Raw genomic sequence first — 72,089 nt, forward strand, 5'->3', positions numbered from 1 at the left:
AACAGTTGAAACTGGAGCAGCAGCACGACCAGGTAGACTGGGGACAGCAAGGAGTCATCAGGCCAGGTAGTCCTGAGGCATGGTCCTCCGGGACCTGCGTCTTGTGACCATAGCGTACGTGTAGGTATGTACGTCAGGACCAAATCAGAGAGATAGATAGGAGCAAGCCCATGTAATGCTTTGTAGGTTAGCAGTAAAACCTTGAAATCAGCCCTAGCCTTAACAACACGAAGTGTAGATTTGTCCCAAATGCTTTTAGGTGTTGATGATTTGATTACTGATTTGTCCCATTAAATATTAACTTACTAACCTATTCCACCCATTCTGAAACTGCAGCGCTTTGTTAAACTGTCATTACAGTCGCTGTCGTTACTGTGGTAGCTGACGTGTATAGTGTTGCGTCATCCGCATACATAGACACACTGGCTTTACTCAAAAACAGTAAGGGGCCTAGAAAGCTGCCCTGGGGAATTCCTGATTCTTTATGGATTATGTTGGAGAGGCTTCCATTTTAGAAAAATAGGTATAAAGTGATGTGTGTTTATCAGAGGGTTAAAGTGGACGTCAGATTTCTCTTTGACCTTGTGTACAATTGGAAATCACCTAGAATCTTTTTTCTGAGGCTTTCCTTTCACACCCCTCCTGAGGCGGATAGCGTGACAGGTCTGTCACCTCAGCACCTGGTCGTATGCAAGTGTTAATGTCCCCACCTCAGCTGATCTACTGACCCGAACGTGTGTGTGTGTGTGTGTGTGTGTGTGTGTGTGTGTGTGTGTGTGTGTGTGTGTGTGTGTGTGTGTGTGTGTGTGTGTGTGTGTGTGTGTGTGTGTGTGTGTGTGTGTGTGTGTGTGTGTGTGTGTGTGTGTGTGTGTGTGTGGTGTCACCTGTCACTCAGAAAAAGCACATTCCTGCCTTCTAAAATAACCCCCTCTTCCTTGCCTCCCCTCTCCTCCCCCTACTCTCCTTCTCCTCTCCTCTCAATTCAATTTCAGTTCAATTTAAGGGGCTTTATTGGCATGGGAAACATATGTTTACATTGCCAAAGCAAGTGAAGTAGATAATATACAAAAGTGAAATAAACAATAAAAATTAACAGTAAACATTACACTCACAGAAGTTCCAAAAGAATAAAGACATTAAATGTCATTGTCTATATACAGTGTTGTAACGATGTACAAATATTTAAAGTACAAAAGGGAAAATAAATAAACATAAATATGGGTTGTATTTACAATGGTGTTTGTTCTTCACTGGTTGCCCTTTTCTTGTTGCAACAGGTCACAAATCGTGCTGCTGTGATGGAACACTGTGGTATTTCACCCAGTAGATATGGGAGTTTATCAAAATTGGGTTTGTTTTCTAATTCTTTGTGAGTCTATGTAATCTGAGGGAAATATGTGTCTCTAATATGGTCATACATTTGGCAGGAGGTTAGGAAGTTCAGCTCAGTTTCCACCTCATTTTGTGGGCAGTGTGCACATAGCCTGTCTTCTCTTGAGAGCCAGGTCTGCCTACGGCGGCCTTTCTCAATAGCATGGCTATGCTCACTGAGTCTGTACATAGTCAAAGCTTTCCTTAACATTGGGTCAGTCACAGTGGTCATGTATTCTGCCACTGTGTACTCTCTGTTTAGGGCCAAATAGCATTCTAGTTTGCTCTATTTTCTTAGAAAATTCTTTCCAATGTGTCAAGTAATTATCTTTTTGTTTTCTCATGATTTGGTTGGGTCTAATTGTGTTGCTGTCCTGGGGCGGTGTGTTTGTGTTTGTGTTTGTGAACAGAGTCCCAGGACCAGCTTGCTTAGGGGACTCTTCTCCAGGTTCATCTCTATGTAGGTGATGGCTTTGTTATGGAAGATTTTGGAATTACTACTCTACTCTCCCTCCCCTCCCCCTCTCCTCTCCCTCCTCTCCCTCCCCCTCTCCCCCTACTTTCCCACTTCTCCCTCTCCTCTCCCTCTCCTCCCACTCTCCTCCCCCTCTGCTCTCTTACCCTACTCTCCTCCCCCTCTCCTCTCCCTCTCCTCTCCTACCCTACTCTCCTCCCACTCTCCTCTCCCTCTCCTCTCTTACCCTACTCTCCTCCCCCTCTCCTCTCCCTCTCCTCTCCTACCCTACTCTCCTCCCACTCTCCTCTCCCTCTCCTCTCTTACCCTACTCTCCTCCCCCTCTCCTCTCTTACCCTACTCTCCTCCCCCTCTCCTCTCTTACCCTACTCTCCTCCCACTCTCCTCTCCCTCTCCTCTCTTACCCTACTCTCCTCCCCCTCTCCTCTCCCTCTCCTCCTCCTCTCCTCTCCCTCTCCTACCCTACTCTCCTCCCACTCTCCTCTCCTCTCCCTCTCCCTCTCCTACCCTACTCTCCTCCCACTCTCCTCTCCCTCTCCTACCCTACTCTCCTCCCACTCTCCTCTCCCTCTCCTCTCTTACCCTACTCTCCTCCCCCTCTCCTCTCCCTCTCCTCCTCCTCTCCTCTCCCTCTCCTACCCTACTCTACTCTCCTTCTTTTCCTCCCTCATCCATGTGCTCTGCTCTAGTCAGGACCTCCCCTTCAACACACACACACACTGGCCACAACACACACAGATCCGCTGTGCTAGCTGTGACCCGTCTGGGTTGAGAGTACAGCAGCATGACTCGGTCAGTCATGTCTGTTAGTGTTCTCAGGGATCCCAAGTTTGTAAAATCAGTCATAAGCTATGACAAACACACAGCGTAGGGTCCGTCACGTCCGTCCACATGTACTAACCACACACACCACAGGACCAAGTCCTATCTTCGTCCCTACCCTCTGACACCACAGGACCAAGTCCTATCTTCGTCCCTACCCTCTGACACCACAGGACCAAGTCCTATCTTCGTCCCTACCCTCTGACACCACAGGACCAAGTCCTATCTTCGTCCCTACCCTCTGACACCACAGGACCAAGTCCTATCTTCGTCCCTACCCTCTGACAGCACAGAACCAAGTCCTATCGTCGTCCCTACCCTCTGACACCACAGGACCAAGTCCTAACTTCGTCCCTACCCTCTGACACCACAGGACCAAGTCCTATCTTCGTCCCTACCCTCTGACACCACAGGACCAAGTCCTATCTTCGTCCCTACCCTCTGACAGCACAGAACCAAGTCCTATCGTCGTCCCTACCCTCTGACACCACAGGACCAAGTCCTATCTTCGTCCCTACCCTCTGACACCACAGGACCAAGTCCTATCTTCGTCCCTACCCTCTGACAGCACAGGACCAAGTCCTATCTTCGTCCCTACCCTCTGACAGCACAGGACCAAGTCCTATCTTCATCCCTACCCTCTGACAGTACAGAACCAAGTCCTATCGTCGTCCCTACCCTCTGACAGCACAGAACCAAGTCCTATCTTCGTCCCTACCCTCTAACACCACAGGACCAAGTCCTATCTTCGTCCCTACCCTCTGACCGCACAGCCAAGTCACTCAAGATCTTCTGTGAAATTAGACGTCCATCCAGGTCAGGCAAAGCCATTAAAACCGGCCATGCGATAAACGGTGAGCGTTACTACCATCAAGTAGGATCTGTTATCAGGGTTTTTTAAACCAGGCAGGACACTTTTTTTTTTAGTTGAAGTCATATACTGCGTTTCAATACAATTAAAACTCGTTCAAATGCTATTTGGAGAAGAGAAAAAAAACAGTCTAAAATGACTCCAGCCATTATCACCTTGGCTGCTGTAGGTTCATTCACCTCAGTCCATCTACCAACGCCTAGTCTATTAGCTACACAGCTGTAATGTTATAAAGAGGTGGAGATATGAGACGTGATTCTCACAGCATCAGGACTGTTCAGTCAGCTGTAATCAGGACATAAAATCATCAACTCGCTTTTCTCAAATTACAACACATTCACATTTGTATTCCTAGGCATTACTAATTAAGCTCCGCACAATCAGACATCAACGTAGCACACAGATTATCATATTATCACGATCACATGACGTATTAGAATATTACTTACGATTCTGTATTAATATCAGCGATCTACTGGTAAAAAAAAAGGTGGGTAACGGGTAAACTAGAAACTGTATTGTTTGGATGTTGATAGGTCCTGTGGAGATGTTCATATTGAAACATTCAGTGGTTGTATTTTAATGTAGGTCTGTAGGGAGGATAGGTCCTGTGGAGATGTTATATTGAAACATATCTTCTCTTTTTAAGTTGCTAACCTGTTTGATAAGATTAGTACATATTTTCTCATGGGACCGCACATCGGACCCCGACCCCAAGTTTGGGAACCACTGTACTAGCTTCTCTCTTTGCTTGCTTCCTCTCTCACTCTCTGTCTCCTCTGTCTCCTGCTGAGATTGGCTTCTTACTTCATCCCTCTAGCTGGCTAAGTAATACTACCATTATCAGAGAGTGGGTTTTTAGTTGTTTGGGGGATACCTGTAGATATGGCAGGAGTCACTGTATGGCTTTTAAATGTGGCAAACACACAGCAGCGTCTCTAGTTTTGCCTATTTCTCTAGTGAGCACGTTTTCACAAAGCGACACGAGTAGAACTCAGTCATATCAAGAAGATAAGCGTGAGTGCTCTATAAAGTGATAAAAATAATAAAATAAAATGTTGGGATCCATATTTAGATGATCCGTAATTGATTTTCTTTATTGTGTACAAAATCTATATTTGTATTATTTCTGTATTTTTTTCAAATTTGAAAAAATGACAAAGGTCCGGACCTCACTGTCCTCATATGTCTTATGAACAACAATATAAATGCAACATGTAAAGTGTTGGTCCCATGTTTCATGAGCTGAAATAAAAGATCCCAGAATGTTTCCATAAGCACTGTACAGAAAGCCAATTTCTCTCAAATGTTGTGCAAAAATGTGTTTACATCCCTGTTTACATCCCTATCTTTGCCAAGACGATTCATCCACCTGACAGGTGTAGCATATCAAGAAGCTGATTAAACAGCATGGTCATTACACAGGTGCACCTTGTGCTGGGACATTAAAAGGCCACTCTAAAATGTGCAATTTTGTCTCACAACAGAATGCCACAGATGTCTCAAGATTTTAGGGTGTCTGTAATTGGAACGCTGACTGCAGGAATGTCCACCAGAGCTGTTGCCAGATAAATGTATATTCATTTCTCTACCATAAGCCGCCTTCAAAGTCTTTTTAGGGAATTTGGCAGTACATCCAACCGACCTCACAACCACAGACCACGTGTAACCACGTCAGCCCCGGATCTCCACATCAGGCATCTTCACCTGCGGGTTCTTCTGAGACCCGGACAGCTGATGAAACTGAGGAGGATTTCTCTCTTTAATGAAGCCCTTTTGTGGGAAAAAATAAATCTGGTTGGCTGAGCCTGGCTCCCCAGTGGGTGGCTCCTATGCCCTCCCAGGCACACCCATGGCTGAGCTCTTGCCCAGTATTCAAATCCATAGATTAGGGCCTAAGGAATTTATTTCAATTGACTGATTTCCTTAAATTAACTGAATACCATTTATTAATTGTTGCATGTTGTGTTTACGTTTTAGTTCAGTATAGTTCCAGGCTGTTTGGGTTAGGGCTCCGCGTGTTCAGCACATAGACACTCGTTTTTCATTTGTTGGCTTTTTGTTTTAAGCCTTCCCAAACCTTAACCTTTAACCTTTGAAATGTTCTGTTTACAAGGGTTTCGACTTCTGATTCTGAGATTCTGTAAGAGCTTGATCATTGATCCAAACATACACACACACACACACACACACACACATCTTTCTCTCTCACTCACTCACACACACACACACACACACACACACACACACACACACACACACACACACACACACACACACACACACACACACACACACACACACACACACACACACACACACACACACACACACACACACACACACACACACACACACACACACACACACACACATTTGATGCTTGATATATTACAAAAGGATCTGTGTGAAACAGGTTCTCTGATGGTTAGTGTGTAATAATATTATACTTTTTATTGTTTTTTTTGGCTCATGAAGCTGCTTGTCCGTCATAGACAGAGGCCAGGCAGAACGCTGTGTGTTGGCAGTGTGTGTGTGTGTGTGTGTGTGTGTGTGTGTGTGTATCGGCAGTAAGTGCGTTAGGTCACATGACCCACCATTAACACAGTTCATTATGTATAAAGGTTATAAGCAGTTATGACACCTTTAAGTCAAATAGTTAAAACATGCCACACACACACAACGTGTGATGTAAGTCCTATTCCTTATATAGTGCACTACTTTAGGCCAGAGCTTCATAGGGCTGCTTTATAGGTTTCCATCCAGGAGAAATGCACTACATAAGGAATAGGGAAACATTGCAGATTGCCTGATACTGTATCTTTGGCATGGGAATACAGCCATCCATCCTTTATAACACCATTCATATATCTCAGTATGCCTCTCACTATGTCAACTCTGTTCCTAGGAGCTGTGTGAGGTTATAACTGTTCACAGACGCTGTATAGGAGACCACAGGTGCTGAAGCGTTCCTGGTGTTTATTTCCCGATTCTTCTCGATGTTGAATCTCCAGCTCCGCGGCTGGTTGGTTCTGTAGGGTGTGTTTATTCTCTCGGGTCTCCAGTCTTGTACCGGACCCCCAGATCCCCTCCAACGCAGCTGTTTCAGTCTCTCTGAAGCTTCTGTTAATTTAGTCTTTTAATAACATACTTAGGAACAACAACAACAACGTCCCTTTAGTCAGCGGAGTTTGCCGTTCTCTCTTTATCTTTCTTAGCGCTCAAACAAACGTCACTAAAGCTGTCTCGCTCTGTTTCCTCCATCTCTCTCCATCTCTCCATCTCTATCTGTCTCCCCATAGGTCCGTGAGATGTCTCATCAATCCTCATTGGCTGGTGGTTTATTCCAGAGTTCCAAACCCATGCCCTACCCGGAGCAGCAGCTATTTGCCATAGCAACCCTGGGGGTCAGGGTCGGAGTATTTCTCAGCCCATGTGGGTAGTGACCTGTGAAGCCCCTCCCCCTGACTGGCTGCCAGCCATTCCCAGCGTCCGAGAGTCAAACAGGAAGTTGGCCTGCTGGCCTCCACTGAGCATGCCCAGACTGTCCGCCAGGGTTCCGCTGGGTGAGGAGCCGAGAAAAGCGTTCTGATTGGCTGCAGTGGCAGAAGGAGCCGCCATCTTGTCTGGGCTGGCAACGAGGCGGGGGGAGGGGGGGAAGGCGTAACCGTAGAGACCGTAAGGGGGGGAGTGGAGGCGGAGACTTCCGTAACCCTGGTGGGCGGGGTTTTGTAGATAGCCAATCTGAGAGGGAGGGAGGGACATAGAGCAAAATCCTTCGGTGTCATAGGCTGACGGTCCTCGCGACGTAGGAGAGGGGAAGGGCTCGGGGAGGTTACTGTAGCGATGTAGGGGTGTGTGTGTCGGCCTGCTGCAGGTGTAGTCCGGGGGGGAGAGAGGCCACACCTGGAAGGGGGAGGAGCAAGGAGAGGAGGAGAGCAGGTGAGGCGATCCAACACCTCCGTGGGGCCCTGGGGCTCCTGCAGAGTGACAGACACAGAGTAACATCAGAAAACTAAACTAATCAGTTACATTTTACATTGACCTTTTATTCATCTAACAGACACTCTAATCCAGACCAACTTCCAGTCAACTAAGGTAGATACAAGGACCACATTTCACAGTCACAGTCAGTTCAACTAAAACCACATATCACAGTCAGTTCAACTAAAACCACATATCACAGTCACAGTCAGTACAACTAAAACCACATATCACAGTCACAGTCAGTTCAACTAAAACCACATATCACAGTCACAGTCAGTACAACTAAAACCACATATCACAGTCACAGTCATTACAACTAAAACCACATATCACAGTCACAGCCAGTACAACTAAAACCACATATCACAGTCACAGTCAGTTCAACTAAAACCACATATCACAGTCACAGTCAGTTCAACTAAAACCACATATCACAGTCAGTACAACTAAAACCACATATCACAGTCACAGTCAGTTCAACTAAGACCACATATCACAGTCACAGTCAGTACAACTAAAACCACATATCACAGTCACAGTCAGTTCACCTAAAACCACATGTCACAGTCATTACAACTAAAACCACATATCACAGTCAGTTCAACTAAAACCACATATCACAGTCAGTTCAACTAAAACCAAATATCACAGTCAGTTCAACTAAAACCACATATCACAGTCACAGTCAGTTCAACTAAAACCACATATCACAGTCACAGTCAGTTCAACTAAAACCACATATCACAGTCACAGTCAGTACAACTAAAACCACATATCACAGTCACAGTCAGTACAACTAAAACCACATACCACAGTCACAGTCAGTTCAACTAAAACCATATATCACAGTCACAGTCATTACAACTAAAATCACATATCACAGTCAGTTCAACTAAAACCACATATCACAGTCACAATCAGTACAACTAAAACCACATATCACAGTCAGTTCAACTAAAACCACATATCACAGTCACAATCAGTACAACTAAAACCACATATCACAGTCACAGTCAGTACAACTAAAACCACATACCACAGTCACAGTCAGTTCAACTAAAACCATATATCACAGTCACATTCAGTACAACTAAAACCACATATCACAGTCAGTTGAACTAAAACCACATATCACAGTCAGTTCAACTAAAACCACATATCACATTCACAGTCAGTACAACTAAAACCACATATCACAGTCAGTTCAACTAAAACCACATATCACAGTCAGTTCAACTAAAACCACATATCACAGTCACAGTCAGTTCAACTAAAACCACATATCACAGTCAGTTCAACTAAAACCACATATCACAGTCACAGTCATTACAACTAAAACCACATATCACAGTCACAGTCAGGACAACTAAGACCACATATCACAGTCACAGTCAGTACAACTAAAACCACATATCACAGTCACAGTCAGTACAACTAAAACCACATATCACAGTCATTTCAACTAAGACCACATATCACAGTCACAGTCAGTACAACTTAAACCACATATCACATTCACAGTCATTACAACTAAAACCACATATCACAGTCAGTTGAACTAAAACCACATATCACAGTCAGTTCAACTAAAACCACATATCACATTCACAGTCAGTACAACTAAAACCACATATCACAGTCAGTTCAACTAAAACCACATATCACAGTCAGTTCAACTAAAACCACATATCACAGTCACAGTCAGTTCAACTAAAACCACATATCACAGTCAGTTCAACTAAAACCACATATCACAGTCACAGTCATTACAACTAAAACCACATATCACAGTCACAGTCAGGACAACTAAGACCACATATCACAGTCACAGTCAGTACAACTAAAACCACATATCACAGTCACAGTCAGTACAACTAAAACCACATATCACAGTCATTTCAACTAAGACCACATATCACAGTCACAGTCAGTACAACTTAAACCACATATCACATTCACAGTCATTACAACTAAAACCACATATCACAGTCAGTTCAACTAAAACCACATATCACAGTCAGTTCAACTAAAACCACATATCACAGTCAGTTCAACTAAAACCACATATCACAGTCAGTTCAACTAAAACCACATATCACAGTCACAGTCAGTTCAACTAAGACCACATATCACAGTCACAGTCAGTACAACTAAAACCACACAGTCACAGCCATTACAACTAAAACCACATATCACAGTCAGTACAACTAAAACCACATATCACAGTCAGTACAACTAAAACCACATATCACAGTCACAGTCAATACAACTAAAACCACATATCACAGTCACAGTCAGTACAACTAAAACCACATATCACAGTCACAGTCATTACAACTAAAACCACATATCACAGTCACAGCCAGTACAACTAAAACCACATATCACAGTCACAGTCAGTACAACTAAAACCACATATCACAGTCACAGTCAGTGCAACTAAAACCACATATCACAGTCAGTACAACTAAAACCACATATCACAGTCACAGTCAGTTCAACTAAGACCACATATCACAGTCACAGTCAGTACAACTAAAACCACATATCACAGTCACAGTCAGTTCACCTAAAACCACATATCACAGTCACAGTCATTACAACTAAAACCACATATCACAGTCAGTTCAACTAAAACCACATATCACAGTCAGTTCAACTAAAACCAAATATCACAGTCAGTTCAACTAAAACCACATATCACAGTCACAGTCAGTTCAACTAAAACCACATATCACAGTCACAGTCAGTTCAACTAAAACCACATATCACAGTCACAGTCAGTTCAACTAAAACCACATATCACAGTCACAGTCAGTTCAACTAAAACCACATATCACAGTCACAGTCAGTTCAACTAAAATCACATATCACAGTCAGTTCAACTAAAACCACATATCACAGTCACAATCAGTACAACTAAAACCACATATCACAGTCACAGTCAGTACAACTAAAACCACATACCACAGTCACAGTCAGTTCAACTAAAACCATATATCACAGTCACAGTCAGTACAACTAAAACCACATATCACAGTCATTTCAACTAAGACCACATATCACAGTCACAGTCAGTACAACTTAAACCACATATCACATTCACAGTCATTACAACTAAAACCACATATCACAGTCAGTTGAACTAAAACCACATATCACAGTCAGTTCAACTAAAACCACATATCACATTCACAGTCAGTACAACTAAAACCACATATCACAGTCAGTTCAACTAAAACCACATATCACAGTCAGTTCAACTAAAACCACATATCACAGTCACAGTCAGTTCAACTAAAACCACATATCACAGTCAGTTCAACTAAAACCACATATCACAGTCACAGTCATTACAACTAAAACCACATATCACAGTCACAGTCAGGACAACTAAGACCACATATCACAGTCACAGTCAGTACAACTAAAACCACATATCACAGTCACAGTCAGTACAACTAAAACCACATATCACAGTCATTTCAACTAAGACCACATATCACAGTCACAGTCAGTACAACTTAAACCACATATCACATTCACAGTCATTACAACTAAAACCACATATCACAGTCAGTTCAACTAAAACCACATATCACAGTCAGTTCAACTAAAACCACATATCACAGTCAGTTCAACTAAAACCACATATCACAGTCAGTTCAACTAAAACCACATATCACAGTCACAGTCAGTTCAACTAAAACCACATATCACAGTCAGTTAAACTAAAACCACATATCACAGTCACAGTCAGTTCAACTAAGACCACATATCACAGTCACAGTCAGTACAACTAAAACCACACAGTCACAGTCATTACAACTAAAACCACATATCACAGTCACAGTCAGTACAACTAAAACCACATATCACAGTCACAGTCAGTACAACTAAAACCACATACCACAGTCACAGTCAGTTCAACTAAAACCATATATCACAGTCACATTCAGTACAACTAAAACCACATATCACAGTCAGTTGAACTAAAACCACATATCACAGTCAGTTCAACTAAAACCACATATCACATTCACAGTCAGTAAACTAAAACCACATATCACAGTCAGTTCAACTAAAACCACATATCACAGTCAGTTCAACTAAAACCACATATCACAGTCACAGTCAGTTCAACTAAAACCACATATCACAGTCAGTTCAACTAAAACCACATATCACAGTCACAGTCATTACAACTAAAACCACATATCACAGTCACAGTCAGGACAACTAAGACCACATATCACAGTCACAGTCAGTACAACTAAAACCACATATCACAGTCACAGTCAGTACAACTAAAACCACATATCACAGTCATTTCAACTAAGACCACATATCACAGTCACAGTCAGTACAACTTAAACCACATATCACATTCACAGTCATTACAACTAAAACCACATATCACAGTCAGTTGAACTAAAACCACATATCACAGTCAGTTCAACTAAAACCACATATCACATTCACAGTCAGTACAACTAAAACCACATATCACAGTCAGTTCAACTAAAACCACATATCACAGTCAGTTCAACTAAAACCACATATCACAGTCACAGTCAGTTCAACTAAAACCACATATCACAGTCAGTTCAACTAAAACCACATATCACAGTCACAGTCATTACAACTAAAACCACATATCACAGTCACAGTCAGGACAACTAAGACCACATATCACAGTCACAGTCAGTACAACTAAAACCACATATCACAGTCACAGTCAGTACAACTAAAACCACATATCACAGTCATTTCAACTAAGACCACATATCACAGTCACAGTCAGTACAACTTAAACCACATATCACATTCACAGTCATTACAACTAAAACCACATATCACAGTCAGTTCAACTAAAACCACATATCACAGTCAGTTCAACTAAAACCACATATCACAGTCAGTTCAACTAAAACCACATATCACAGTCAGTTCAACTAAAACCACATATCACAGTCACAGTCAGTTCAACTAAGACCCCATATCACAGTCACAGTCAGTACAACTAAAACCACACAGTCACAGTCATTACAACTAAAACCACATATCACAGTCAGTACAACTAAAACCACATATCACAGTCAGTACAACTAAAACCACATATCACAGTCACAGTCAATACAACTAAAACCACATATCACAGTCACAGTCAGTACAACTAAAACCACATATCACAGTCACAGTCATTACAACTAAAACCACATATCACAGTCACAGCCAGTACAACTAAAACCACATATCACAGTCACAGTCAGTACAACTAAAACCACATATCACAGTCACAGTCAGTTCAACTAAAACCACATATCACAGTCAGTACAACTAAAACCACATATCACAGTCACAGTCAGTTCAACTAAGACCACATATCACAGTCACAGTCAGTACAACTAAAACCACATATCACAGTCACAGTCAGTTCACCTAAAACCACATATCACAGTCACAGTCATTACAACTAAAACCACATATCACAGTCAGTTCAACTAAAACCACATATCACAGTCAGTTCAACTAAAACCAAATATCACAGTCAGTTCAACTAAAACCACATATCACAGTCACAGTCAGTTCAACTAAAACCACATATCACAGTCACAGTCAGTTCAACTAAAACCACATATCACAGTCACAGTCAGTTCAACTAAAACCACATATCACAGTCACAGTCAGTTCAACTAAAACCACATATCACAGTCACAGTCAGTTCAACTAAAATCACATATCACAGTCAGTTCAACTAAAACCACATATCACAGTCACAATCAGTACAACTAAAACCACATATCACAGTCACAGTCAGTACAACTAAAACCACATACCACAGTCACAGTCAGTTCAACTAAAACCATATATCACAGTCACAGTCAGTACAACTAAAACCACATATCACAGTCATTTCAACTAAGACCACATATCACAGTCACAGTCAGTACAACTTAAACCACATATCACATTCACAGTCATTACAACTAAAACCACATATCACAGTCAGTTGAACTAAAACCACATATCACAGTCAGTTCAACTAAAACCACATATCACATTCACAGTCAGTACAACTAAAACCACATATCACAGTCAGTTCAACTAAAACCACATATCACAGTCAGTTCAACTAAAACCACATATCACAGTCACAGTCAGTTCAACTAAAACCACATATCACAGTCAGTTCAACTAAAACCACATATCACAGTCACAGTCATTACAACTAAAACCACATATCACAGTCACAGTCAGGACAACTAAGACCACATATCACAGTCACAGTCAGTACAACTAAAACCACATATCACAGTCACAGTCAGTACAACTAAAACCACATATCACAGTCATTTCAACTAAGACCACATATCACAGTCACAGTCAGTACAACTTAAACCACATATCACATTCACAGTCATTACAACTAAAACCACATATCACAGTCAGTTCAACTAAAACCACATATCACAGTCAGTTCAACTAAAACCACATATCACAGTCAGTTCAACTAAAACCACATATCACAGTCAGTTCAACTAAAACCACATATCACAGTCACAGTCAGTTCAACTAAAACCACATATCACAGTCAGTTAAACTAAAACCACATATCACAGTCACAGTCAGTTCAACTAAGACCACATATCACAGTCACAGTCAGTACAACTAAAACCACACAGTCACAGTCATTACAACTAAAACCACATATCACAGTCACAGTCAGTACAACTAAAACCACATATCACAGTCACAGTCAGTACAACTAAAACCACATATCACAGTCAGTACAACTAAAACCACATATCACAGTCACAGTCAATACAACTAAAACCACATATCACAGTCAAAGGTCAGTACAACTAAAACCACATATCACAGTCACAGTCGTTACAACTAAAACCACATATCACAGTCACAGTCAGTAAAACTAAAACCACATATCACAGTCACAGTCAGTACAAAAAAACACATATCACAGTCACAGTCAGTACAACTAAAACCACATATCACAGTCAGTACAACTAAAACCACATATCACAGTCACAGTCAGTTCAACTAAAACCACATATCACAGTCACAGTCAGTTCAACTAAAACCACATATCACAGTCACAGTCAGTACAACTAAAATCACATATCACAGTCAGTACAACTAAAACCACATATCACAGTCACAGTCAGTACAACTAAATCCACATATCACAGTCACAGTCAGTACAACTAAAACCACATATCACAGTCACAGTCAGTACAACTAAAACCACATACCACAGTCACAGTCATTTCACTTAAAACCACATATCACAGTCAGTTCAACTAAAACCACATATCACAGTCACAGTCAGTTCAACTAAAACCACATATCACAGTCACAGTCAGTTCAACTAAAACCACATATCACAGTCGCAGTCAGTTCAACTAAAACCACATATCACAGTCAGTTCAACTAAAACCACATATCACAGTCACAGTCATTACAACTAAAACCATATATCACAGTCACAGTCAGGACAACTAAGACCACATATCACAGTCACAGTCAGTACAACTAAAACCACATATCACAGTCACAGTCAGTACAACTAAAACCACATATCACAGTCATTTCAACTAAGACCACATATCACATTCACAGTCATTACAACTAAAACCACATATCACAGTCAGTTCAACTAAAACCACATATCACAGTCACAGTCAGTTCAACTAAAACCACATATCACAGTCAGTTCAACTAAAACCACATATCACAGTCACAGTCATTACAACTAAAACCATATATCACAGTCACAGTCAGGACAACTAAGACCACATATCACAGTCACAGTAAGTACAACTAAAACCACATATCACAGTCACAGTCAGTACAACTAAAACCACATATCACAGTCATTTCAACTAAGACCACATATCACATTCACAGTCATTACAACTAAAACCACATATCACAGTCAGTTCAACTAAAACCACATATCACAGTCAGTTCAACTAAAACCACATATCACATTCACAGTCAGTACAACTAAAACCACATATCACAGTCAGTTCAACTAAAACCACATATCACAGTCACAGTCAGTACAACTAAAACCACATATCACAGTCAGTTCAACTAAAACCACATATCACAGTCACAGTCAGTACAACTAAAACCACATATAACAGTCACAGTCAGTTCAACTAAAACCACATATCACAGTCAGTACAACTAAAACCACATATCACAGTCAGTACAACTAAAACCACACATCACAGTCACAGTCAGTACAACTAAAACCACATATCACAGTCAGTAAGACCAGTACAACAGTAAGACCAGTACAACAGTAAGACCAGTACAACAGTAAGACCAGTACAACAGTAAGACCAGTACAGCAGTAAGACAACAGTCAGACCAGTACAACAGTCAGACAACAGTCAGACCAGTACAACATTAAGACAACAGTAAGACCAGTACAACAGTATGACCAGTACAACAGTAAGACCAGTACAACAGGAAGACCAGTACAACAATGAGACCAGTACAACAGTAAGACCAGTACAACAGTAAGACCAGTACAACAGTAAGACCAGTACAACAGTAAGACAACAGTCAGACCAGTACAACAGTAAGACAACAGTAAGACCAGTACAACAGTACGACCAGTACAACAGGAAGACCAGTACAACAGTAAGACCAGTACAACATTAAGACCAGTACAACAGTCAGACCAGTACAACATTAAGACCAGTACAACAGTCAGACCAGTACAACAGTAAGACAACATTAAGACCAGTACAACATTAAGACCAGTACAACAGTAAGACCAGTACAACATTAAGACCAGTACAACAGTCAGACCAGTACATAGGTAAGTTGTTAATACATTTTTTTTAAAGTTAGGTTGGAGGATTGTTGTTTCAATAGAGGCTTTCAGAAATGATGTCTTACCGTGCTTAATTCCAGAGATGTCTTCAAATGTCAGGGATCTTAGAGACGGACGCCAGAAAGCGTAGGATTCTACTAGAGCCTCCAGACCCATCCTGGAACACACAGTTATATAGTTATATAGTGTTATATACTGTATATTAAACACACAGTTATATAGTTATATAGTGTTATATACTGTATATTAAACACACAGTTATACTGTATATTAAACACACAGTTATACTGTATATTAAACACACAGTTATACTGTATATTAAACACACAGTTATACTGTATATTAAACACACAGTTATACTGTATATTAAACACACAGTTATACTGTATATTAAACACACAGTTATACTGTATATTAAACACACAGTCATATACTGTATATTATACACACAGTTATATAGTGTATATTATACACACAGTTATATAGTGTATATTATACACACAGTTATGCTGTATATTATACACACAGTTACATACTGTAAATTATACATACAGTTATGCTGTATATTATACACACAGTTATATAGTGTTATATAGTGTTATATAGTGTTATATAGTGTATATTATACACACAGTTATACTGTATATTAAACACACAGTCATATACTGTATATTATACACACAGTTATATAGTGTATATTATACACACAGTTACATACTGTATATTATACACACAGTTAGTGTATATTATACACACAGTTATGCTCTATATTATACACACAGTTACATACTGTAAATTATACATACAGTTATGCTGTATATTATACACACAGTTACATAGTGTATATTATACACACAGTTATATAGTGTATATTATACACACAGTTATGCTGTATATTATACACACAGTTACATACTGTATATTATACATACAGTTATGCTGTATATTATACACACAGTTACATACTGTATATTATACACACAGTTACATACTGTAAATTATACATACAGTTATGCTGTATATTATACACACAGTTATGCTGTATATTATACACACAGTTACATACTGTAAATTATACATACAGTTATGCTGTATATTATACACACAGTTATATAGTGTTATATAGTGTTATATAGTGTATATTATACACACAGTTATACTGTATATTAAACACACAGTCATATACTGTATATTATACACACAGTTATATAGTGTATATTATACACACAGTTACATACTGTATATTATACACACAGTTAGTGTATATTATACACACAGTTATGCTCTATATTATACACACAGTTACATACTGTAAATTATACATACAGTTATGCTGTATATTATACACACAGTTACATAGTGTATATTATACACACAGTTATATAGTGTATATTATACACACAGTTATGCTGTATATTATACACACAGTTACATACTGTAAATTATACATACAGTTATGCTGTATATTAAACACACAGTTATGCTGTATATTATACAATAAGTTATACTGTATATTATACACACAGTCATACTGTAAATTATACATACAGTTATATACTGTATATTATAAACACAGTTATACTGTATATTAAACACACAGTTATATACTGTATATTATACACACAGTTACACTGTATATTAAACACACAGTCATATACTGTATATTATACAATAAATTATACTGTATATTATACACACAGTCATATACTGTATATTATACAATAAATTATACTGTATATTATACACACATTCATATACTGTATATTATACAATAAATTATACTGTATATTAAACACACAGTCATATACTGTATATTATACAATCAATTATACTGTATATTATACACACATTCATATACTGTATATTATACAATAAGTTATACTGTATATTATAAACACAGTTATGCTGTACATTATACACCCAGTTATATACTGTATATTATACACACAGTTACACTGTATATTAAACACACAGTCATATACTGTATATTATACAATAAATTATACTGTATATTATACACACAGTCATATACTGTATATTATACAATCAATTATACTGTATATTATACACACATTCATATACTGTATATTATACAATCAATTATACTGTATATTATACACACATTCATATACTGTATATTATACACACAGTTATACTGTATATTATATACACAGTTATACTGTATATTAAACACACAGTTATACTGTATATTAAACACACAGTTATACTGTATATTAAACACACAGTCATATACTGTATATTATACACACAGTTATATAGTGTATATTATACACACAGTTATATAGTGTATATTATACACACAGTTATGCTGTATATTATACACACAGTTACATACTGTAAATTATACATACAGTTATGCTGTATATTATACACACAGTTACATACTGTATATTATACACACAGTCATATACTGTATATTATACAATAAGTTATACTGTATATTATACACACAGTCATACTGTAAATTATACATACAGTTATATACTGTATATTATAAACACAGTTATACTGTATATTAAACACACAGTTATACTGTACATTATACACACAGTTATATACTGTATATTATACACAAGGTTACACTGTATATTAAACACACAGTCATATACTGTATATTATACAATAAATTATACTGTATATTATACACACAGTCATATACTGTATATTATACAATAAATTATACTGTATATTAAACACACAGTCATATACTGTATATTATACAATCAATTATACTGTATATTATACACATATTCATATACTGTATATTATACACACAGTTATACTGTATATTATATACACAGTTATATACTGTATATTATACACACAGTTATACTGTATATTATATACACAGTTATATACTGTATATAATATGCCACACCTGTCAGGTGGGTGGATTATCTGTCAAATGGTGGATTATCTGTCAGGTGATGGATTATCTGTCAGGTGGGTGGATTATCTGTCAAGTGGGTGGATTATCTGTCAGGTGGGTGGATTATCTGTCAAGTGGATGGATTATCTGTCAGGTGGGGGAATTATCTATCAAGTGGGGGGATTATCTGTCAAGTGGGGGGATTATCTGTCAGGTGGGTGGATTATCTGTCAGGTGGGTGGATTATCTGTCAAGTGGGGGGATTATCTGTCAGGTGGGGGGATTCTGTCAAGTGGGGGGATTATCTGTCAGGTGGGTGGATTATCTGTCAGGTGGGTGGATTATCTGTCAAGTGGGTGGATTTTTCTGTCAGGTGGGTGGATTATCTGTCAAGTGGGGGGATTATCTGTCAAGTGGGGGGATTATCTGTCAAGTGGGGGGATTATCTGTCAGGTGGGTGGATTATCTGTCAGGTGGGTGGATTATCTGTCAAGTGGGTGGATTTTTCTGTCAGGTGGGTGGATTAGCTGTCAAGTGGGGGGATTATCTGTCAAGTGGATGGATTATCTGTCAAGTGGGTGGATTATCTGTCAAGTGGGGGGATTATCTGTCAAGTGGGGGGATTATCTGTCAAGTGGGTGGATTATCTGTCAGGTGGGTGGATTATCTGTCAGGTGGGTGGATTATCTGTCAAGTGGGGGGATTATCTGTCAAGTGGGTGGATTATCTGTCACGTTGGTGGATTATCTGTCAAGTGGGTGGATTATCTGTCAAGTGGGGGGATTATCTGTCAGGTGGGTGGATTATCTTGGCAAATGAGAAATGCTCTCTAACAGGGATGTAACATCTGTGCACAAAATGTGATGCTTTGAGAGAAATAAGCTTTTTTTGTGTATGGAACATTTCTGGTATCTTTTATTTCAGCTCATGAAACATGAGACCAACACTTTACATGTTGCGTTTATATTTTAGTTCATTATATATTATACACACACAAAAACACGGTTATATTATTACACACACACACACACACACACACACACACACACACACACACACACACACACACACACACACACACACACACACACACACACACACACACACACACACACACACACACACACACACACACACACACACACACACACACACACTACATGACCAAAAGTATGTAGACATCTGCTTGTCGATAATCTCATTCCAAAATCATTGGCATTAATATGGAGTTGGTCCCTCCTTTGCTGCTATAACAGCCTCCACTCTTCTGGGAAGGCTTTCCACTAGATGTTGGGACATTGCTGCTATAACAGCCTCCACTCTTCTGGGAAGGCTTTCCACTAGATGTTGGAACATTGCTGCTATAACAGCCTCCACTCTTCTGGGAAGGCTTTCCACTAGATGTTGGAACATTGCTGCGGGGACTTGCTTCCATTCAGCCACAAGAGCATTAGTGAGGTCGGGCACTGATGCTGGCTTGCAGTTGGTGTTCCAATTCATCCCAAATGTGTTCGATGGGGTTGAGGTCAGGGCTCTGTGCAGACCAGGCAAGTTCTTCCACACCGATCTTGAAAAAACATTTCTGTATGGTCCTCGCTTTGTACACTGGGGCATTGTCATGATGAAAGAGGAAAGGGTCTTCCCCAAACTTTTGCAACAGATTTGGAAGCATAGAATCATCTAGAATGTAATTGTAAACTGTAGCGTTAAGATTTTCCTGGAACTAAGGGGCCTGAACCATGAAAAACAGCCCCAGACCATGATTCCTCCTCCACCAAACTTCAGGCAGGGTGCTCTTGGCATCCGCCAAAACCAGATTTGTCCGTTGGACTCCCAGATGGTGAAGCGTGATTCCTCTCTCTAGAGAACGCGTTTCCACTGCTCCAGAGTCCAATGGCGGTGAGCTTTACACCACTCCAGCCGATGCTTGGCATTGCGAATGGTGATCTTAGGCTTGTGTGCGGCTTCTCGGCCACAGAAACCCATTTCATGAAGCTCCCAACAAACAGTTATTGTGCTGATGTTGTTTCCAGAGGCAGTTTGGAACTCGGTAGTGAGTGTTGCAACCGAGGACAGATCATTTGTACGTGCTACGTGCTTCAGCACTCGGCGGTCCCGTTCTGTGAGCTTGTGTGGCCTACCACTTCGCGTATAAGCCGTTGTTGCTCCTAGACGTTTCCACTTCACAAAAACAGCGCTTACAGTTGACTGAGGCCGGTCTAGAAGGGCAGAAATTTGACGAACTGATTTGCTGGAAAGGTGGCATCCCATGACGGTTGCGTCGTGCTTTAGAACAGCCATTAACCGTGGTATATATACAGTATCTTGACAAACTAAGTGGTTTTCCTATTTTTTTGACACTCATTTCAAATGAAATATTCCTAAAAATTAAAATATGTTTAATATGAAATATGTTTTGATATGTTAGATGTGTTTTTATGTAAACATATTTTCCTCAGAACAGTTGTTGTTTTAATGCTGCTAATGTTTTTGGTATTAATATTCCTGTATCTTTATGGGAATGTGATGTTAAATTATGATGTTATAAATATAATGGTTTAAATATGATTTTGTTGGGAGCGGGGGGGGGGCAATTATTATTATGGATTTAAAAAACGTCTCTCTCTCTGAACGTCTCTGAACGTCTCTGAACGTCTCTGAACGTCTCTGAACGTCTAAAACCTGATAGAAAGTACAATGAAAGCCTACTGTTAGAGAAAACCAGGTTTTTGTTTAAAATCTCCTGTTAAAGATCTTGGTGCCGTTTAAATTAAGAAGGGCACCTGGACCAGTGGAAGCAAAACGATAACAAAAACATAACACCTTGTATTCAGGACAAAAAGTTACTAATTGCTTTGCCACATTTTTTTTTGCAGTATTACTTTAATGCCTTGTTGCGAACAGAATGCATGTTTGGAAATATTTTTTATATTACATGAAATATCTACCACCATATCCTACAGTGGGTATGGGGTTCTTTTCTGCTCATGCATTCACTTTGCGATGCCAAACCCACGACTGGTGTGCGTGGCAAAATAACTCTATTTTCATGTCATCCAACCAATGTAAACGCCTGTAGTTTGCTCAACGACGTTGGCACTTGGATTGGACCCGGTGCTTTGGTCAGATGACAGGAAAATAGAGCTCTTTGGCCACGCACACCAGTGGTGGGTTTGGCATCGAAATGAGAAGGCATGAGCAGAAAATAACCCAATACCTACTGTAAAATGTGGACCTGTGATGTTATGCGGCTATTCCACTGGTCCCGGGGCCCTTGTTAAGGTCAACGACTCCAAGAACTTTACCCAGTAACAGGAGATTTTAACCAAAAACCAGGTTTCCTCTGCCAGGAGGCTGAAACTTGGACGCAAGTGGATCTTCCTGCAAGACAATAACCCCAAGCACACATCAACATCCATAAGGAAATTGTTAATTGGCCAATAAAATCAACATTTTGCAGAGTCTCCGGACTTGAAACCCATTGAAAACCTGTGGTTTGAATTGAAAAGGTCAGTCCATAAGCACAGACAAAGGATATCAAGGATCTGGAAGGAGGCTATATGGAGGAATGGTCTAAGATCCCTCCCAAGGTGTTCTCCAACTCATAAAACATTTTATAAAAAGGCTCAGTGCCGATATCCTCGCAAGGTGAGGTATTGAAAGGTATTGAAAGGTATTGAAAGGTATTGAACGAAAACAGTCGTGTCAATCATTTTAACCCATACCTTTTTTTAGGATTTTTTTTATTACTTTGTCTCTTTCTCTGAGCATTTGTTTTAGTATAAAATGATATAATTTCACAATTTTTTGGGTCATACAACACAGCTCAATATTTGTGTTATTTATTTTATACGCTTATTTTGCTCATCTTTATCAAGGGCGTCAATAATTATGGACCGCACTGTATATATACATTACCATTCAAAAGTTTGGACCATACTCATTCAAGGGTTTTGCTATATTTTTACTATTTTCTACATTGTAGAATAATAGTGAAGACATCAAAACTATGAAATAACACATAATGAATCATGTAGAAACCCAAAAAGTGTTAAACAAACCTAAATATATTTTATAGTTGAGATTCTTCAAAGTAGCCACCCTTTTCCTTGATGAAAGCTTTGTACACTATTGACATTCTCTCAACCAGCTTCACCTTGAATGCTTTTCCAACCCTCTTGAAGGAGTTCCCACATATGCTGAACACTTGTTGGCTGCTTTTTCTTCACTCTGCAGTCCAACTTATTGCAAACCATCTCAATTGGGTTGAGGTCAGATGATTGTGGAGGCCAGGTCATCTGATGCAGCACTCCATCACTCTCCTTCTTGATCAAATAGCCCTTACACAGCCTGGAGGTGTGTTGGGTCATTGTCCTGTTGAAAAACAAATGATAGTCCCACTAAGCGCGAACCAGATGGGATGGCGTGTCGCTGCAGAATGCTGTGGTAGCCATGCTGGTTAAGTGTACCTTGAATTCTAAATAAATCACTGACAGTGTCACCAGCAAAGCACCATCACACCACCACCTCCATGCTTCACAGTGGGAACCACACATGCGGAGACCATGTGTGGTCAAAAAGACACGGCGGTTGGAACCAAATATCTCAAATTTGGATTCATCAGACCAAAGGACAGATTTCTAATGCTCTAATGTCCATTGCTCGTATTTCTTGCCCCAAGCAAGTCTCTTCTTCTTATTGGTGTCTTTTAGTAGTGGTTTCTTTGCAGCAATTCGGCCATGAAGACACAGTCTCCTCTAAACAGTTGTAGTTGAGATGTGTCTGTTACTTGAACTCTGTGAAGCATTTTGTTTGGGCTGCAATTTCTGAGGCTGGTAACTCAAATTAACTTATCCTCTGCATCAGAGGTAACTCTGGGTCTTCCTTTCCTGTGGCGGTCCTCATGAGAGACATTTACATCATAGCGCTTGATGTTTCTTGCGACTGCATTTGAAGAAACTTTCAAAGTTCTTGAAATGTTCTGTATTGACTGACCTTCATGTCTTAAAGTAATGATGGACTGTCGTTTCTCTTTGCTTATTTGAGCTGTTCTTGCCATAATATGGACTTGGTCTTTTACCAAATAGGGCTATCTTCTGTATACCACCCCTACCTTGTCACAACACAACTGATTGGCTCAAACACATTAAGAAGGAAATAAATTCCACAAATTAACTTTTAACAAGGCACACCTGTTAATTGAAATTCATTCCAGGTGACTACCTCATCAAGCTGGTTGAGAGAATGCCAAGAGTGTGCAAAGCTGTCCTCAAGGCAAAGGGTGGCTACTTTGAAGACTCTCAAATATAAAATATATTCTGATTTGTTTACAATGTAAAAAACAGTAATAAGAAAGAAAGAAGAACAACCCTGGAATGATGGGTCCAAACGTTTGACTGGTACTGGTACTGGTACTGGTACTGGTACTGGTACTGGTACTGATACTGGTACTGGTATCAAATCAAATCAAATCAAATCAAATTTTATTAGTCACATACACATGGTTAGCAGATGTTAATGCGAGTGTAGCGAAATGCTTGTGCTTCTAGTTCCGACAATGCAGTAATAACCAACAGTAATCTAACCTAACAATTCCACACTACTACCTTACACACACACACAAGTGTAAGGTGTGTGTGTAAGGTAGTAGTGTGGAATTGTTAGGTACTGATACTGGTACTGATACTGGTACTGGTACTGGTACTGGTACTGATACTGATACTGGTACTGATACTGGTACTGGTACTGGTACTGGTACTGGTACTGATACTGGTACTGGTACTGGTACTGATACTGGTACTGATACTGGTACTGGTACTGGTACTGATACTGGTACTGGTACTGGTACTGGTACTGATACTGGTACTGGTACTGATACTGGTACTGGTACTGGTACTGGTACTGGTACTGGTACTGGTACTGATACTGGTACTGGTACTGGTACTGATACTGATACTGGTACTGGTACTGGTACTGGTACTGGTACTGGTACTGATACTGGTACTGATACTGGTACTGGTACTGATACTGGTACTGATACTGGTACTGGTACTGGTACTGATACTGGTACTGGTACTGGTACTGGTACTGATACTGGTACTGGTACTGGTACTGATACTGGTACTGGTACTGGTACTGGTACTGATACTGGTACTGGTACTGATACTCTATATACACACAACCCAGGCTCTGTCTCTGTAACTATCCAGTAATGTGTAGAGGAACTCACCGGTTTCTGCCGGAGTCTCTGAAGCCTTTAGCAAAAGGGTTCCTGTCAATCTTCAACCTGGTGATCTGAAGACAACAACAACATCAGACCATCAACAACAATAACACAAGCAACACAACCATATTAGCATATTGTCAGATTCCCTCAAACATCAGTTACAAAAAGGATTGGTCTGGGAATGATCTGTACGTCCATCTCCTGTTTGTAAACATTATAGTAGAGAAGGATGGGTCTGGGAATGATCTGTACGTCCATCTCCTGTTTGTAAACATTATAGTAGAGAAGGATTGGTCTGGGAATGATCTGTACATCCATCTCCTGTTTGTAAACATTATAGTAGAGAAGGATTGGTCTGGGAATGATCTGTACATCCATCTCCTGTTTGTAAACATTATAGTAGAGAAGGATTGGTCTGGGAATGATCTGTACATCCATCTCCTGTTTGTAAACATTATAGTAGAGAAGGATTGGTCTGGGAATGATCTGTACGTCCATCTCCTGTTTGTAAACATTATAGTAGAGAAGGATTGGTCTGGGAATGATCTGTACATCCATCTCCTGTTTGTAAACATGAACATTATTACAATTTCACATCAACAATAACAGTGATTAGCCATAAAGTTGCGTGTGTGTGTGTGTGTGTGTGTGTGTGTGTGTGTGTGTGTGTGTGTGTGTGTGTGTGTGTGTGTGTGTGTGTGTGTGCGTGCATGCGCGAGTTTGTGCGCGTGCGCGAGCGCTTGTGTGTGTGTGTGTGTGTGTGTGTGTGTGTGTGTGTGTGTGTGTGTGTGTGTGTGTGTGTGTGTGTGTGTGTGTGTGTGTGTGTGTGTGTGTGTGTGTGTATGTGTGTGTGTGTGTGTGTGTGTGTGTCATTGTCCTGAATATAAGGAAATAAGCTTTAGAGCTTGATGGTTTTATTAAATTGTGTATGGAGGCTTTTTAGGCTTCATTTAAGGATTAGGCATTACATTACATTATATTACATTACAGGTTAGGGATAGTTTTAAAATCAGATTGTATGACTTTGTGGCTGTGGCAGCTAGTGACCGCTTTGCAGAGCTGCCTCCAGAACAACATTCATGGCAAAATGTGTAGATAAGTAGAGACCTCATGTGTTTGACTGCATTAGGAAACATCATGTGTTTGACTGCATTAGGAAACATCATGTGTTTGACTGCATTAGGAAACATCATGTGTTTGACTGCATTAGGAAACATCATGTGTTTGACTGCATTAGGAAACATCATGTGTTTGACTGCATTAGGAAACATCATGTGTTTGACTGCATTAGGAAACATCATGTGTTTGACTGCATTAGGAAACATCATGTGTTTGACTGCATTAGGAAACATCATGTGTTTGACTGCATTAGGAAACATGTGTTTGACTGCATTAGGAAACATCATGTGTTTGACTGCATTAGGAAACATCATGTGTTTGACTACATTAGGAAACATCATGTGTTTGACTGCATTGGGAAACATCATGTGTTTGACTGCAGATATTAGACCAATAAGAAAGACAGTTCCAAACCTCTCTGCCAATAACAGCAGATGTTACGTTTCCCCTCCCCACTTAAACCACTCCCACACAGTCCCACCAATTCATGCTTGAGGAAATTGCTCTTTTCTAGGATGCTATTTCGTTTATTTTGACCAATTTAATTTAAAACAATCACAGTATGGTACCATATTACCCAGAAATGATTTGATATTGAGATAAAAATGGCTGCATTGGACCTTTAAGGTATGGTTGTTTAGACTTTAGAGGTTGTGTGAATGTTGTGTAAAGGTTACCTATTGGTTCTGGTATAGTTGTGTAGAATGTTGTGTAAAGGTTACCTGTTGGTTCTGGTATGGCTGTGTGAATGTTGTGTGAAGGTTACCTGTTGGTTCTGGTATGGCTGTGTGAATGTTGTGTAAAGGTTACCTGTTGGTTCTGGTATGGTTGTGTGAATGTTGTGTAAAGGTTACCTATTGGTTCTGGTATGGCTGTGTGAATGTTGTGTGAAGGTTACCTGTTGGTTCTGGTATGGTTGTGTAGAATGTTGTGTAAAGGTTACCTGTTGGTTCTGGTATGGCTGTGTGAATGTTGTGTAAAGGTTACCTATTGGTTCCGGTATGGCTGTGTGAATGTTGTGTAAAGGTTACCTGTTGGTTCTGGTATGGCTGTGTGAATGTTGTGTAAAGGTTACCTGTTGGTTCTGGTATGGCTGTGTGAATGTTGTGTAAAGGTTACCTATTGGTTCTGGTATGGCTGTGTGAATGTTGTGTAAAGGTTACCTGTTGGTTCTGGTATGGCTGTGTGAATGTTGTGTGAAGGTTACCTGTTGGTTCTGGTATGGCTGTGTGAATGTTGTGTAAAGGTTACCTGTTGGTTCTGGTATGGCTGTGTGAATGTTGTGTAAAGGTTACCTATTGGTTCTGGTATGGCTGTGTGAATGTTGTATAAAGGTTACCTGTTGGTTCTGGTATGGCTGTGTGAATGTTGTGTGAAGGTTACCTGTTGGTTCTGGTATGGCTGTGTGAATGTTGTGTAAAAGTTACCTGTTGGTTCTGGTATGGCTGTGTGAATGTTGTATAAAGGTTACCTGTTGGTTCTGGTATGGCTGTGTGAATGTTGTGTGAAGGTTACCTGTTGGTTCTGGTATGCGGTGACAGTGGTGAAGGTGGTCTCTGGGAAGCTGATTGTTCTGGTGCCGTCTCCCTGGGGAACGGCTCTAACATGAGACAGCTCCTCGCCACGCTCCTTATGAATCACATGCACTCGCGGCTGGTACTTATGCATGGAGTGGAGGATGATCTGAACACACACAAACACATGCACACACACACACACCACACACACAACACACACACAACACACACACAACACACACACACAGAGCACACACACAACACACACACACAAACACATGCACCCACACACACACACACACACACACACACACACAACACACACACACACCACACACACACACACACACACACACACACACACACACAGCACACACACACACAAACACACACACACACAGCACACACACAACACACACACAATACACACACACACACAGCACACACACGGCACACACACAACACACACAAACACACACACAACACACACACAGCATGGTTAGGGCATTTTTATACCGCAGAAGAACTACACAATTACACATGAATGGAATTGCCTGCTATTCTCTCACATCATAAAACACATACGCATACTTGCACATACACACTCACGTAGGCATGCACGTACACACACAGAAACACACACACACACACACAGAAACACACACACACACAGAAACACACACACACACAGAAACACACAAACAGTTCCTCTTGAACGGCCAATCACAGTTTAGTCCAGCCTGGCGGTTTCCGTCTGTTTACAGCTCACTGTTGACAATGATTTTTAAAATACTCCAATGAACTAAACTAAACTTCTGGAGAAAATGTGAAATATTTCCTCTGATAACAATCAAGACATGACCTCAATAAACACGATCCTTTCATTCAGAATATTTACAATTTCTGTCCTTTTATCAAACTCAAAATCTACTGTATATCAAAAAGTAAACAGGGTTTTTAAAATATTAAACTTCAAGCACAATTTCAGATTAATTATTTTGAAATCCCCTTTCCTCAAGTTTCTCCAGTTTAAAGTCACTTCATACAAATAGCATTCTGATCAATATTTACCAGTAGCTCATAAATCCATCAGTCAGTCAATATATACATCATTCCATCCACCAAATGGTGTAGATTTAGTCCAAGTAATAATACAGTCATCATAATGTTACGTGTTGCATATATAAAAAATATATAATAAATAGGTAACTTACATGTCCCTGGTCATCCAGTTCGTTATTGGTCAGTTTGAGTTTGTCGAAGCTGATCACCTGACGCATCCACGTTTCACCGGAAGCCGGAGAGTCCGGGTGGATGTATACACGCGGCGGCACTGGGGAGTCTGCATTTCCCGCGACCATCCACTTGGAGCTGTGGTACACGTACCTGCACACACACAAACACAGAGAAAGAGAGAAATAGCATCAACGCTGTGTTTTGTGTTCATGTTGTTGGAGCATTTGTTATTTGACCGTCAGGACTGTGAGGTTTGCTGTCCAAAAGGCGTTTCTTTACCAAACCGCACAAGGACACAACCATCGCTGACCGACAGACCGTTCCCAACCGCCATTTGTTCCGCTTTGTTCCCAGTTCACCGACACAAACGATTACAACTTTAATAAACCTCTCAAGGTTTTTATGCTATAATATCAAAGAAACCAAGACGCCTCTCCAGCCTAGCACAGTTAATCTATATGTAAACGTCAGCAGAAATACCTGCAATAGTATAGGTTATCAGAAAGGGATTTTGCATCGGCTAATTCCTGACCTGTAGCAGCGTATAATGTGTTGTCTACGGGATTGTTATTCCAATATTAGTTGTATAGTTTAGGCCTATATAATAGTTATTTTTGTGTTATATTCCTAACCTGTATCGCTTGTTGTCCACGGGGATAATGTCCATGGTAATGTAGTACTGCTGGTGGGGGTCCAGACCCGAAATCTTCACGCGCATAGCGGGGAACATCCGCCTGCACCGGGAGGAGAGAGACATCAAATAGAGTCACATTGAATAGATAAAATATGTAGCTTACTAAATATTTCGATTAGCTGCCTGGCTGTGTAAAGAGATGCAACATAGTCAGCTGGTCGTTTTTACAATTGTTCAGATTTATTTTTGTTCGTGACATGAAATATACATTTCTCACACATTGATATAAATATCATCACTTTAGCCTAACATGTGATTATGCTCGGCCTAGGCCTATAAGAAAATACAAATCACGCATGAAAGGTAGACCTATAGGCTACGACAGAATCAGCTAAATTAGTATTTAAACAACATTACAATAGTACCTTATAACATTATAATAAAACATTATTATTGTTATTATTATTATTATATTTAGTCAAAGGTGGTTTTGTGTAATTTTGCGTAAACTTTTCATAGAAATTCTGTTCTCAGTATTTCCCTTTTTATTAAACTATTTTGTTTTGTTTCTGATCAATCCGGTTGAATCAAACACATTTTGATTAGACGGTAAATCTGCTTTAAATTTCTGTTAAGACACTTAATAATCCTTGCGTCATAACTGCAACATTGAAGGACCGGTTAATTTAAAACATGTTTAAATAAAAAATAATAACCCTTTTCCGTCACAGCAGGAAGCTCATGTAAAATATCTGCACATTGTTTAAAGTTCACGGCAAAGACTTGTTGTCCTCTTCTTCACTGTTTCTTTAGCCTCTGTGTTACCGTGTCGTTTCTCTCACCTGCCCGCCTTCGTGATTATCATCTCTGTACCGATCTCGTGAAACCGTTTCCACAGGTCGGAGCCCTGCAAGTCCACGCGCATCTCCTCTCCGGGAACCGTTACTGTTACCGGTGGGGCGCGCTGGGCTTGGGCCTCTGGGAGGGGGCTTTCCAACAGCACGTCACAGCTCTCCACTACGGAAAGACAGTCCGGGTCAGTCACGAGCAAGACAATCTTGTTATAATGTAGTAGTTTGGTATAGGCTAGTATCCTAGTACGGGCTAGTAGTGACTGCAGTAGGCCTAAAGTATAGTCGTGTGTGTGTGTGTGTGTGTGTGTGTGTGTGTGTGTGTGTGTGTGTGTGTGTGTGTGTGTGTGTGTGTGTGTGTGTGTGTGTGTGTGTGTGTGTGTGTGTGTGTGTGTGTGTGTGTGTGTGTGTGTCATTGTCCCATCAGTTATAATAATCATGGCTCTCTGTTCGTCGCCAAACGAGCCGTGTCTGTTCTTGTCTGTTACGCTCCACTAGAGTCACAAGGCCTGACCAGACTGGACCAGACCTGACTAGACTAGACTGGACTAGACTGGACCAGACTGGACTAGACTGGACCAGACCTGACTAGACTAGACTGGACTAGACTGGACCAGACTGGACTAGACTAGACTGGACCAGACCTGACTAGACTAGACTGGACTAGACTGGACCAGACTGGACCAGACTGGACTAGACTGGACCTGACTGGACCTGACTGGACCAGACCTGACTAGACCAGACCAGACTGGACTAGACTGGACCAGACCTGACTAGACTGGACCAGACCTGACTAGACTAGACTAGACTGGACTGGACTATACTAGACTGGACCAGACTAGACTGCACTAGACCAGACCAGACCTGACTAGACCAGACCTGACTAGACTGGACTGGACTGGACCAGACCTGACTAGACTGGACCATTTGTGTTGCTGTCAAAATGGGTGTTCAGGCCGCAGACAATATAACAATATGTGTTCTGTATTGGTCAGCCCACAACCAGACAGGCGTAAATGTAATAAACTATAGCGCTACGGTCATATATTATTTTAGGACCATATTATCTCTACTGTTATCATCTATTATCACGTTGAGGCCAAAGACAAATAACCATCCTTTGATTGACAATGAAGTTATATTTTATTTTACTAAATTCTATGAATAGGCTATTATACCGTTAGTGTCATGGACACGTCTCCCTGCCTGTTGAAAGAGATCTGACAATGGGACGCCCTGGATAAATAAAGGTTAAATATAAATAAATATTATATTAATGTAGAATACAGTAATATAATAATAATAATAATAATAAGTAATATATAAGGACTATAGAATCACAGTCAGCACAATGCAACACGCAGGCTTAACCACACTGAAGGAAAAACCCTATTTTCTGACAGGTACAGCTAGGCTGATATGGAATAGTTTTGATCAAATATTTTTTTTAATTTACAATAGAACAGTTTGTTGTGTTTCTGTGATTTTAACGCGAGTCTAAACCCCGTTCATATAACGGCCCTCATCCGAGGCCATCTTCCTGCCGGTAATAGCTAATTGGCGTGTTTATGATTGTAACAAGACTCGTAAAGCCGCTGATTAGTCACGCGCACAGCCGTTCTATTTACTCGACCAATAACCGGATATTATATCATATCTCTACAATAGAGCGGCAAACATATCAGCCCCTCGTTAATGTTTAAATCATTTTAATGCATGTTTCAAATGCTCTGTGTTTCTGAACCCAGATAAATATATTAGGCCCTTACTCTGTGCATTTGGTTCTGTAAATAGTCTGTAATTATGTTCAAGTTTAGACTACATTTATTACAGTATTTGTGTTTACTGTTATTATTATTAGGATATTTGTATAGCCTACTTGGTTATTGCAGGTTATTTTTATTTCATTCTAGTGGTAATTTAGTTCATGTTGATCATTCGGTTCATACAATCATTATCTTATTGTTGAGGCTATGCAGTAATAAACATCCACCACCCACAACAACAACAACAACGAGCAATAAAAACAGGTCAACAAGAAATACTAGATTGGATTTATCGGGCCAGTTACAGGATAGGCCTACACCAGTTTCACCTGAGTCCCTGTTAGAATAGTTGTAGCCTCATAATATGTCATTATTAAATGTTCAGTCCAGTGTGCGTTTTTCTAGGGAGTGGTGGTGAATGTATTTTAAGTCGTCTTCGGTGTCAACACTCCACGGTAACAGTCTTTACTTACGCGAGCCGTCACTAACGGACTCTATCTCGCTGCCCCGGTCGCTGGCGCGGTTGCACGTCCTCTCCTCTCTCTCGCCTCCGTTACTGGGCAGCTCCAACACCTCCGTGACCTCCTCGAGAAAGCACACCCTAGTGTCGTCCTCCCCGAGCTTCCGTCTCTTCTCCGACCCGATCAGAGCTTCCACCGAGAACGCGTGCGCCTTGACGCTCAGAGTGCACGGGGAGCGTCGCTTCTCTGCCATTCCACCAACCGTCCGACCAGGCAGAGGCGCAGGAAAGGAAAGAACGAAAAAGTCACTCTATACAGAAGTGAAATGAAGTGAAAAGTTCACCCCAAGGGCCTCCACCGTAATAGCGGACGCTCCTCTCTCTCCTTGAGCTACGGCCCGTTCAGGACTGACTTTGGGGCGCCGCACATACCGTCCTAGTGACCAAATACACTCTCTCTCTGTCTCTCTCTCTCTCTCTCTCCTCGCTCTCTCTCTCTCTCTCTCTTTCTCTCTCTCTCCCTCTCTCTCCAACTGGACGCAGCTATGAAACGTTAGCTGCAAGTGAAATGGACCTTCTGATGTGTGTGAGCTGAGCGCATGCGGACCGCAGTGGCCCCAGTTTTAGAAAGTGTAAATAGTCTGAGGGCTGCTGTAGGGCTGGGCTGTCAGCTGTCAATCATTCTGCCTCCCGTCCAATTGAGCCCTGATCTCACCGAAGTCCCACCTCCTCGAGCTGTCCGGTGTTAAATGGTGAAGGGGGCTCGTGAATGAATCATGGCCCCGGTGCAGAGCGCGTATTCTCACACCACCGCACAACATGCTCTGCATGTTTGTCCGTTACACCCCCCCCGCAAGGGAGCCCCCCGTGAGGCAGACAGACACAATAACCACCGGACAGTATTATTACACCTTAATATCCCTCTTCTAGAGAGAAACCAAATCAAAATTGGTCACATACAACAGGTGTAGACTTTACCATGAAAGGCTTACTTATGAGCCCTTTCCTAACACTGCAGAGTTAAGGTAGACTCAACGAAATGATGTTGCCACTAGCAGCTGGTACCGAGTCAATGTGCTGGGGTACAAGGTCGCTGAGGTAATATACAGTGGTATGAAGTAACGAAGTCAAAAAACTGTGATGTAATACTTAGAGTCGTTTTTTGAGGTATTTATATTTTTGACAACGTTTACTTTTACTTCACTACATTCCTAAAGAACACATGTACTTTTTACTCCCATACCTTTTCCCTCACACCAAAAAAAGTACTAGTTACATTTTGAATGCTCAGGCAGGACAGCAAAATGATCAAATTCCAGCCAGGTCACCCATGATACAAGTCAGTATTTGACGTCCATCCATGTCTGAGGAAGTCGGGAGATGACGTGGAAACCAGTCAATAGGGGCAACAGTGAGCTCTGTTACCTTCAAGAAGGTTTCAGTTTGGCATTGTGGACCGGGATGGCGGATGCTCGTAAGCATCTGATCCCAAAAGTTGCACGTTCAAATCCAGCGATAGAAAGTTGTCTTTGAGAATTTTGTTTTAAGCCTTAAGCCTTAACCCAAACCTTAACCCTTACCTTAACCATTCCGAGTTAATACCTAAACTTAACTTTAAAACCACTTTGAAATTTGGTTGAACGTCTCATTCTGATGTGAGACTGTGAGAGCTAGTTGCAAATTCAACACCTATCAATATTAGGCGTTGACATCCCTACTGCCTCTGATCTGGAGGACTCACTAAACAGAGAACATCCCTGGTCATCCCTACTGCCTCTGATCTGGAGGACTCACTAAACAGAGAACATCCCTGGTCATCCCTACTGCCTCTGATCTGGCCGACTCACTAAACACAAATACTGCGTTTGTAAATTATGTCTGAGTGTTGGAGTGTGCTTAATACAAGGAATATTATGTATAGCATTTACTTTGTACTTTTACTCAAGTATGACAATGTAGTACTTTTTCCACCGAGTACATTTAAAACCAGATACTTTTAGACTTTACTCAAGTAGTATTTTACTGTAGTACTTCACTTTTACTTGAGTCATTTTTTATTAAGGTATCTTTTCTTTTACTAGAGTGTGAAAATGGAGTACTTTTCCCACCTCTGGTAAAATGTACATGTAGATAGGTGTAAAAGTTACTAGGCAATCAGGATAGAGAATAAACAGAGTAGCAGCAGCTTATGTGAAGAGTGTGTGTGTGTGTGTGTGTGTGTGTGTGTGTGTGTGTGTGTGTGTGTGTGTGTGTGTGTGTGTGTGTGTGTGTGTGTGTGTGTGTGTGTGTGTGTGTGTGTAATTGTGTCGTGAGCGTTCAATATAAATAGTCCAGGTAGCCATTTGATTAGTTGTTCAGCAGTCTTATGACTTGGGGGTAGAAGCTGTTCAGGAACCTTTTGGTCCCAGACTTGGCGCTCCGGTACCGCTTGCTGTGCGGTAGCAGAGAGAACAGTCTGACTTGGGGGTAGAAGCTGTTCAGGAACCTTTTGGTCCCAGACTTGGCGCTCCGGTACCGCTTGGTCCTGGTCTGGACTACTGAGGAACCGCATTGTCCTGGTCTGGACTACTGAGGAACCGCATGGTCCTGGTCTGGACTACTGAGGAACCGCATGGTCCTGGTCTGGACTACTGAGGAACCGCATGGTCCTGGTCTGGACTACTGGGGAACCGCATGGTCCTGGTCTGGACTACTGAGGAACCGCATGGTCCTGGTCTGGACTACTGTGGAACCGCATGGTCCTGGTCTGGACTACTGAGGAACCACATGGTCCTGGTCTGGACTACTGAGGAACCGCATGGTCCTGGTCTGGACTACTGAGGAACCGCATGGTCCTGGTCTGGACTACTGAGGAACCGCATGGTCCTGGTCTGGACTACTGAGGAACCGCATGGTCCTGGTCTGGACTACTGAGGAACCGCATGGTCCTGGTCTGGACTACTGAGGAACCGCATGGTCCTGGTCTGGACTACTGGGGAACCGCATGGTCCTGGTCTGGACTACTGAGGAACCGCATGGTCCTGGTCTGGACTACTGAGGAACCGCATGGTCCTGGTCTGGACTACTGAGGAACCGCATGGTCCTGGTCTGGACTACTGAGGAACCGCATGGTCCTGGTCTGGACTACTGAGGAACCGCATGGTCCTGGTCTGGACTACTGAGGAACCGCATGGTCCTGGTCTGGACTACTGAGGAACCGCATGGTCCTGGTCTGGACTACTGAGGAACCGCATGGTCCTGGTCTGGATATGGGTGTATGGCGACTATAGTGCAGTATACACTAATTTACATTACATTTGCATCAGTGTATAGTGCACTATTATAACAAAAACGATATATTTTTTAAATAAATTAAAGGATTGTTTAGGATAGATTACTGTAATTGATATGCATATTATTCATAATATATTAATAATATAGCCTATAGAAAACAATTATATGCCTATAGCTTATATAAATAAATGTAATTTTACCACATACCTGTGCGTTAACGGTGCTCAGTGTTGAATCGCGCTCTGATGTGTTTTATGACTGGAACACCGTAAGTTATACTTACCGTAGGCGTCCAGTTTACCGCCTGTTCCTTCGTGCTGTTCAGGCGTGTAAATTAGTGCGTGGTCATGCGGGGAATGTCCGTCAGGGCCCGTGCATGTGAAGACATATGGAGCAAGCCTATAAATAAACAAGCGCGAGGACAGTCCCGCGGCTTCTCTTTCACTCCTGGCACAATGTACACAACCCGGAGGGGTTTTATAAACAGCACGTTATCATCGTTTATTGGTGTAAATGAAATGTAAATGAAGGATGGTAGCGGGAAATGCCGCTGTCATATTCTGCCGGTTATCAGATCAAATGACGGTATGGTCCGCTGCTCGCGGGGAGGAATATCTTGTATAAAAGCTAACTGTTCTACGGTTTAGATTGGATACGTCGCCGTTCAGCGTTGAGAAACATCTCCATTTAAAATGGACGATAACTTATTTTAATGGTTCATGTTCAACATAAAAACACGTCCCTTTTTGACACCGGTCACGTTGTTTTATGTTCTATTTGTTTTTAAGTCATGGCTATCATTATGGCAATATGCCACCACTCCACTTACCTCCACTCCACTCTGCGCCACTCCACTCCACTTACCTCCACTCCACTCTGCGCCACTCCACTCCACTTACCTCCACTCCACTCTGCGCCACTCCACTCCACTCATATCCGTCGATATGACTACTCAACATGAATCCATTTTCAGACTGGACACATAAATTACCTGCTGCTAACATATACATTCAGACCATTTCAATGTAATTATATCCATTTGCACTATATTGGCCTTGTTATTTCCCTTGGTTAAATATATTTTCTTTGATTGCAAATATATTTTATTCAGAATTCTATTTTCGGATTTTTGTATTTGCTTCAGTATTTAGTTACTCTGTTTTGGAAAGATTATTCGACAATAATGGATATTTTCACTAAAACGAACTTTCATTGACGAATAATTTGGCGATATTTTTACAATAAGACAGATAGTTTCACAAAAACAAATTCATAGGCTACATTTTACAAAAACAAATGAATATTTGACAGAATATGCCTCTATTTATATTTTATCAAACGCAAACCAAGTTGACCTCGTGGTTTGAATTTTCTGCATTTCTGGCATAGATAACCCTAATTATCTGGCAATATAAATGTAACTATATGGGAATATTTGCATTAATGAGCATTCAAACATATTATTTACAGAATATATTTTAGACATATAAGTATTTTTGTTTTTGTAGAATGGATATTTAAACATGTGATTATCCTCACATTTATTTTACCTATAGCTATTTACACATTACATTTATAACAACAACAAAAAAGCACGTTATTTATTTAACCAATAAAATATAATAGGTTTCATAAAGATCTAACAGGTCAGATCAAAGCAGAAGATCATTTGATATGCCAGGAACTAGCCTATCAGTTAACCAGGAACTAGCCTATCAGTCAACCAGGAACTAGCCCATCAGTTAACCAGGAACTAGCCTATCAGTTAACCTGTTTTTTCGTGTTTTTTTGTATTATTTTTTAACTTAATTCGATTTTGATATCATCGTTTGTCAGCAGGTCTACTAATTTCATATTTATACTTCGTTCTACATGGTGCGTTTTCCTATATTTTCTAAACTGTTTATTGTGGTTAAATATTTTATAAAGCTGTTTGTCAGTAATCTGAAATATGGCATTATCTGATCATATCTATTATCTTTCGTTGCTCTAAATGAATTTCACATGAAAGAAAATAAGTTTAAATAATATATACATTTCTGTCAGACTGGAATTAACTATAGGCCTAATGCTTCGTTGGTTTACACCGCGGCGAGTCAGTCTTACCTCTGTCTTTATTCCAGTGTGTGTGTTCTTGACTGATACTTTGTGGGTTTACGGCTCTATAGCCTCGTGCTGGGTAACTGTGCCACCTTCCGTCGGCATCAGTCATTATCTCTCGCGGTGGGACTGACTGGGAGCTCCGAGTCCGCGTGGGCGAGACTTCCGACACAGACCAGAGCCACGAGCGCAGCCTCCACCGGAACCGAGAGAGACCAACACGGAGCCGTCACTCCCTCCCGCCTCCGGACACGAGCAGGCAGGGGCTTGGGCGGGTGTTATTTCTCCGGTAGATAAAGAGTTATCCTCGATGCCTAATCTAAAACAAATACTTAACTGATTACATTTAGTTGAATTATTCTGTTTCTCTATCTGGAGAATAGTTGCTAGGCCTAACAGTGTCTATCTGCTCCTGTTGTAGCGGAGGGTAGACGCCAGGCAGGCAGCTTCTCTCTCTCAGTAGTTTGATGAAGAGAAATGAGCCGTAGGTAGGACGTTATGTTAGAACACGTTTTCAACGCGGATACTGACTACCTGACCCGTCTGGCCCGTAGACCTGACTCTGATAAGGACAGAAACAGTTGGTCAGGAAGCAGGTCATTTGAGTTGAGATGTTTAATGTCTTCACAGCAAGGTCTCTCTCTCGCTCCGCTCCCACACACGTGTGAAGGTCTACCCATCATGGCAGACACATTATGGATATTACTGTTCCAGTCAGTGACCAAACAAAACTTCCACAGAGACGAAGGGAGGAGGAGAGAAAGCAGAGAGGAGAGCGAGGGAGAGAGAAAGAGGGATTGAGAGATTATTCTAACAATCAACGCATTAATGCAAATATTGAGTATATTTATATACTTCGTTCACTTATATTCTCTAAACATAAATAAGGTTTTTACACACAGAGTTAGTGTCTCCAACTGATGCCCAGGTAGGTTAGTTATGAGTCCTGGTGCTTTCACTCACTCACTCACTCACTCACTCACTCACTCACTCACTCACTCACTCACTCAGTCTGTTAATCCAGACCTGCCTGCAGGCCAGATTGAGAGCTGAGGGATGAGAGTTGAGAGTTGAGAGTTGAGGGCTGAGGGCTAAGGGCTGATGGCTGAAGGCTAAGGGCTACGGGCTGAGAGCTGAGGGCTGATGGCTGAGGGCTGAGAGCTAAGGGCTGATGGCTGAAGGCTAAGGGCTGAGAGCTAAGGGCTGAGGGCTGAGGACTGAGAGCTAAGGGCTGAGGGCTGAGGGCTGAAGGCTGAGGGCTGAGAGCTAAGGGCTGAGGGCTGAGAGCTGAGGGCTGAGAGCTGAGGGCTGAAGGCTAAGGGCTGAGGGCTGAGAGCTGAGGGCTGAGGGCTGATGGCTGAGGGCTGAGAGCTAAGGGCTGAGGGCTGAAGGCTGAGGGCTGAGAGCTAAGGGCTGAGGGCTGAGAGCTGAGGGCTGAGGGCTGAGAGCTGAAGGCTAAGGGCTGAGGGCTGAGAGCTGAGGGCTGAGGGCTGAGAGCTGAGGGCTGATGGCTGAGGGCTGAGAGCTAAGGGCTGATGGCTGAAGGCTAAGGGCTGAGAGCTAAGGGCTGAGGGCTGAGGGCTGAGAGCTAAGGGCTGAGGGCTGAGGGCTGAAGGCTGAGGGCTGAGAGCTAAGGGCTGAGGGCTGAGAGCTGAGGGCTGAGGGCTGAAGGCTAAGGGCTGAGAGCTAAGGGCTGAGGGCAGTGTAGGTTTAGTGCTAACCAGGTTATACAAGTTGTAGGAGGACTTCAAGTGTAAAGTGTTAAATGGTTATATGGTGTGTCTGTGTTTGAGGGAAGTATGTTGGGTCGTGTGTGTGTTTCTTAGGTAGAGTGTGTGTGTTAAACGGGGCTGTTTATTAAACAGCTGTAGGATGTTCAGCAATGTTGCATAATTGCGTGCAAAGCTTTGAAGGCTGGTTGGGTCTCCCAGCTGAAGCAGGGCAGTCTGGGTAACATACTGTTAACAGTTATTTAGCGCCTGCTAATGGGCACGCGGAGCTGCGCCAGGGCTTTTATAGCGGAAGTGGCAGCGCGGGGAGCGGAGCGCAAGCTGACGAGGTGAGAGAGGAGAGAGAGGGAGAGAGGGAGAGAGCTGGGTAAAGGAGCAGAGGTTCCCCTAACTCCCCCAATACCCCACTGCCCGCCCTAGGAGCTCCAACCCCGGGCACACACCTCTGGAACCAGCTGGAGAGGAAGGAGGTGAGAGAGAGGGCGGAAGGGAGGGAATGGTAGAGAGAGAGACAGAGGCACACAATAGCACTTCAGTCTTGAAGTTTTTCTACCACTTCTATAATACATTTATCACTAGGCCTACACAGTCCTCAGAGAGAGAGAGAGAGAGAGAGAGAGAGAGAGAGAGAGAGAGAGAGAGAGAGAGAGAGAGAGAGAGAGAGAGAGAGAGAGAGAGAGAGAGAGAGAGAGAGAGAGAGAGAGAGAGAGAGAGAGAGAGAGAGAGAGAGAGAGAGAGAGAGAGAGAGAGAGAGACTGTCTTTATTCTTTTGGAACTTCTGTGAGTGTAATGTTTACTGTTAATTTTTATTGTTTATTTCAGTTTTGTTTATTATCTATTTCACTTGCTTTGGCAATGTAAACATATATTTCCCATGCCAATAAAGCCATTTGATTTTTAATTTAATTGAGAGACAGAGAGAAGTGCATAATGGAGAGAAACTGCCAGGTGCTCTCTTCCCAGTGACCATGCCCATGCTGCATTCTAAAGCCTGAAGTCTGAAGAAAATGGAATTTCCTTTCCTCTCCTCGCGAAGGCCCGGTTTTCCACTCACCCAGATGAAATGACACGTGACACCTTCCAGACCCCTGCCCTCGTGCATACATGTAACCTTCCATTGAGATGCTTTTTTACAGACGCGCTTGATATAATCTGATGCATTTATGAAATGTACTGGAGTTTTTATGGGCCGGTTCTGGTGGTTACGCCGGGGATATTATTTGAGTTGGATTTCCGGTCTGGCTGTATCGGGTTGTCATGGGGACAGAGCAAGGCGCCGCAAGTGCTGCTCTGATAGATGGAGGACACGGTAACGATTAACGGTGAGGGATTCTGGTGGTCTTTTATTCAAACCGGAAACTATAAGCGTCAGTGTTACCCTCTAAATCCATCTACTGCATAATGAAATTAACAAGAAGTATATACAATAAACCCTAACATATAGTTCCTACATTAACGAAAATAGAAAACATTTAAGTTAATTATTTTAATGTAACCTAATTCACTGTAATAAATAGGATATTAAAGTTAATTTTGATGAAATAAAATTAAAAAATATATTTTTTGTTCCATTCAATATTAAAAAGCAATTGAGAGTCCTCTGACACAAGCCTAGAATTACTGCTATTGTTCTAATACAGAAAAGGGCTTAAGTATAATACAATATAATACAGTACAATACAGTACAATACAGTACAGTACAATACAGTACAATATAATACAGTACAATACAGTACAATACAGTATAATACAGTACAATACAGTACAATACAATACAGTACAATACAATACAGTACAATACAGTACAATACAGTATAATACAATACAGTATAATACAATACAGTATAATACAATACAATACAATACAGTATAATACAGTATAATACAATACAGTACAATACTGTATAATACAGTCATTTCAATAAATATTGCACATTTTAATCAAAGTATAGAAATAAATAGTGGTGGAAAAAGTACCCAATTGGGGCTCTGCTTCTTGTACTTGAGTAAAAGTAAAGATACCTGTAACGGACTTCGTCCTCCTCATCTGACGAGGAGAAAGAAATGTCAGACCAATGCGCAGCGTGGTAAGTGTCCATATTATTTAATAATACTGAACACGACAACAATACAAAAATAACAAAGTGCATAGATAAGGAAAACCGAAACAGTCCCGTAACGTGAACAAACACTGACACGGAAGACAACCACCCACCAAAACACAACAGAAAACAGGCTACCTAAATATGGTTCCCAATCAGAGACAACCACCCACAAAACACAACAGAAAACAGGCTACCTAAATATGGTTCCCAATCAGAGACAACCACCCACCAAAACAAAACAGAAAACAGGCTACCTAAATATGGTTCCCAATCAGAGACAACCACCCACCAAAACACAACAGAAAACAGGCTACCTAAATATGGTTCCCAATCAGAGACAACCACCCACCAAAACACAACAGAAAACAGGCTACCTAAATATGGTTCCCAATCAGAGACAACCACCCACAAAACACAACAGAAAACAGGCTACCTAAATATGGTTCCCAATCAGAGACAACCACCCACCAAAACACAACAGAAAACAGGCTACCTAAATATGGTTCCCAATCAGAGACAACCACCCACCAAAACACAACAGAAAACAGGCTACCTAAATATGGTTCCCAATCAGAGACAACCACCCACAAAACACAACAGAAAACAGGCGACCTAAATATGGTTCCCAATCAGAGACAACCATCCACCAAAACACAACAGAAAACAGGCTACCTAAATATGGTTCCCAATCAGAGACAACCACCCACCAAAACACAACAGAAAACAGGCTCCCTAAATATGGTTCCCAATCAGAGACAACCACCCACAACAGAAAACAGGCTACCTAAATATGGTTCCCAATCAGAGACAACCACCCACCAAAACACAACAGAAAACAGGCTACCTAAATATGGTTCCCAATCAGAGACAACCACCCACCAAAACACAACAGAAAACAGGCTACCTAAATATGGTTCCCAATCAGAGACAACCACCCACCAAAACAAAACAGAAAACAGGCTACCTAAATATGGTTCCCAATCAGAGACAACCACCCACAAAACACAACAGAAAACAGGCTACCTAAATATGGTTCCCAATCAGAGACAACCACCCACAAAACACAACAGAAAACAGGCTACCTAAATATGGTACCCAATCAGAGACAACCACCCACCAAACACAACAGAAAACAGGCTACTTAAATATGGTTCCCAATCAGAGACAACCACCCACAAAACACAACAGAAAACAGGCTACCTAAATATGGTTCCCAATCAGAGACAACCACCCACAAAACACAACAGAAAACAGGCTACCTAAATATGGTACCCAATCAGAGACAACCACCCACCAAACACAACAGAAAACAGGCTACTTAAATATGGTTCCCAATCAGAGACAACCACCCACAAAACACAACAGAAAACAGGCTCCCTAAATATGGTTCCCAATCAGAGACAACCACCCACCAAAACACAACAGAAAACAGGCTCCCTAAATATGGTTCCCAATCAGAGACAACCACCCACAAAACACAACAGAAAACAGGCTACCTAAATATGGTTCCCAATCAGAGACAACCACCCACCAAAACACAACAGAAAACAGGCTACCTAAATATGGTTCCCAATCAGAGACAACCACCCACAACAGAAAACAGGCTACCTAAATATGGTTCCCAATCAGAGACAACCACCCACCAAAACACAACAGAAAACAGGCTACCTAAATATGGTTCCCAATCAGAGACAACCACCCACCAAAACACAACAGAAAACAGGCTACCTAAATATGGTTCCCAATCAGAGACAACCACCCACCAAAACAAAACAGAAAACAGGCTACCTAAATATGGTTCCCAATCAGAGACAACCACCCACAAAACACAACAGAAAACAGGCTACCTAAATATGGTTCCCAATCAGAGACAACCACCCACAAAACACAACAGAAAACAGGCTACCTAAATATGGTACCCAATCAGAGACAACCACCCACCAAACACAACAGAAAACAGGCTACTTAAATATGGTTCCCAATCAGAGACAACCACCCACAAAACACAACAGAAAACAGGCTACCTAAATATGGTTCCCAATCAGAGACAACCACCCACAAAACACAACAGAAAACAGGCTACCTAAATATGGTTCCCAATCAGAGACAACCACCCACCAAAACACAACAGAAAACAGGCTCCCTAAATATGGTTCCCAATCAGAGACAACCACCCACAAAACACAACAGAAAACAGGCTACCTAAATATGGTTCCCAATCAGAGACAACCACCCACAAAACACAACAGAAAACAGGCTACCTAAATATGGTTCCCAATCAGAGACAACCACCCACCAAAACAAAACAGAAAACAGGCTACCTAAATATGGTTCCCAATCAGAGACAACCACCCACAAAACACAACAGAAAACAGGCTACCTAAATATGGTTCCCAATCAGAGACAACCACCCACAAAACACAACAGAAAACAGGCTACCTAAATATGGTACCCAATCAGAGACAACCACCCACCAAACACAACAGAAAACAGGCTACTTAAATATGGTTCCCAATCAGAGACAACCACCCACAAAACACAACAGAAAACAGGCTACCTAAATATGGTTCCCAATCAGAGACAACCACCCACAAAACACAACAGAAAACAGGCTACCTAAATATGGTTCCCAATCAGAGACAACCACCCACCAAAACACAACAGAAAACAGGCTACCTAAATATGGTTCCCAATCAGAGACAACCACCCACCAAAACACAACAGAAAACAGGCTACCTAAATATGGTTCCCAATCAGAGACAACCACCCACCAAAACACAACAGAAAACAGGCTCCCTAAATATGGTTCCCAATCAGAGACAACCACCCACAAAACACAACAGAAAACAGGCTACCTAAATATGGTTCCCAATCAGAGACAACCACCCACCAAAACACAACAGAAAACAGGCTACCTAAATATGGTTCCCAATCAGAGACAACCACCCACCAAAACACAACAGAAAACAGGCTACCTAAATATGGTTCCCAATCAGAGACAACCACCCACCAAAACACAACAGAAAACAGGCTACCTAAATATGGTTCCCAATCAGAGACAACCACCCACCAAAACAAAACAGAAAACAGGCTACCTAAATATGGTTCCCAATCAGAGACAACCACCCACAAAACACAACAGAAAACAGGCTACCTAAATATGGTTCCCAATCAGAGACAACCACCCACAAAACACAACAGAAAACAGGCTACCTAAATATGGTACCCAATCAGAGACAACCACCCACCAAACACAACAGAAAACAGGCTACTTAAATATGGTTCCCAATCAGAGACAACCACCCACAAAACACAACAGAAAACAGGCTACCTAAATATGGTTCCCAATCAGAGACAACCACCCACAAAACACAACAGAAAACAGGCTACCTAAATATGGTTCCCAATCAGAGACAACCACCCACCAAAACACAACAGAAAACAGGCTACCTAAATATGGTTCCCAATCAGAGACAACCACCCACCAAAACACAACAGAAAACAGGCTACCTAAATATGGTTCCCAATCAGAGACAACCACCCACCAAAACACAACAGAAAACAGGCTCCCTAAATATGGTTCCCAATCAGAGACAACCACCCACAAAACACAACAGAAAACAGGCTACCTAAATATGGTTCCCAATCAGAGACAACCACCCACCAAAACACAACAGAAAACAGGCTCCCTAAATATGGTTCCCAATCAGAGACAACCACCCACAAAACACAACAGAAAACAGGCTCCCTAAATATGGTTCCCAATCAGAGACAACCACCCACCAAAACACAACAGAAAACAGGCTACCTAAATATGGTTCCCAATCAGAGACAACCACCCACAAAACACAACAGAAAACAGGCTACCTAAATATGGTTCCCAATCAGAGACAATGACTAACACCTGCCTCTGACTGAGAACCATATCAGGCCAAACGAAAAACCCAACATAGAAACACCCAACATAGATAACCCACCCAACTCAGGCCCTGACCACACTAAAACACAGAAATAACAAAAGAACTATGGTCAGAACGTGACAATACCTTAATAGAAAAGGACTCAAGTAAAAGTGAAAGTCACCTAGTAAAATACTACTTCAGTAAAAGTCTAAAGCTATTTTGTTTTAAATATACTTAAGTATCAATAGTAAATGGAATTGCTAAAATATACTTAAGTATCAAAAGTAAAAGTATGAACCATTTCAAATTCCTTAAATTAAGCAAACCAGAGGGCACATTTTTCTTGTTCTTTTTTTGTTGACAGACAGCCAGGGGCAGATGGCAACACTCAGACATCATTTACAAACGAAGCATTTGTGTTTAGTGAGTCCTCCAGATCAGAGGCAGTAGGGATGACCAGGGATGTTCTCTGTTTAGTGAGTCCTCCAGATCAGAGACAGTAGAGATGACCAGGGATGTTCTCTGTTTAGTGAGTCCGCCAGATCAGAGACAGTAGAGACTAGTGTTGTGGGTGTATAATGGGTAAATGTATGTTGTAACCTCTAGACTAGTGGTGTGGGTGTATAATGGGTAAATGTATGTTGTAACCTCTAGACTAGTGTTGTGGGTGTATAATGGGTAAATGTATGTTGTAAACTCTAGACTAGTGTTGTGGGTGTATAATGGGTAAATGTATGTTGTAAACTCTAGACTAGTGTTGTGGGTGTATAATGGGTAAATGTATGTTGTAACCTCTAGACTAGTGTTGTGGGTGTATAATGGGTAAATGTATGTTGTAACCTCTAGACTAGTGTTGTGGGTGTATAATGGGTAAATGTATGTTGTAAACTCTAGACTAGTGTTGTGGGTGTATAATGGGTAAATGTATGTTGTAAACTCTAGACTAGTGTTGTGGGTGTATAATGGGTAAATGTATGTTGTAAACTCTAGACTAGTGTTGTGGGTGTATAATGGGTAAATGTATGTTGTAAACTCTAGACTAGTGTTGTGGGTGTATAATGGGTAAATGTATGTTGTAAACTCTAGACTAGTGTTGTGGGTGTATAATGGGTAAATGTATGTTGTAACCTCTAGACTAGTGTTGTGGGTGTATAATGGGTAAATGTATGTTGTAAACTCTAGACTAGTGTTGTGGGTGTATAATGGGTAAATGTATGTTGTAAACTCTAGACTAGTGTTGTGGGTGTATAATGGGTAAATGTATGTTGTAACCTCTAGACTAGTGTTGTGGGTGTATAATGGGTAAATGTATGTTGTAAACTCTAGACTAGTGTTGTGGGTGTATAATGGGTAAATGTATGTTGTAAACTCTAGACTAGTGTTGTGGGTGTATAATGGGTAAATGTATGTTGTAAACTCTAGACTAGTGTTGTGGGTGTATAATGGGTAAATGTATGTTTTAACCTCTAGACTAGTGTTGTGGGTGTATAATGGGTAAATGTATGTTGTAAACTCTAGACTAGTGTTGTGGGTGTATAATGGGTAAATGTATGTTGTAACCTCTAGACTAGTGTTGTGGGTGTATAATGGGTAAATGTATGTTGTAACCTCTAGACTAGTGTTGTGGGTGTATAATGGGTAAATGTATGTTGTAAACTCTAGACTAGTGTTGTGGGTGTATAATGGGTAAATGTATGTTGTAAACTCTAGACTAGTGTTGTGGGTGTATAATGGGTAAATGTATGTTGTAAATTCTAGACTTGTGTTGTGGGTGTCAGAATCTATCCTACCGCGCCCAGAAATCTGCTCCTTTTATTCTCTGTCCCCAACGCACTAGACGACCAGTTTTGATAGCCTTGAGCCGTACCCTCATCCTACTCCTCCTCTGTTCCTTGGGTGATGTAGAGGTTAACCCGGACCCTTTGTGTCTCCAGGCGCTCTCATTTGTTGACTTCTGTAACCGTAAAAGCCTTGGTTTCATGCATGTTAACATCAGTTAACATGCATGAAAGTAAGTTTGTTTTACTCACTGCTTTAGCACACTCTGCCAACCCTGATGTCCTTGCCATGTCTGAATCCTGGCTTAGGAAGGCAACTAAAAATTCTGAGATTTCCATCCCCAACTACAACATTTTCCGTCAAGATAGAACTGCCAAAGGGGGAGGAGTTGCAATCTACTGCAGAGATAACCTGCAAAGTTCTGTCATACATTACAGGTCTATGCCCAAACAGTTCGAGCTTCTAATTTTAAAAATTAATCTCTCCAGAAATAAGTCTCTCACTGTTGCCGCCTGTTACAGACCCCCCTCAGCTCCCAGCTGTGCCCTGGACACCATATGTGAATTGATTGCCCCTCATCTATCTTCAGAGTTTGTTCTGTTAGGTGACCTAAACTGGGACATGCTTAACACCCCGGCCGTCCTACAATCTAAACTAGATGCCCTCAATCTCACACAAATCATCAAGGAACCCACCAGGTAGAACCCTAAATCCGTAAACATGGGCACCCTCATAGATATTATCCTGACCAACTTGCCCTCCAAATACACCTCTGCTGTTTTCAATCAGGATCTCAGCGATCACTGCCTCATTGCCTGTATCCACTATGGGTCCGCGGTCAAACCACCACCCCTCATCACTGTCAAACGCTCCCTAAAAAAACTTCTGCGAGCAGGCCTTTCTAATCAACCTGGCCCGGGTATCCTGGAAGGATATTGACCTCATCCCGTCAGTAGAGGATGCCTAGTCGTTCATTAAAAGTAATTTCCTCACCATCTTAAATAAGCATGCCCCTTTCACAAAATGTAGAACTAAGAACAGATATAGCCCTTGGTTCAATCCAGACCTGGCTGCCTTCGACCAGTACACAAACATCCTGTGGCGGACTGCACTAGCATCGAATAGTCCCGGTGATATGCAACTTTTCAGGGAAGTCAGGAACCAATACACGCAGTCAGTTAGGACAGCAAAGGCTAGCTTTTTCAAACAGAAATTTGCCAAAAAATCCCAAAAGTCCCAAAAGTTTTGGGACACTGTAAAGTCCATGGAGAATAAGAGCACCTCCTCCCCAATGCTCTGAGGCTAGGAAACACTGTCACCACCGATAAATCCACGATAATCGAGAATTTCAATAAGTATTTCTCCACCATGCTTTCCTCTTGGCTACCCCAACCCCGGCCAACCGCTTCGCATTTCCCGCAGCTACTCGCCCAAGCCTCCCCAGCTTCTCCTTCACCCAAATCCAGATAGCAGATATTTTGAAAGAGCTGCAAAACCTGGACCCGTACATCTCAGATGGGCCAGACAATCTGGACCCTTTCTTTCTATAATTATGTGCCGTTATTGTTGCAACCCTTATTACCAGTCTGTTCAACCTCTCTTTCGTATCGTCCGAGATTCCTAAAGATTGGAAAGCTGCCGCGGTCATCCCCCTCTCCAAAGGGGTGACACTCTAGACCCAAACTGTTACAGACCTATATCCATCCTGCCCTGCCTTTCTAAAGTCTTCGAAAGCCAAGTTAACTTCTTTGGGACAGGGGAGCTTTTTTAAAATTGTTTTTGAATTTTTTTTTATTTTTTATTGAGTAGCTTGGATAAAAAGGTGCCCAGGGTAAACTGCCTGCTACTCAGTCCTATAAGCTAGAATATGCATATAAAGAGTATATTTGGATAAAAAACACTCTGAAGTTCTAAAACTGTTTGAATGATGTCTGTGAGTATTACAGAACTCATATGGCAGGCGAGAACCTCAGGAAAATCCAACCAGGAAGTGGGATATCTGAGGTTGGTCGATTTTCAACTCTTGGCCTATCGAATACACAGTGTCTATGGGGCAATTTTGTCAACAGTCTTTAGTTTGATGCTCCTACTGTGAAGTGGGGCCAAATGAGAGGGGAATGAGTCAGAGGTCTGCCTTGAGCTCGTGACGCTCATTCACACATTCACTCATTCATATTTATCAATATTTCTGCTTTTTGTGACTCCTCTCTTTGGTTGGAAAATCGCTGTATGCTTTCTGTGACTAGTTGCTGACCTAACATAGTGATATGTTCTGCTTTCGCCGAAAAGCTTTTTTGAAATCGGACACTGTGGTTGGATTAACGAGAATTATATCTTTAAAATGGTGTCTAATACTTGTATGTTTGAGAAATTTGAATGATGAGATTTTTGTTGATTGAATTTGGCAATTTCATTGGCATGCTTTTCATCCAAAATTCCGAATGCTGCCCCCTACCCTAGAGAAGTTAATAATAATATGCATATATTAGCAACTGGGACTGAGAAGCAGGCAGTTTACTCTGGGCACGCTTTTCATCCAAACGTGAAAATGCTGCCCCCTATCCATAACAAGTCAACAAACAGATCACTGACCATTTCGAATCCCACCGTACCTTCTCCCCAGCAAGCGCCCCCGCCGTCAAGGTCTTCACCCCTCCCCAGCAAGCACCCCCCACCGTCAAGGTCTTCACCCCTCCCCAGCAAGCACCCCCGCCGTCAAGGTCTTCACCCCTCCCCAGCAAGCACCCCCGCCGTCAAGGTCTTCACCCCTCCCCAGCAAGCGCCCCCGCCGTCAAGGTCTTCACCCCTCCCCAGCAAGCGCCCCTGCCGTCAAGGTCTTCACCGCTCCCCAGCAAGCACCCCCGCCGTCAAGGTCTTCACCCCTCCCCAGCAAGCGCCCCTGCCGGTTACTGTCTTCACCCCTCCCCAGCAAGCACCCCCGCCCACCGGTTACTGTCTTCACCCCCTCCCCAGAAAGTGCCCCCGCCGGTTACTGTCTTCACCCCTCCCCAGCAAGTGCCCCCACCGGTCAAGGTCTTCACCCCTCCCCAGCAAGTGCCCCCCCCCACCGGTCAAGGTCTTCACCCTTCCCCAGCAAGTTCCCCCCCCCCACCGGTCAAGGTCTTCACCCCCCACTGCTATGTCAATCACCCCGTCTGATGGCTCTACATCCACCACTCAACAAAGACACCACTCCTCTTCATCCACCCCCACTGCAGGCCCTGGCACCACTCCTCTTCAACCACCCCCACTGCAGGCCCTGGCACCACTCCTCTTCAACCACCCCCACTGCAGGCCCTGGCACCACTCCTCTTCATCCACCCCCACTGCAGGCGCTGACACCACTCCTCTTCATCCACCCCCACTGCAGGCCCTGGCACCACTCCTCTTCAACCACCCCCACTGCAGGCCCTGGCACCACTCCTCTTCATCCACCCCCACTGGAGGCCCTGACACCACTCCTCTTCAACCACCCCCACTGCAGGCCCTGGCACCACTCCTCTTCATCCACCCCCACTGCAGGCGCTGACACCACTCCTCTTCATCCACCCCCACTGCAGGTCCTGGCACCACTCCTCTTCAACCACCCCCACTGCAGGCCCTGGCACCACTCCTCTTCATCCACCCCCACTGCAGGCGCTGACACCACTCCTCTTCATCCACCCCCACTGCAGGTCCTGACACCACTCCTCTTCAACCACCCCCACTGCAGGCCCTGGCACCCCTCCTCATCCACCCCCACTGCAGGCGCTGACACCACTCCTCTTCAAACTCCCACACTGCAGGCCCTGAAGACCTATAGGTTCACCACTGAAGACCTATAGGTTCACCAATGAAGGTCTATAGGTTCACCACTGAAGGTCTATAGGTTCACCACTGAAGGTCTTTAGGTTCACCACTGAAGGTCTATAGGTTCACCACTGAAGGTTCACCACTGAAGACCTATAGGTTCACCACTGAAGGTCTATAGGTTCACCACTGAAGGCCTATAGGTTCACCACTGAAGGTCTATAGGTTCACCACTGAAGGTCTATAGGTTCACCACTGAAGGCCTATAGGTTCACCACTGAAGGTTCACCACTGAAGGTCTATAGGTTCACCACTGAAGGCCTATAGGTTCACCACTGAAGGTCTATAGGTTCACCACTGAAGGTCTATAGGTTCACCACTGAAGGTCTATAGGTTCACCACTGAAGGTCTATAGGTTCACCACTGAAGGTCCACCACTGAAGGTCTATAGGTTCACCACTGAAGGTCTATAGGTTCACCACTGAAGGTCTATAGGTTCACCACTGAAGGTCTATAGGTTCACAACTGAAGGTTCACCACTGAAGACCTATAGGTTAACCACTGAAGGTCTATAGGTTCACCACTGAAGGTCTATAGGTTCACCACTGAAGGCCTATAGGTTCACCACTGAAGGTCTATAGGTTCACCACTGAAGGCCTATAGGTTCACCACTGAAGGTCCACCACTGAAGGTCTATAGGTTCACCACTGAAGGTCTATAGGTTCACCACTGAAGGTCTATAGGTTCACCACTGAAGGTCTATAGGTTCACCACTGAAGGTTCACCACTGAAGGTCTATAGGTTCACCACTGAAGGTCTATAGGTTCACCACTGAAGGTCTGTAGGTTCACCACTGAAGGTTCACCACTGAAGGCCTATAGGTTCACCACTGAAGGTCTATAGGTTCACCACTGAAGGTCTATAGGTTCACCACTGAAGGTCTATAGGTTCACCACTGAAGGTCTATAGGTTCACCACTGAAGGCCTATAGGTTCACCACTGTAGGTTCACCACTGAAGGCCTATAGGTTCACCACTGAAGGCCTATAGGTTCACCACTGAAGGTTCACCACTGAAGGTCTATAGGTTCACCACTGAAGGCCTATAGGTTCACCACTGAAGGTTCACCACTGAAGGCCTATAGGTTCACCACTGAAGGCCTATAGGTTCACCACTGAAGGTTCACCACTGAAGGCCTATAGGTTCACCACTGAAGGCCTATAATTTCACCACTGAAGGCCTATAGATTCACCACTGAAGGTTCACCACTGAAGGTCTATAGGTTCACCACTGAAGGCCTATAGGTTCACCACTGAAGGCCTATAGGTTCACCACTGAAGGCCTATAGGTTCACCACTGAAGGCCTATAGGTTCACCACTGAAGGCCTATAGGTTCACCACTGAAGGCCTATAGGTTCACCACTGAAGGCCTATAGGTTCACCACTGAAGGTTCACCACTGAAGGTCTATAGTTTCACCACTGAAGGTTCACCACTGAAGGTCTATAGTTTCACCACTGAAGGTTCACCACTGAAGACCTATAGGTTCACCACTGAAGGCCTATAGGTTCACCACTGAAGGTCTATAGGTTCACCACTGAAGACCTATAGGTTCACCACTGAAGGTCTATAGGTTCACCACTGAAGGCCTATAGGTTCACCACTGAAGGTCTATAGGTTCACCACTGAAGGTCTATAGATTCACCACTGAAGGTCTATAGGTTCACCACTGAAGGCCTATAGGTTCACCACTGAAGGTTCACCACTGAAGGCCTATAGGTTCACCACTGAAGGTTCACCACTGAAGAGCTATAGGTTCACCACTGAAGGTCCACCACTGAAGGTCTATAGGTTCACCACTGAAGGCCTATAGATTCACCACTGAAGGTCTATAGGTTCACCACTGAAGGCCTATAGGTTCACCACTGACGGTCTATAGGTTCACCACTGAAGGTCTATAGGTTCACCACTGAAGGTTCACCACTGAAGGCCTATAGGTTCACCACTAAAGGCCTATAGGTTCACCACTGAAGGCCTATGGGTTCACCACTGAAGGTTCACCACTGAAGGTCTATAGGTTCACCACTGAAGGTCTATAGGTTCACCACTAAAGGCCTATAGGTTCACCACTGAAGGTTCACCACTGAAGGTCTATAGGTTCACCACTGAAGGCCTATAGGTTCACCACTGAAGGCCTATAGGTTCACCACTGAAGGCCTATAGGTTCACCACTGAAGGTTCACCACTGAAGGTCTATAGTTTCACCACTGAAGGTTCACCACTGAAGGTCTATAGTTTCACCACTGAAGGTTCACCACTGAAGACCTATAGGTTCACCACTGAAGGCCTATAGGTTCACCACTGAAGGTCTATAGGTTCACCACTGAAGACCTATAGGTTCACCACTGAAGGTCTATAGGTTCACCACTGAAGGCCTATAGGTTCACCACTGAAGGTCTATAGGTTCACCACTGAAGGTCTATAGATTCACCACTGAAGGTCTATAGGTTCACCACTGAAGGCCTATAGGTTCACCACTGAAGGTTCACCACTGAAGGCCTATAGGTTCACCACTGAAGGTTCACCACTGAAGAGCTATAGGTTCACCACTGAAGGTCCACCACTGAAGGTCTATAGGTTCACCACTGAAGGCCTATAGATTCACCACTGAAGGTCTATAGGTTCACCACTGAAGGCCTATAGGTTCACCACTGACGGTCTATAGGTTCACCACTGAAGGTCTATAGGTTCACCACTGAAGGTTCACCACTGAAGGCCTATAGGTTCACCACTAAAGGCCTATAGGTTCACCACTGAAGGCCTATAGGTTCACCACTGAAGGTTCACCACTGAAGGTCTATAGGTTCACCACTGAAGGTCTATAGGTTCACCACTAAAGGCCTATAGGTTCACCACTGAAGGTTCACCACTGAAGGTCTATAGGTTCACCACTGAAGGCCTATAGGTTCACCACTGAAGGTCTATAGGTTCACCACTGAAGGCCTATAGGTTCACCACTGAAGGTTCACCACTGAAGGTCTATAGGTTCACCACTAAAGGTCTATAGGTTCACCACTGAAGGTTCACCACTGAAGGTCTATAGGTTCACCACTGAAGGTTCACCACTGAAGGCCTATAGGTTCACCACTGAAGGCCTATAGGTTCACCACTGAAGGCCTATAGGTTCACCACTGAAGGCCTATAGGTTCACCACTGAAGGCATATAGGTTCACCACTGAAGGTCTATAGGTTCACCACTGTAGGTCCACCACTGAAGGTCTATAGGTTCACCACTGAAGGCCTATAGTTTCACCACTGAAGGCCTATAGGTTCACCACTGAAGGCCTATAGGTTCACCACTTAAGGCCTATAGGTTCACCACTGAAGGCCTATAGGTTCACCACTGAAGGCCTATAGGTTCACCACTGAAGGCCTATAGGTTCACCACTGAAGGCCTATAGGTTCACCACTGAAGGCCTATAGGTTCACCACTGAAGGTCTATAGGTTCACCACTGAAGGCCTATAGGTTCACCACTGAAGGCCTATAGGTTCACCACTGAAGGTCCACCACTGAAGGCCTATAGGTTCAAGACTGAAGGCCTATAGGTTCACCACTGAAGGCCTATAGGTTCACCACTGAAGGCCTATAGGTTCACCACTGAAGGCCTATAGGTTCACCACTGTAGGTCCACCACTGAAGGTCTATAGGTTCACCACTGAAGGCCTATAGTTTCACCACTGAAGGCCTATAGGTTCACCACTGAAGGCCTATAGGTTCAAGACTGAAGGCCTATAGGTTCACCACTGAAGGCCTATAGGTTCACCACTGAAGGCCTATAGGTTCACCACTGAAGGCCTATAGGTTCACCACTGAAGGTCTATAGGTTCACCACTGTAGGTCCACCACTGAAGGTCTATAGGTTCACCACTGAAGGCCTATAGGTTCACCACTGAAGGCCTATAGGTTCACCACTGAAGGCCTATAGGTTCACCACTGAAGGCCTATAGGTTCACCACTGAAGGCCTATAGGTTCACCACTGAAGGTCTATAGGTTCACCACTGAAGGCCTATAGGTTCACCACTGAAGGCCTATAGGTTCACCACTGAAGGCCTATAGGTTCACCACTGAAGGTCCACCACTGAAGGCCTATAGGTTCAAGACTGAAGGCCTATAGGTTCACCACTGAAGGCCTATAGGTTCACCACTGAAGGCCTATAGGTTCACCACTGAAGGCCTATAGGTTCACCACTGAAGGCCTATAGGTTCACCACTGTAGGTCCACCACTGAAGGTCTATAGGTTCACCACTGAAGGCCTATAGTTTCACCACTGAAGGCCTATAGGTTCACCACTGAAGGCCTATAGGTTCAAGACTGAAGGCCTATAGGTTCACCACTGAAGGCCTATAGGTTCACCACTGAAGGCCTATAGGTTCACCACTGAAGGCCTATAGGTTCACCACTGAAGGTCTATAGGTTCACCACTGTAGGTCCACCACTGAAGGTCTATAGGTTCACCACTGAAGGCCTATAGTTTCACCACTGAAGGCCTATAGGTTCACCACTGAAGGCCTATAGGTTCACCACTTAAGGCCTATAGGTTCACCACTGAAGGCCTATAGGTTCACCACTGAAGGCCTATAGGTTCACCACTGAAGGCCTATAGGTTCACCACTGAAGGCCTATAGGTTCACCACTGAAGGCCTATAGGTTCACCACTGAAGGTCTATAGGTTCACCACTGAAGGCCTATAGGTTCACCACTGAAGGCCTATAGGTTCACCACTGAAGGCCTATAGGTTCACCACTGAAGGTCCACCACTGAAGGCCTATAGGTTCAAGACTGAAGGCCTATAGGTTCACCACTGAAGGCCTATAGGTTCACCACTGAAGGCCTATAGGTTCACCACTGAAGGCCTATAGGTTCACCACTGAAGGCCTATAGGTTCACCACTGAAGGCCTATAGGTTCACCACTGAAGGTCTATAGGTTCACCACTGAAGGCCTATAGGTTCACCACTGAAGGTCTATAGTTTCACCACTGAAGGTCTATAGGTTCACCACTGAAGGCCTATAGGTTCACCACTGAAGGCCTATAGGTTCACCACTGAAGGCCTATAGGTTCACCACTGAAGGTCTATAGGTTCACCACTGAAGGTCTATAGGTTCACCACTGAAGGCCTATAGGTTCACCACTGAAGGCCTATAGGTTCACCACTGAAGGTCTATAGGTTCACCACTGAAGACCTATAGGTTCACCACTGAAGGCCTATAGGTTCACCACTGAAGGCCTATAGGTTCACCACTGAAGGTCTATAGGTTCACCACTGAAGGTCTATAGGTTCACCACTGAAGGCCTATAGGTTCACCACTGAAGGCCTACAGGTTCACCACTGAAGGTCTATAGGTTCACCACTGAAGGTCTATAGGTTCACCACTGAAGGTCTATAGGTTCACCACTGAAGGCCTATAGGTTCACCACTGAAGGCCTACAGGTTCACCACTGAAGGTCTATAGGTTCACCACTGAAGGCCTATAGGTTCACCACTGAAGGCCTACAGGTTCACCACTGAAGGTCTATAGGTTCACCACTGAAGGTCTATAGGTTCACCACTGAAGGTCTATAGGTTCACCACTGAAGGCCTATAGGTTCACCACTGAAGGCCTATAGGTTCACCACTGAAGGTCTATAGGTTCACCACTGAAGGTCTATAGGTTCACCACTGAAGGCCTATAGGTTCACCACTGAAGGCCTACAGGTTCACCACTGAAGGCCTATAGGTTCACCACTGAAGGTCTATAGGTTCACCACTGAAGGCCTATAGGTTCACCACTGAAGGCCTATAGGTTCACCACTGAAGGCCTACAGGTTCACCACTGAAGGCCTATAGGTTCACCACTGAAGGCCTATAGGTTCACCACTGAAGGCCTACAGGTTCACCACTGAAGGCCTATAGGTTCACCACTGAAGGCCTATAGGTTCACCACTGAAGGCCTATAGGTTCACCACTGAAGGCCTACAGGTTCACCACTGAAGGCCTATAGGTTCACCACTGAAGGCCTATAGGTTCACCACTGAAGGTCTACAGGTTCACCACTGAAGGTCTATAGGTTCACCACTGAAGGCCTATAGGTTCACCACTGAAGGCCTATAGGTTCACCACTGAAGGTCTATAGGTTCACCACTGAAGGCCTATAGGTTCACCACTGAAGGTCTACAGGTTCACCACTGAAGGTCTATAGGTTCACCACTGAAGGCCTATAGGTTCACCACTGAAGGTCTACAGGTTCACCACTGAAGGTCTATAGGTTCACCACTGAAGGCCTATAGGTTCACCACTGAAGGCCTATAGGTTCACCACTGAAGGTCTATAGGTTCACCACTGAAGGCCTATAGGTTCACCACTGAAGGCCTATAGGTTCACCACTGAAGGCCTATAGGTTCACCACTGAAGGTCTATAGGTTCACCACTGAAGGTCTATAGGTTCACCACTGAAGGCCTATAGGTTCACCACTGAAGGCCTATAGGTTCACCACTGTAGGTCTATAGGTTCACCACTGAAGACCTATAGGTTCACCACCGTACTAACATGTCTATATTAGATTTAAAGGCTGTTAAGATACTGTATTCATGTTTCATGAAAGGAGTGGATATGTGGCCTGGCAAAACAGTTTAATGCACTGACTGAATGGAAGCTGATAATGATGAGTTTTACTCTGTTGCCCTCGGGAAGAAATGAGTTCTCAATGTCTGAGACCGAGACAAGAGACACTCAATATGTGGTCTTGAATACTACAACACTTCATGGTGGTGGCTTCATCATGTTTGTGTATGGTTGTCATCGTCAAGGACTAACTGAATACAACTATAAGCACAGGCAAAATCCTCAAGGAAAACCTGGTTCAGTCTGCTTTCCAACAGACACTGGGAGACAATTTCACCTTTCAGCAAGACAATAACCTAAAACACAAGACCAAATCTATACAGGAGTTGCTAACCAAGATGACATTAAATGTTCCTGAGTGGCCTAGTTAAAGTTTGAAAATCTATGGCAAGACTTGAAAATGCTGTTTAGCAATGATTAATACTAGACTTGACAGAGGTTGAATAATTTTAAAAAGAATATTGTACATTCCAAAAGTTCTTAGAGACTTACCCAGAAAGACTCACAGCTGCAATCGCTGCCAAAGGGGATTCTACAAAGTATTGATTATGTAAATACTTTGCAAACATTTCTAAAATCTTGTTTTCACTTTGTCATTTTGGGGTATTGTGTGTAGATGGGTGAGAATTATTTATTTTTTTAATCCATTTTGAATTCAGTCTGTAATACAACAAAATGTGGAAAAAATCTAAGTGTGTGAATAATTTCTAAAGGATCTGTAATCTACAGGGCTTTTGGAAAGTATTCAGACCCCTTCGCTTTTTTCCACATTTTGTTACATTACAGCCTTATCCTAAAATTGATTAAATTGTTTTTTTCCTCCTCATCACTCTACACACAACACCCCGTAATGACATCACAATACCCCATAATGAAAAGAAAAAAATAAGTTAAAACATTTTTGGAAATGTATTAAAAAGAATGAAAACTAAAATATTACATTTATTTACAGTGGCAAGAAAAAAGTATGTGAACCGTTTGGAATTACCTGGATTTCTGCATAAATGTCACATAACATTTGATCTGATCTTCATCTAAGTCACAACAATAGACAAACACAGTGGGTGTAAACTAATAAACACACAAATTAAACCTTGATGCATGTATGAAGTTTGCAAAAGAGCACCTGGATGCTCTTTTGCAAAAATACTATTTTGCCAATTTTGCTATTGGCAAAATAGTCTGTGGACAGATTAATCTAAAGTAGGGTTTTTTGGAAGGAACACAACACTGTGTGGAGAAAAAAAGGCACAGCACACCAACATCAAAACCTCAATCCAACTGTAAAGTATGGTGGAGGGAGCATCATGTTTTGGGGCTGCTTTGTTGCCTCGGGGCCTGGGCAGCTTGCTATCATCAACGGAAAAAATGAATTCCCAAGGTTGTCAAGACATTTTGGAGGAGAATGTAAGGCCATCTGTCTGCCAATTGAAGCTCACAGAAGTTAGGTGATGCAACAGGACAACAACCCAAAAGACAGAAGTAAATCAACAACAGAATGCCTTCAACAGAAGAAAATATGCCTTCTGGAGTGGCCCAGTCAGAGTCCTGACCTCAACCCGATTGAGATGCTGTGGCATGACCTCCAGAGCAGTTCACACCAGACATCCCAAGAATATTGTGGAACTGAAACAGTTTTAGAAAGAGGAATGGCCAAAATTCCTCGTGACCCTTGTGCATGTCTGATCTGCAACTACAGAACACATTTGGTTGAGGTTATTGCTGCCAAAGGAGGGTCAACCTGTTATTAAATCCAACGGTTCACATACTTTTTCCAACCTTCGCTATGAATGTTTACACGGTGTGTTCAATAAAGACATGAAAAATTATAATTGTTTGTGTGTTATTAGATTAAGTAGACTCTGTCTGTCTATTGTTGTCACTTAGATGAAGATCAGATCAAATGAAATCCAGGTTTTTCTAAAGGGTTCACATACTTTTTATTCCCACTGTAAGTATTCAGACAATTTACTCAGTACTTTGTTGAATCCTCTTTGGCTGCAATTAAAGCCTCGATCTTCTTGTGTATGACGCTACTAGCTTGGCACACCTGTATTTGGGGAGTTTCTCCCATTCTTCTCTGCAGATCCTCTCAAGCTGTCAGGTTGGATGGAGAGCGTCGCTGCACAGCTATTTTTCAGGTCTCTCCAGAGATGTTCGATCGGGTTCAAGTCCGGGCTCTGGCTGGGCCACTCAAGGCCATTCAGAGACTTGACCCGAAGCCACTCCTGCGTTGTCTAGGCTGTGTGGATAGGTTCGTTGTTCTGGATGGTGAACCTTCGCCCCAGTCTGATGTCCTGAGCGCTCTGGAGCAGGTTGTCATCAAGGATCTCTCTGTACTTTGCTCCGTTCATCTATCTCTCGATTTTGACTTGTCTGCCAGTCCCTGCCACTGAAAAACATCCCCACAGCATGATGCTGACACCACCATGCTTCACCGTCCGCATGGTGCCAGGTTTCCTCCAGACGTGGCGCTTGGCATTCAGGCCAAAGAGTTCAGTCTTGGTTTCATCAGACCAGATCATCTTGTTTCTCATGGTCTGAGAGTCCTCTATGTGCCTTTTGGCAAACTCCAAGCGGGCTGTCATGTGTCTTTTACTGAGGAGTGGCTTCCATCTTGCCACTCTACTAAACTTCTTCCATTTAACTTCTTTGGGACTGAGGGGCAGTATTGAGTAGCTTGGATGAATAAGGTGCCCAGAGTAAACTGCCTGCTACTCAGGCCCAGATCCTAGGATATGGATATTATTAGTAGATAGTGGATAGAAACCACTCTGAAGTTTCTAAAACTGTTTGAATGATGTCTGTGAGTATAACAGAAATCATATGGCAGGCAAAAACCTGAGAAAAAAATCCAACCAGGAAGTGGGAAATCTGAGGTTTGTAGGTTTTCAAGTCTTAGCCTATCCAATATACAGTGTCTATGGGGTCATGTTGCACTTCCTAAGGCTTCCACCAGATGTCAACAGTCTTTAGAACCTTGTTTCAGGCTTCTACACATAATCGCATGGTATGCTTTCGTCGTAAAGCCTTTTTGAAATCGGACACTTTGGTGGGATTAACAACAAGATTACCTTTAGAATGGTATAAGATACATGTATGTTTGAGGAGTTCTAATTATGAGATTTCTGTTGTTTGAATTTGGCGCCCTGCAGTTTCACTGGCTGTTGTCATATCGATCCCGTTAACGGGATTGCAGCCATAAGAAGTTTTAATAAATATATCGTATAGTGTGTGTGTGGCAGGCTTACAATGATGGCAAAAAACAACATTTGACCCTAGTGCTAGAGGGGGTACGCCAGCTGGAGGTTGAATGTTTGAAGGGGTACGGGACTATAAAAAGTTTGTGAACCGCTGCTCTAAGTGAAATTATGCCATTTCAACACAAATCAGCAAATTATTCCACTTTGCAATAACTTTGACAAAAAGTTAGAGCGTTAGTGTCTACTTCCCTGGTACTCAAATCTGCCGTTTGAACACAAAATTACATTCTGATAAAAAATTACAGTAGTTTAAGTAACCGCATACACAACATTTTCTGTAGCATGTTTGAAATAACTGCAGTTTTGACCACTACCCAAACAAGTTCGACAAACAGTTAGTGTCACGCCCTGACCTTAGAGAGCCTTTTCATTTCTCTATTTGGTTAGGTCAGGGTGTGATTTGGGTGGGCAATCTAGTTTTCCTATTTCTTTGTTTGATCTTGTATGGTTCCCAATCAGAGGCAGCTGTCTATCGTTGTCTCTGATTGGGGATCATACTTAGGCAGCCTTTTTTCCCACCTTAGTTTGTGGGATCTTGTTTTTGTATAGTTACGGTGTAGCAGAATGTTACGTTCGTTTATATATATTTTTTTGGTGTTCATCAAATAAAGAAAGATGTTTACAACGCTGCACCTTGGTCTCATTCCAACAACGGACGTAACAATTAGAGCATTTGGAATATGTGCCTACATCTCTGCTATTCATATATGTTCGCGGATTCAAGATATTCACTATGGATCTTACAGTACAGTTGTTTTAGGAACTGCATTATCACTTCCTCTTCCAACTTTTCCCAAACAACTGCCATTTTCAACGCAACAAGTTAGAGAAAAATATTCTAATTTATAAAATCTCTACTTCTCTGGTTGTCAAATCCGAAATGGATTAGAAATCGCGTGTACAAGTCTGTAACCCGTTTTAGTCCCATCGCCTGCTCTCTTTCAAGTCTGTAACCCGTTTTAGTCCCATCGCCTGCTCTCTTTCAAGTCTGTAACCCGTTTTAGTCCCATCACCTGCTCTCTTTCAAGTCTGTAACCCGTTTTAGTCCCATCGCCTGCTCTCTTTCAAGTCTGTAACTCGTTTTAGTCCCATCGCCTGCTCTCTTTCAAGTCTGTAACTCGTTTTAGTCCCATCGCCTGCTCTCTTTCAAGTCTGTAACTCGTTTTAGTAACCCATCGCCTGCTCTCTTTCAAGTCTGTAACTCGTTTTAGTAACCCATCGCCTGCTCTCTTTCAAATCTGTAACCCGTTTTAGTAACCCATCGCCTGCTCTCTTTCAAGTCTGTAACCCGTTTTAGTCCCATCGCCTGCTCTCTTTCAAGTCTGTAACTCGTTTTAGTCCCATCGCCTGCTCTCTTTCAAGTCTGTAACCCGTTTTAGTAACCCATCGCCTGCTCTCTTTCAAATCTGTAACTCGTTTTAGTCCCATCGCCTGCTCTCTTTCAAGTCTGTAACTCGTTTTAGTCCCATCGCCTGCTCTCTTTCAAGTCTGTAACTCGTTTTAGTAACCCATCACCTGCTCTCTTTCAAGTCTGTAACTCGTTTTAGTAACCCATCGCCTGCTCTCTTTCAAGTCTGTAACTCGTTTTAGTAACCCATCGCCTGCTCTCTTTCAAGTCTGTAACTCGTTTTAGTCCCATCGCCTGCTCTCTTTCAAGTCTGTAACTCATTTTAGTCCCATCGCCTGCTCTCTTTCAAGTCTGTAACTCGTTTTAGTAACCCATCGCCTGCTCTCTTTCAAGTCTGTAACTCGTTTTAGTCCCATCGCCTGCTCTCTTTCAAGTCTGTAACTCGTTTTAGTCCCATCGCCTGCTCTCTTTCAAGTCTGTAACTCGTTTTAGTCCCATCGCCTGCTCTCTTTCAAGTCTGTAACTAGTTTTAGTCCCATCGCCTGCTCTCTTTCAAGTCTGTAACTCGTTTTAGTAACCCATCGCCTGCTCTCTTTCAAGTCTGTAACTCGTTTTAGTCCCATCGCCTGCTCTCTTTCAAGTCTGTAACTCGTTTTAGTCCCATCGCCTGCTCTCTTTCAAGTCTGTAACTCGTTTTAGTAACCTATCGCCTGCTCTCTTTCAAGTCTGTAACTCGTTTTAGTCCCATCGCCTGCTCTCTTTCAAGTCTGTAACTCGTTTTAGTCCCATCGCCTGCTCTCTTTCAAGTCTGTAACTCGTTTTAGTCCCATCGCCTGCTCTCTTTCAAGTCTGTAACTCGTTTTAGTAACCCATCGCCTGCTCTCTTTCAAGTCTGTAACCCGTTTTAGTAACCCATCGCCTGCTCTCTTTCAAGTCTGTAACTCGTTTTAGTAACCCATCGCCTGCTCTCTTTCAAGTCTGTAACCCGTTTTAGTAACCCATCGCCTGCTCTCTTTCAAGTCTGTAACCCGTTTTAGTAACCCATCGCCTGCTCTCTTTCAAGTCTGTAACTCGTTTTAGTAACCCATCGCCTGCTCTCTTTCAAGTCTGTAACTCGTTTTAGTCCCATCGCCTGCTCTCTTTCAAGTCTGTAACCCGTTTTAGTAACCCATCGCCTGCTCTCTTTCAAGTCTGTAACTCGTTTTAGTAACCCATCGCCTGCTCTCTTTCAAGTCTGTAACTCGTTTTAGTCCCATCGCCTGCTCTCTTTCAAGTCTGTAACTCGTTTTAGTAACCCATCGCCTGCTCTCTTTCAAGTCTGTAACTCGTTTTAGTAACCCATCGCCTGCTCTCTTTCAAGTCTGTAACCCATTTTAGTAACCCATCGCCTCCTCTCTTTCAAGTCTGTAACTCGTTTTAGTAACCCATCGCCTGCTCTCTTTCAAGTCTGTAACTCGTTTTAGTAACCCATCGCCTGCTCTCTTTCAAGTCTGTAACCCGTTTTAGTAACCCATCGCCTGCTCTCTTTCAAGTCTGTAACTCGTTTTAGTAACCCATCGCCTGCTCTCTTTCAAGTCTGTAACTCGTTTTAGTAACCCATCGCCTGCTCTCTTTCAAGTCTGTAACCCATTTTAGTAACCCATCGCCTGCTCTCTTTCAAGTCTGTAACCCGTTTTAGTAACCCATCGCCTGCTCTCTTTCAAGTCTGTAACCCGTTTTAGTAACCCATCGCCTGCTCTCTTTCAAGTCTGTAACTCGTTTTAGTAACCCATCGCCTGCTCTCTTTCAAGTTTGTAACTCGTTTTAGTAACCCATCGCCTGCTCTCTTTCAAATCTGTAACCCGTTTTAGTCCCATCGCCTGCTCTCTTTCAAGTCTGTAACTCGTTTTAGTAACCCATCGCCTGCTCTCTTTCAAATCTGTAACCCGTTTTAATCCCATCGCCTGCTCTCTTTCAAGTCTGTAACTCGTTTTAGTAACCCATTGCCTGCTCTCTTTCAAGTCTGTAACTCGTTTTAGTAACCCATCGCCTGCTCTCTTTCAAGTCTGTAACCCGTTTTAGTCCCATCGCCTGCTCTCTTTCAAGTCTGTAACTCGTTTTAGTCCCATCGCCTGCTCTCTTTCAAGTCTGTAACTCGTTTTAGTCCCATCGCCTGCTCTCTTTCAAGTCTGTAACTCGTTTTAGTAACCCATCGCCTGCTCTCTTTCAAGTCTGTAACTAGACCCGTTTTAGTCCCATCGCCTGCTCTCTTTCAAGTCTGTAACTCGTTTTAGTAACCCATCGCCTGCTCTCTTTCAAGTCTGTAACCCGTTTTAGTAACCCATCGCCTGCTCTCTTTCAAGTCTGTAACCCGTTTTAGTCCCATCGCCTGCTCTCTTTCAAGTCTGTAACCCGTTTTAGTAACCCATCGCCTGCTCTCTTTCAAGTCTGTAACTCGTTTTAGTAACCCATCGCCTGCTCTCTTTCAAGTCTGTAACCCGTTTTAGTAACCCATCGCCTGCTCTCTTTCAAGTCTGTAACCCGTTTTAGTAACCCATCGCCTGCTCTCTTTCAAGTCTGTAACCCGTTTTAGTAACCCATCGCCTGCTCTCTTTCAAGTCTGTAACTCGTTTTAGTAACCCATCGCCTGCTCTCTTTCAAGTCTGTAACTCGTTTTAGTAACCCATCGCCTGCTCTCTTTCAAGTCTGTAACCCGTTTTAGTAACCCATCGCCTGCTCTCTTTCAAGTCTGTAACCCGTTTTAGTAACCCATCGCCTGCTCTCTTTCAAGTCTGTAACCCGTTTTAGTCCCATCGCCTGCTCTCTTTCAAGTCTGTAACCCGTTTTAGTAACCCATCGCCTGCTCTCTTTCAAGTCTGTAACTCGTTTTAGTAACCCATCGCCTGCTCTCTTTCAAGTCTGTAACCCGTTTTAGTAACCCATCGCCTGCTCTCTTTCAAGTCTGTAACCCGTTTTAGTAACCCATCGCCTGCTCTCTTTCAAGTCTGTAACCCGTTTTAGTAACCCATCGCCTGCTCTCTTTCAAGTCTGTAACTCGTTTTAGTAACCCATCGCCTGCTCTCTTTCAAGTCTGTAACTCGTTTTAGTAACCCATCGCCTGCTCTCTTTCAAGTCTGTAACCCGTTTTAGTAACCCATCGCCTGCTCTCTTTCAAGTCTGTAACCCGTTTTAGTAACCCATCGCCTGCTCTCTTTCAAGTCTGTAACTCGTTTTAGTAACCCATCGCCTGCTCTCTTTCAAGTCTGTAACTCGTTTTAGTAACCCATCGCCTGCTCTCTTTCAAGTCTGTAACTCGTTTTAGTAACCCATCGCCTGCTCTCTTTCAAGTCTGTAACCCGTTTTAGTAACCCATCGCCTGCTCTCTTTCAAGTCTGTAACTCATTTTAGTAACCCATCACCTGCTCTCTTTCAAGTCTGTAACTCATTTTAGTAACCCATCGCCTGCTCTCTTTCAAGTCTGTAACTCGTTTTAGTCCCATCACCTGCTCTCTTTCAAGTCTGTAACTCGTTTTAGTAACCCATCGCCTGCTCTCTTTCAAGTCTGTAACTCGTTTTAGTAACCCATCGCCTGCTCTCTTTCAAGTCTGTAACTAGACCAGTTTTAGTAACCCATCGCCTGCTCTCTTTCAAGTCTGTAACCTGTTTTAGTAACCCATCGCCTGCTCTCTTTCAAGTCTGTAACCTGTTTTAGTAACCCATCGCCTGCTCTCTTTCAAGTCTGTAACTAAACCCGTTTTAGTAACCCATCGCCTGCTCTCTTTCAAGTCTGTAACTAGACCCGTTTTAGTCCCATCGCCTGCTCTCTTTCAAGTCTGTAACTCGTTTTAGTCCCATCGCCTGCTCTCTTTCAAGTCTGTAACTCGTTTTAGTAACCCATCGCCTGCTCTCTTTCAAGTCTGTAACCCGTTTTAGTAACCCATCGCCTGCTCTCTTTCAAGTCTGTAACTCGTTTTAGTAACCCATCGCCTGCTCTCTTTCAAGTCTGTAACTCGTTTTAGTAACCCATCACCTGCTCTCTTTCAAGTCTGTAACCCGTTTTAGTAACCCATCGCCTGCTCTCTTTCAAGTCTGTAACCCGTTTTAGTAACCCATCGCCTGCTCTCTTTCAAGTCTGTAACTCGTTTTAGTAACCCATCGCCTGCTCTCTTTCAAGTCTGTATCTCGTTTTAGTCCCATCGCCTGCTCTCTTTCAAGTCTGTAACCCGTTTTAGTAACCCATCGCCTGCTCTCTTTCAAGTCTGTAACCCGTTTTAGTAACCCATCGCCTGCTCTCTTTCAAGTCTGTAACTCGTTTTAGTAACCCATCGCCTGCTCTCTTTCAAGTCTGTAACTCGTTTTAGTAACCCATCGCCTGCTCTCTTTCAAGTCTGTAACCCGTTTTAGTAACCCATCGCCTGCTCTCTTTCAAGTCTGTAACCCATCGCCTGCTCTCTTTCAAGTCTGTAACCCGTTTTAGTCCCATCGCCTGCTCTCTTTCAAGTCTGTAACCCGTTTTAGTCCCATCGCCTGCTCTCTTTCAAGTCTGTAACTCGTTTTAGTAACCCATCGCCTGCTCTCTTTCAAGTCTGTAACCCGTTTTAGTCCCATCGCCTGCTCTCTTTCAAGTCTGTAACTCGTTTTAGTCCCATCGCCTGCTCTCTTTCAAGTCTGTAACCCGTTTTAGTCCCATCGCCTGCTCTCTTTCAAGTCTGTAACTCGTTTTAGTAACCCATCGCCTGCTCTCTTTCAAGTCTGTAACTCGTTTTAGTCCCATCGCCTGCTCTCTTTCAAGTCTGTAACTCGTTTTAGTCCCATCGCCTGCTCTCTTTCAAGTCTGTAACTCGTTTTAGTAACCCATCGCCTGCTCTCTTTCAAGTCTGTAACCCGTTTTAGTCCCATCGCCTGCTCTCTTTCAAGTCTGTAACTCGTTTTAGTAACCCATCGCCTGCTCTCTTTCAAGTCTGTAACTCGTTTTAGTAACCCATCGCCTGCTCTCTTTCAAATCTGTAACCCGTTTTAGTCCCATCGCCTGCTCTCTTTCAAGTCTGTAACCCGTTTTAGTCCCATCGCCTGCTCTCTTTCAAGTCTGTAACCCGTTTTAGTCCCATCGCCTGCTCTCTTTCAAGTCTGTAACTCGTTTTAGTAACCCATCGCCTGCTCTCTTTCAAGTCTGTAACCCGTTTTAGTCCCATCGCCTGCTCTCTTTCAAGTCTGTAACTCGTTTTAGTAACCCATCGCCTGCTCTCTTTCAAGTCTGTAACTCGTTTTAGTCCCATCGCCTGCTCTATTTCAAGTCTGTAACTCGTTTTAGTAACCCATCGCCTGCTCTCTTTCAAGTCTGTAACTAGACCAGTTTTAGTAACCCATCGCCTGCTCTCTTTCAAGTCTGTAACCTGTTTTAGTAACCCATCGCCTGCTCTCTTTCAAGTCTGTAACTAAACCCGTTTTAGTAACCCATCGCCTGCTCTCTTTCAAGTCTGTAACTAGACCCGTTTTAGTCCCATCGCCTGCTCTCTTTCAAGTCTGTAACTCGTTTTAGTCCCATCGCCTGCTCTCTTTCAAGTCTGTAACTCGTTTTAGTAACCCATCGCCTGCTCTCTTTCAAGTCTGTAACCCGTTTTAGTAACCCATCGCCTGCTCTCTTTCAAGTCTGTAACTCGTTTTAGTAACCCATCGCCTGCTCTCTTTCAAGTCTGTAACTCGTTTTAGTAACCCATCACCTGCTCTCTTTCAAGTCTGTAACCCGTTTTAGTAACCCATCGCCTGCTCTCTTTCAAGTCTGTAACCCGTTTTAGTAACCCATCGCCTGCTCTCTTTCAAGTCTGTAACTCGTTTTAGTAACCCATCGCCTGCTCTCTTTCAAGTCTGTAACTCGTTTTAGTCCCATCGCCTGCTCTCTTTCAAGTCTGTAACCCGTTTTAGTAACCCATCGCCTGCTCTCTTTCAAGTCTGTAACCCGTTTTAGTAACCCATCGCCTGCTCTCTTTCAAGTCTGTAACTCGTTTTAGTAACCCATCGCCTGCTCTCTTTCAAGTCTGTAACTCGTTTTAGTAACCCATCGCCTGCTCTCTTTCAAGTCTGTAACCCGTTTTAGTAACCCATCGCCTGCTCTCTTTCAAGTCTGTAACCCATCGCCTGCTCTCTTTCAAGTCTGTAACCCGTTTTAGTCCCATCGCCTGCTCTCTTTCAAGTCTGTAACCCGTTTTAGTCCCATCGCCTGCTCTCTTTCAAGTCTGTAACTCGTTTTAGTAACCCATCGCCTGCTCTCTTTCAAGTCTGTAACCCGTTTTAGTCCCATCGCCTGCTCTCTTTCAAGTCTGTAACTCGTTTTAGTAACCCATCGCCTGCTCTCTTTCAAGTCTGTAACTCGTTTTAGTCCCATCGCCTGCTCTATTTCAAGTCTGTAACTCGTTTTAGTAACCCATCGCCTGCTCTCTTTCAAGTCTGTAACTCGTTTTAGTCCCATCGCCTGCTCTCTTTCAAGTCTGTAACTCGTTTTAGTCCCATCGCCTGCTCTCTTTCAAGTCTGTAACCCGTTTTAGTCCCATCGCCTACTCTCTTTCAAGTCTGTAACTCGTTTTAGTAACCCATCGCCTGCTCTCTTTCAAGTCTGTAACTCGTTTTAGTCCCATCGCCTGCTCTCTTTCAAGTCTGTAACTCGTTTTAGTCCCATCGCCTGCTCTCTTTCAAGTCTGTAACTCGTTTTAGTAACCCATCGCCTGCTCTCTTTCAAGTCTGTAACTCGTTTTAGTAACCCATCACCTGCTCTCTTTCAAGTCTGTAACCCGTTTTAGTAACCCATCGCCTGCTCTCTTTCAAGTCTGTAACCCGTTTTAGTAACCCATCGCCTGCTCTCTTTCAAGTCTGTAACTCGTTTTAGTAACCCATCGCCTGCTCTCTTTCAAGTCTGTAACTCGTTTTAGTCCCATCGCCTGCTCTCTTTCAAGTCTGTAACCCGTTTTAGTAACCCATCGCCTGCTCTCTTTCAAGTCTGTAACCCGTTTTAGTAACCCATCGCCTGCTCTCTTTCAAGTCTGTAACTCGTTTTAGTAACCCATCGCCTGCTCTCTTTCAAGTCTGTAACTCGTTTTAGTAACCCATCGCCTGCTCTCTTTCAAGTCTGTAACCCGTTTTAGTAACCCATCGCCTGCTCTCTTTCAAGTCTGTAACCCATCGCCTGCTCTCTTTCAAGTCTGTAACCCGTTTTAGTCCCATCGCCTGCTCTCTTTCAAGTCTGTAACCCGTTTTAGTCCCATCGCCTGCTCTCTTTCAAGTCTGTAACTCGTTTTAGTAACCCATCGCCTGCTCTCTTTCAAGTCTGTAACCCGTTTTAGTCCCATCGCCTGCTCTCTTTCAAGTCTGTAACTCGTTTTAGTAACCCATCGCCTGCTCTCTTTCAAGTCTGTAACTCGTTTTAGTCCCATCGCCTGCTCTATTTCAAGTCTGTAACTCGTTTTAGTAACCCATCGCCTGCTCTCTTTCAAGTCTGTAACTCGTTTTAGTCCCATCGCCTGCTCTCTTTCAAGTCTGTAACTCGTTTTAGTCCCATCGCCTGCTCTCTTTCAAGTCTGTAACCCGTTTTAGTCCCATCGCCTGCTCTCTTTCAAGTCTGTAACTCGTTTTAGTAACCCATCGCCTGCTCTCTTTCAAGTCTGTAACTCGTTTTAGTCCCCATCGCCTGCTCTCTTTCAAGTCTGTAACTCGTTTTAGTCCCATCGCCTGCTCTCTTTCCAGTCTGTAACTCGTTTTAGTAACCCATCGCCTGCTCTCTTTCAAGTCTGTAACTCGTTTTAGTAACCCATCGCCTGCTCTCTTTCAAATCTGTAACCCGTTTTAGTCCCATCGCCTGCTCTCTTTCAAGTCTGTAACTCGTTTTAGTAACCCATCGCCTGCTCTCTTTCAAGTCTGTAACTCGTTTTAGTAACCCATCGCCTGCTCTCTTTCAAATCTGTAACCCGTTTTAGTCCCATCGCCTGCTCTCTTTCAAGTCTGTAACCCGTTTTAGTCCCATCGCCTGCTCTCTTTCAAGTCTGTAACCCGTTTTAGTCCCATCGCCTGCTCTCTTTCAAGTCTGTAACTCGTTTTAGTAACCCATCGCCTGCTCTCTTTCAAGTCTGTAACCCGTTTTAGTCCCATCGCCTGCTCTCTTTCAAGTCTGTAACTCGTTTTAGTAACCCATCGCCTGCTCTCTTTCAAGTCTGTAACTCGTTTTAGTCCCATCGCCTGCTCTATTTCAAGTCTGTAACTCGTTTTAGTAACCCATCGCCTGCTCTCTTTCAAGTCTATAACTCGTTTTAGTCCCATCGCCTGCTCTCTTTCAAGTCTGTAACTCGTTTTAGTCCCATCGCCTGCTCTCTTTCAAGTCTGTAACTCGTTTTAGTCCCATCGCCTGCTCTCTTTCAAGTCTGTAACCCGTTTTAGTCCCATCGCCTGCTCTCTTTCAAGTCTGTAACTCGTTTTAGTAACCCATCGCCTGCTCTCTTTCAAGTCTGTAACTCTTTTTAGTCCCATCGCCTGCTCTCTTTCAAGTCTGTAACTCGTTTTAGTCCCATCGCCTGCTCTCTTTCAAGTCTGTAACTCGTTTTAGTAACCCATCGCCTGCTCTCTTTCAGGTCTGTAACTCGTTTTAGTAACCCATCGCCTGCTATCTTTCAAATCTGTAACCCGTTTTAGTCCCATCGCCTGCTCTCTTTCAAGTCTGTAACTCGTTTTAGTAACCCATCGCCTGCTCTCTTTCAAGTCTGTAACCCGTTTTAGTCCCATCGCCTGCTCTCTTTCAAGTCTGTAACTCGTTTTAGTAACCCATCGCCTGCTCTCTTTCAAATCTGTAACCCGTTTTAGTCCCATCGCCTGCTCTCTTTCAAGTCTGTAATTCGTTTTAGTAACCCATCGCCTGCTCTCTTTCAAGTCTGTAACTCGTTTTAGTAACCCATCGCCTGCTCTCTTTCAAGTCTGTAACTCGTTTTAGTAACCCATCGCCTGCTCTCTTTCAAGTCTGTAACTCGTTTTAGTAACCCATCGCCTGCTCTCTTTCAAGTCTGTAACTCGTTTTAGTAACCC

General features: G+C 42.8%; 1 protein-coding gene across 1 annotated transcript; it reads right to left on the bottom strand.

Moving 5' to 3' along the window:
- Positions 1-5,942: 5,942 nt before the first annotated feature.
- LOC139555911 (T-box transcription factor TBX18-like) lies at positions 5,943-34,215 on the bottom strand. Its single transcript, XM_071369279.1, has 8 exons — positions 33,111-34,215; positions 30,863-31,037; positions 30,019-30,120; positions 29,365-29,536; positions 28,149-28,316; positions 25,518-25,582; positions 16,464-16,555; positions 5,943-7,519 (listed from the first exon to the last, which is right to left on the bottom strand). Exons 1-8 carry the CDS (start codon positions 33,349-33,351, stop codon positions 6,966-6,968), a joined length of 1,569 nt encoding a protein of 522 aa, XP_071225380.1. The 5' UTR covers positions 33,352-34,215; the 3' UTR covers positions 5,943-6,965.
- Between the last annotated feature and the right edge of the window lie 37,874 nt (positions 34,216-72,089).

Source organism: Salvelinus alpinus, chromosome 27 (assembly GCF_045679555.1).
Source record: "Salvelinus alpinus chromosome 27, SLU_Salpinus.1, whole genome shotgun sequence".
Taxonomy (NCBI): Eukaryota; Metazoa; Chordata; class Actinopteri; order Salmoniformes; family Salmonidae; genus Salvelinus; species Salvelinus alpinus.

What these genes read in the sequence shown, in the direction of transcription:
- LOC139555911 (XM_071369279.1), bottom strand. Translation starts at nt 33,351, where the DNA reads ATGGCAGAGAAGCGACGCTCCCCGTGCACTCTGAGCGTCAAGGCGCAC. An exon ending in AGAGACTCCGGCAGAAACCG is followed by an intron (nt 16,556 to 25,517) that starts GTGAGTTCCTCT and finishes TGTGTGTTCCAG; the next exon opens with GATGGGTCTGGAGGCTCTAG. An exon ending in CATCTCTGGAATTAAGCACG is followed by an intron (nt 7,520 to 16,463) that starts GTAAGACATCAT and finishes GTCACTCTGCAG; the next exon opens with GAGCCCCAGGGCCCCACGGA.